The sequence below is a fragment of the Rhynchophorus ferrugineus genome, unplaced genomic scaffold, assembly GCF_030347505.1.
Source record: "Rhynchophorus ferrugineus isolate W39M unplaced genomic scaffold, kcgeb_rfMv2 rfM9, whole genome shotgun sequence".
In the NCBI taxonomy this organism is placed as follows: domain Eukaryota; kingdom Metazoa; phylum Arthropoda; class Insecta; order Coleoptera; family Curculionidae; genus Rhynchophorus; species Rhynchophorus ferrugineus.
In genome coordinates this window covers 4265933-4338021 of record NW_027472588.1, presented here as the reverse complement: position 1 = coordinate 4338021, position 72089 = coordinate 4265933, and the positions used below count along the sequence as shown (strand labels likewise).

General features: G+C 34.3%; 2 protein-coding genes and 1 non-coding gene across 3 annotated transcripts; 2 read left to right on the top strand and 1 right to left on the bottom strand.

The window, feature by feature from the left end:
• Positions 1 to 4814: 4814 nt before the first annotated feature.
• LOC143201936 (uncharacterized) lies at positions 4815 to 20953 on the bottom strand. Its single transcript, XM_076413141.1, has 2 exons — positions 20586 to 20953; positions 4815 to 5336 (listed from the first exon to the last, which is right to left on the bottom strand). The coding sequence occupies exons 1-2, from the start codon at positions 20822 to 20824 to the stop codon at positions 4820 to 4822; spliced, it is 756 nt and encodes a 251-aa protein (XP_076269256.1). The 5' UTR covers positions 20825 to 20953; the 3' UTR covers positions 4815 to 4819.
• An 8390-nt stretch (positions 20954 to 29343) lies between these two features.
• On the top strand, positions 29344 to 42283 carry LOC143201935 (uncharacterized). The gene is made up of 7 exons (XM_076413140.1): positions 29344 to 29502; positions 34618 to 34772; positions 37292 to 37509; positions 40216 to 40276; positions 40338 to 40613; positions 41931 to 42057; positions 42114 to 42283. The coding sequence occupies exons 1-7, from the start codon at positions 29359 to 29361 to the stop codon at positions 42189 to 42191; spliced, it is 1059 nt and encodes a 352-aa protein (XP_076269255.1). The 5' UTR covers positions 29344 to 29358; the 3' UTR covers positions 42192 to 42283.
• A 21124-nt stretch (positions 42284 to 63407) lies between these two features.
• Positions 63408 to 63480, top strand: TRNAR-UCG (transfer RNA arginine (anticodon UCG)). Its single transcript has one exon. It is a non-coding gene; the product is annotated as a tRNA-Arg (tRNA).
• Positions 63481 to 72089: the final 8609 nt, after the last annotated feature.

Below are 72089 nucleotides of genomic sequence, written 5' to 3'. Positions count from 1 at the left end.
GTTTTCCCGAAGAAACAGGCCACCATTGTCTTAGAACACCCATACAGTCGACTTTCGGGCTCATACGAATATATCCATGATTCGTCATCAAGAACGATTTTATACACGCCTTTCGAAACACCGCGATTTCTTAAGCATTTCTTTGCACCAATCGACACAAGGTTTTTTTTGATCCATTGTCAAATTGTGTGGGATCCAACGCGAACATAACTTTCGCACAGATAAGTGTTCATGTAAAATCACATATATGCTGGTGGAACTAATGCTTAGAGATGCCTTAATCTCACAATAGGTGATATGACGATCTTGCTTAGTGATTTCGCATGCACCATCCATGTTTTCTGACACAACAGCCGATTTTAGACGACCTTCACGAAACTCGTCGGACAGCGAACTACGGCCACGACTGAATTCACTAAACCAGTGGTGGACGGTGGTTTTTGATGGAGCTTCATCGCTAAAAGTTAAATCAAGTTGATTGATGCACTCTTGTTATAAAAACCCACATCGAAAGTCGTAAAAAATCATCGCACGAAAATGTCATTAATTTACAGATGCGCCTGTCACTGTAGAACCTATGAGTTTTTTTGGGAAAGAAACTGAACGAAGTAATTTTCACAAGCTTCTGAAGGACACAACACAGGGTGGAAACATCAAACCATCTCAGCCATTCTCTCCCAATTTTTGTCAGTTTTCTTTTATTTTATAGCTTAATAATTTCATTCTACTCCCACCAAACACTTAGCTTAACCTTCCATATTGCCATTACGAGCTTTGAAATTGACTATGAATTTATTACTTACAATTTAAACATTATTTTAATTTCTCAGTATTGTGATATATTTGATATATGCATGATATATTTTTTATTGTTCATAAACACTCATGGTATGAGCACAACATATTTTTCAATGGACTTGCGGTGTATTTCCTGACTTTTGGAGTAAAATTTAGTGATTTTCGGTGGATGAGGAAACAATTCGAAGCACAATTCATGGATTGTTGCCATCGTTTTCACTCACTTGTGACACAGTGCATGGTCTTGGTGAGGTAGCACTTTCCTTTTCTTCAAATGCGGCAGTTTTTCGGCGATTTCGTCCTTCAAACGGTCCAATAACGCTATGTAATAATCGATGTTGATGGTCCTTCCTTTTTCAAGGTAGTCATTGAAAATTATTCCATGCGCATCCCAAAATACAGAGGCTATAACCTTGCCAGCCGACTGTTGCGTTTTCCCACTCTTGGGTACGGTTTCATCGTGTGCAGTCCACTCGGATGACTGTCTGTTGGACTTCGGAGTGAAATGATGGAGCCATGTTTTATCCATTGTCACATATGGATGCAAAAACTCGGATTTATTATTCTTACTCATTTTCAAAAGCTGCTCCAAATCATCAACTTGTTTTTTTTGATCAAAAGTGAGCTCGCGAGGCACCCGCTTTGCACAGAGCTTTCTCATACCTAAATACTCGTAAATGATATGATGTACATGTTCAGTTGATATCTTTAGAGTGTCAATTTACGGTTATTCAAAATCATTTTGTCGATTTTTTAATGTTTTCTTCGGTAACAACCTCTGTTGAGTGTCCACTGCGTTCACCGTCTTCGGTGCTCATTTCGTCACGTCTAAACTTAGCATACCAATCCTTGATGGTTGATTTTCCTGTCCTGGGACAGTGTCCGGAAACTCGGCATCAAGCCAAGTTTATGGTTCAACTTTATTTTTTCCCTTCAAAAAGCAATATTTTATCAACACGCGAAATTCCTTTTTATTCATTTTTTTCACAATAACGAAAGTTGCTTCAGTCAAAATGCTATAATTCACAAACTAATGATCCGGCAGGTGTCAAATTTATACACGCGTCTTGTGATGGTTAGGGCTAACTAAAAACATATGGATTTAATTCTAGTAGCGCCATCTATGTATCAGGCCGGGGACTTTTCGATTGAACTGTTAGAATAAACTGAAGCACTACTTTTTTTTCAACATCATATTGATAAGTAAATGAAAACTTTATTCATCAATTTTTCCAGTCGATTCTATTTTAATTTCCAGTATTATCGAATCATGCCGTCGTTTCTGCTTTCTGCTTGTGTAACCATTCAAGGGCTTTCGAACAATCGTCGAACAATTTCACCCTTCGGAACAGGGCCCCATTATAGTAGTGGAAAAAAATTAGGAAAAATTAAGTGCTCAAGGCACTCGCCGGCTTTATGAATTTCCAAAACGGTTATTACTGTTTCGAAATAGCCGGAGTTACTTTATTTTTTAATAAAGACCGTCCGGTTGTGATTTCTAATTAAAATTTCATTAGTCGAATGCATTTCGATAGCTTGTTGCATCCAGTGATGGTTTTATTGGTTTGTTTTTTTTTGCGCAGAAGATCATGTTAATTAAATCATGCTATTTGTTATGATAATTGTCTTTATTAGGTTATAAGAATAAAAACGCATTAAAAAAGAAACATATGTATTTTTTTTACCATTAACAATGTTTACCATCTATCTATAATACAAGACAAATGAAAAATAGTTCTAATTTCATTTCTAAAATGAAAACAAGAACAACATTGCACTACACTTAGTATCTACATAATTTATTTAATATAAATAATTAATAATAATCATTAATAAATGCATAGAGATGTATCAACAATATATACAATATTGACAGAAATTTTTAATAAATCAAGAGAGGTGATTGTAGACGTTCATGAAACAAACAAAGATTCATACATCTAACATATTGAATACAATACAAATACATTATGTCTCAAGTTAATATTAAGACAGTGTTTTTGGTTAGAGATGTCCGAAGTGGAGATAGTTTGAGGATATACAAATTTTAGCTCGTTTTCATTTTTTTGTCAGTTTTGTGGCAGGTTTCAATTAAAGCTTATCCAGTATTTACAATATAAATCTCATTGTTTCTATACTTTATAGTCCCAGAAGTATCAGTTTGTTCCTTATTTATAATACTGTAATTAGCGCGAATAAGTGTTCTAATTGGAAATATGAGCATCGTAAAAATGAATTTTTTGTTAAGATATTTCACTCGTAATATTCGGTGAGTATTTCAACCAACAAACCCACATAATTAGTCGTTGATGGGCTTTTTGGGATAATGTCTTCGGATGTGCGTAAAATAACTTTAAAAATTCTCAAAATTAAAAATTAATCAACCGCGAATATTGTCCAGTTATCGCGTTGTTCAAGTACTGATACCTAGATAATTAAACACTTATTATTTATTTATCTTTGGAACTATTTTCATATATCGGAGAATTAATATTGGTTTAAGGCTAGAAATGTGGTATTTTGTAATATACCGGGTGTGTCTGTAATTACTTTCTTGTTTTTAAAACATAATTCACTAATCATAAGTATGCAATGTTTTGGTGTGATATAGTGAGCATGCTCCAAATATAAGAACATGTGAATCGTGGCTTCACCCATCATGTGTTGTTATTTAAATGTTTAAGTCCAGAACGTCCTGGCCCAAACAGTCTAAGCATGCGGAATTGCAGGTGTTGAATAGATGTTTCGACCGCATAATGGATGTCATGCACTACTAACATCACTGGTTACACACTCTGTATATGATGTAGGGGTGTGGGCCACCGAGAAAAATGTTAATATTCCGATATATCGGAGAGAAAAAATATCGATATTATCATTAAGTACTAAAATACCTACTAATAAGTACTAATTTAGATGATTTATTAAAGATAATTAAATGGTTTTTTTTTGTAATGTTTAAGAAATATATTTAATTTTCTATAAAATATCGATATATCGACATTTTTCCGGCGTTCCTAATACGATGGAACCAGATTGGTGCCGTATATAGTGAACTGTTGAAACCTGGAGAAAGAGTTAATACTGATCGCTACCGACAACAAATGATCAATTTGGACTGTGAATTGGTCGTCAATAATGCGTCCAAATGCATGATTTGTCAAAGAAGTATTGAAATCATTTGGATGGGAGATGTAACTGAACTTGTACTCTCCGGACTTGACTCTATCCGATCAACACCTTCTTGCATCTATGGAGCAAGCGCTTGTAGAGAAATACTTCGCTGAGTATAAAAAAATGAATCGAGAGGAGAAACCTGTATGAAAGATGGCCAAAATATATAGAATCAAATAGTCATTTTGAATAAATACGTTGTAACTATACATTGTAAGTAATTGTTTTCCTTATTGTCCACATACCTACTAACAAATAGGAGTTTTTTAATTAATTTAAAGGCTATTTTATAAGATTCAGTTGACCCCTCTAACTTTATACAATAGCACGGAACCCTGTGGTGTAGTTTGACAATTCAATGGCTATTTAATAGCATCATTGGATTGCAGCTCACTAGTACAGAGCTGTGATTTCAGAAAACCTGCCAAAAACGTTTTTGAACAGAGCTTAATGCATCATTAAGCTGCTTATTTAGACAAGTGGTGCTGACATCTTTTGTATATACTCATACCATCTGCTAGAACGAAAATATCAAAACAATCAACGAATCCAACAACATAATAAGTGCTATTCACAAGAAACGACGTGTCCTTCGAGTCTCTTTATTACATCACTACAATATAAACGCAAAACAAATGAATCACAGTATAACTTCCATGGTTTCCACGACTTATTTGCCACAAGGACTTGCACTGTCCCTTCCCGAGCTCGTACCCTCGCGGTAATCCACCAGACCGGCCGTGGACGTCGTCGCCGCCAACGTGCTCGAGCTGCTGGCCAGGCTGGCGATGTCACTGAACCAATTCCCCAGATGGTTCAGCCTCTCCGGCTGAACCGCCAGTGGTTTTCATATGACGTGCGCCGGCAGTGGTTCGTTTCGGTACTCGTCGTTCTTCATTATGACGCACACGGGTCTCTTGATGGGCTCGGGACTCGGTGACCTTCGGGAGAAAGCGGGCGGGCACATATTGCACGAACTGGCGGTGCTCACGTTCGGACTGGTGAGGTTCTGGATCGGCCAGTTGATGTTTGGTGGGTACAGGGGATTGTTACTATACAACAGAGCTAGTTCCGCGGCGAATTTTGATTCGTCCGGGTGCCTGAAAGGGTGATAGAGGTAAGGGATGGGCGGGAATAACGACCTCGATAGTTTCAGGTGTTCTGAGTCAGGATTTAACAGTGACGGTAAGCCGGAAGCGGCGGATATGGGTGGAATCAACGATCTCTGGAGGTTTGGACTGTCCATAGTGGGCGAAATCAACGGGGACATGGAGAAACCGAACTTGGGTTCTTTTTTGATCAGCGGTTTGGGTTTCCGTCTCGGTCGGTACTTATAGTCTGGATGTTCCTTCATATGAAGTGCCCTGAAAGAATAGAAAGGGAATTTCAATTTAGCTGTTTCTTTGAATGTATTTAATAAGTTAATAAACTAATGTTAATAAGGTGTAAATAATGTCAATGTTTACTTCTGAAAAAAAATGGATTTAATAGAAAATTTAAGGATTGTTTTTAAAAGAACGCAAATTTTGAGAGCATATAATGAAATTTGCTGATGACACAGTTATTATGGCAAAAGATATATCTCTGCCTAGGGCAATAGAAAAAGTGCAAGTGGTAGTCAACAAAATCTACAAATGGACAAAAGATTGGAAAATTCAACTTAATAGCTCCAAATCTGTCTACGTTAATTTTGCATTAAGGCGAAATAATAAAAACTTAATTATATCACTCAATGGATGCCCGATTCCTCAAGCAGAATCAGCAAAATACCTTAGAATCCATCTTGACGGTAGATTAAATTGGAAGCATCACGTTGGACAAAAAGCAAAACACATTAGAACCAAAATAAAACAACTATACTGGTTAGTCGGAAGATACTCCCAACTTGATCTAAAATCAAAGAGGTTGATCTATAATACAATTATAAAGCCAATTTGGACCTATGGGGTGCAAATATGGGGTTGCACTAAAAATTCAAATCAGTTAGTCATACAGCGCTGTCAAAACAAGATTCTTCGATTGATTACCAATGCCTATCGCTATGTAACCAATGAAGAACTGCACGATGACCTGGAAATCAAATGGATTTGCGAAGTTGTTCACTAAATGTTCACACAAGTTCGTGTGGTTTTGTTCGTTTCAATCTCCTGACATCCTGTGCGCTGTCCAGCAGTTGTATTGCTTCCACGTTAATATGATTTAGTAATCTTCTTTCGTGTTTCAAGGCGAAATCCTGCACAACTTCGCAAATCTATTTGATTTCCAGGTCATTGTGAAGTTCTTCATTGATTACATAGCGATAGGCATTGGTAATCAATCGAAGAACCTTGTTTTGACAGCGCTGTATGACTAACTGATTTGAATTTTTAGTGTAACCCCATATTTGCATCCGTCCAAATTGGCTTTATAATTGTATTATAGATCAACCTCTTTGATTTTAGATTAAGTTGAGAGTATCTTCCGACTAACCAGTATAGTTGTTTTATTTTTGTTCTAATGTGTTTTGCTTTTTGTCTAACCGTCAAGATGGATACCAAGGTATTTTGCTGATTCTGCTTGAGGAATCGAGCATCCATTGAGTGATATAATTAAGTTTTTATTATTTCGCCTTAATGCAAAATTAACGTAGACAGATTTGGAGCTATTAAGTTGAATTTTCCAATCTTTCGTCCATTTGTAGATTTTGTTGACTGCCACTTGCACTTTTTCTATTGCCCTAGGCAGAGATATATCTCATAATAACTGTGTCGTCAGCAAAGGTTCCAAGAAGTGTTTCTTTTGTTTTTGGAATGTCAGCAGTGTAGAGCAGATACAGGAGAGGTCCTAAGACGCTACCTTATGGAACTCCAGCCGAGATATTTTTAAATGTCGAGAACGCCATTTCGTGCGACACTCTAAATTTACTTCGGAATAAATATGACTCCAGCAATTCACAATAGTTACGCGGTAACAATTTGCTCACCTTACAGATTAATTCCAAATACCAAACCCGATCAAAAGTTTGGGACATCCAGGAATATAATAGGGCAGTATTTCTTTTCTTCAAACGCTCTTTCAATAGCTGCAGTTACTCTGTGCACTTGATCGATTGTTGAATGGTGATTTCGTAAACCAAACTGGAAATCTGGTATTGTTACCAAATGTTTAACACGTTTAAATATCAGTTTCTCAAATAGCTTTGATATTGCAGGTAGTAGCGAAATAGGCCTGTAAGATTCGACTTGTTCTGCAGGTTTGTCAGGAGTGACAGTGAATGAATAAAACTTTATGAAAGTTGGTTTATGATTCAATACTGAAGGTCAGTATATAACTAATAATATACTTTAACTGTATGAAATTGTATTATAGAGTGTGAAAGCTTTATGAGCATGTGTGTTATTGTTCAGAATATACATGAACATGTGCTTAAAATGTATGAGGAGAGAAATAATGCTGACTGTTTTGCAAATATAGCAAATTCATTAAGGAGAATGCAGTCATTAAATGTAGTTTTATCATTGCATTTTTGAGTTCTACGACAATATATGCATTAGATGTACTATAATGTTAAAATAACTTATCATACATAACATTACTGTTTCTTATTTATGTAGATTAGAATTTTGTTATATGTCAAAATTAAAATGTACTAAAACTCGTTTAAACACGTGGGTTCATTGCTGTTTTGTATTAACTATATGTTCAAAACTTCTTCGGACATACTATATATTTATTGAGCGAGTGTAAGGTGTCGATATGTTGTTGTAACTGAGAATCAACAATTTTCTATTGTTTTTTTCCAGAACGATATTCGACTATTCCCTTTATTATTCTTTCACCGGTATCCGGACGAATCTTCCTATTTTAGCTTTTATTCGAGCACACTGGCTGTTCGAGCCTCGTTTCCGATCGACTGACGAAATGTAGCTACTACACACTCCAATAGGTCCCGCACGGCTTAGAACAAAAGGTAGTGGCGCGTAAACGGTCCATTGTCGGGGCGAAAGGATTTGAGACGGAGCCCCATCTAGCGGCCTGAATGGCGACACAGGAGGTGCTCAATGTGCCCGTACAATGGCGGCATTATCTTTTGTCGCCAGATGAATGTGTCACAATACCTCGGATCGGGGTATTGTGCCTCGTCGAAGAGCTGCATCCGAGTAACTTCTTAGTTTGCCAATTCAATCGACCGAGAATTGTCGTAATCTCGATTCCGCGGATACTTTTTTATAGGTTAGATTGATACGGGGGGTGCTATTATTCTTTTATTGAATTATCGGCCTCTATAAACCTCGGTAAATAAACTATTATCGCATGGTATATAGCGTTTTATTATTTTGGCTAAATCAATGTACATTGATTCATTTTGATACGCTATTTTCTGTTCAGCATCGTATTTCAATTTTAATTGTTTAAAAAAACGTTTATTAATAAATCATCATCAACTGCTCAGCAATTTGAAAGCTCTTTTTTTTCCTGCTATTTGTAAAAATAAAAATATTGGCCTTGAGAGTATTTTAAACTGATTTCTATATATTTTGTTATGTCGAAAGCGAAAATAATATTGAAAAAGTTCCTGGAGATAGGAATTGCTTAATTTTATCAATATTGAAGGTTAAGATTTAGTATGATACAGTTCTTGAGTTTTTTCACAGTTTCATAAAAAAGCTTTAAAGTATGCTGTTTTAATGCTTTTATTACTGTGGCTCATTCAGTACATCTCAAAGAAACCTACAAAAAATTGGAATTGGTTTTTCGCAAATTAAAATATGACGACCATCGCTGGCGGTACTGCTGTAATTTTACACTTTTGTGCATATTGCTCACAAAAGCTGAGTTTACCTTGCTTTTTGAGTATGGGAAATATTGGTTGTGATTGATAAAGTAATTTATAAATTCACCTTCGAAAGATGGAGATTCAGATATGTAGTCCGAAAGTTTCCAGGCTTCTCATAAACAAAGGTGAAAGGATGTGTTTTCGCCGGGCCAAACATCAGACGGCTTATAACTGACTAACGCTTAAGGAGGTCATAAATAAATTATTAGGCAATAATAAAAACCCTAACTACATACAAATCATCAAAACAATTTTGAGTTTTATCTTTCCTAATGAGTCTAAATTCATTTCCACCTTTGATGATATTTGTGTATCTAATCGTTGTGTGAATTGTGTGCTAATAACTGTGTATATTAAACCAAAAACATGTATCTTTAATAGTTTGCAAATAAAATAATATTTTTGAACTTTATTCTTTTTTATTTTGATATATTAACTAATTTAACATTGTTATTCAAATTTTCTTGACAATTTACGTATTTCCCAATGACAAAAAGTTATTTTTAGTTTCCAACCAATCATAAAACCGCCGGCTTGGTTGGACACTCCTCCAACTATTGCGATAGTCGCGGGTTCGAGTTCTGCTGGGGCATGGTTGTAAATTTATGTATGTGGTTGTTTAACATTTGTAATTGTCCTTAGGCAAGAGTGCAAAATCCTATAAGGAAAATGATCCCATTCACGCCAGTAAGACCTGCTGGGTAAGACTGGATGATTTCTAAGTTGGTTATTCGCCAGTCGGTAGGTTTAATGGCGAGGACCGTGGTTCAGAGCCCACGTTAAACTGTAGGCCCGGTCCAGATAAACCCATAGTTGGTAAAAAGGAGATTTTAAAATATATTTAAAAAATCACAAAACCTAAACAGTTCTTTGTTTTTTTTGCAGACCTGCGTAATCATGTCAAAATCTTTACTGTTAACTAGACCACTTGTTACTCTTTTCATTGTTTATATTTTAAGACCCTTTTAAGCAATGATGTAACTTATGGCTGTTTTATTTCATATGCGAACAAAATGCAAAAAAACACTCTTATGTATCTTCTATATATCAATTTTTACTGGTGTAGTTGAACATTTGTTACCTTTTTCATCGTTCACATTTTTTGAAATCCTTTTAAGCAATGATGTCATATATGATAGAAAAAATAATATACATTATAACATGTCGATTGAAAAGCCCGCCGCCTACCTACTATAGTAAAATGTGGTGGATCAGGAAGCAATTTGAAGCCCAATTCATAGATTTTTGCCATTGTTTTCACTGACTTGTGACACGGTGCATTGTTTTGGTGAAGCAGCACTTTCAAACTTTAAAACGGTCGAATAACGCTATGTAATAGTCGCAGTTGATGGTCCTTCCTTTTTCAAGGTAGTCAATGAAAATTATTCCATGCTCATCCCAAAATACAGACGCCATAACCTTGCCAGCCGAATATTGCGTTTTCCCATGCTTTGGAGCGAGTTCATCGTGTGCAGTTCACTCGGATGATTGTCGATTGGACTTCGGAGTGAAACGATGGAGGTATGTTTCATCCATTGTCACATATCAACGTAAAAATTTGGATTTAGTACGCTTGATCATCTTGAAACACTGCTCCGAATCATCAATTCGTCGTTGTTTTTGGTCAAAAGTGAGCTCGCGCGTCACCCACTTTGCACAGAGCTTTCTCATACCCAAATATTCGTGAATGATATGATATAAACGTTAGTTGATATCTTTAGAGTGTCTGCTATTTCATTCAGCTTCATTTTACGGTCATTCAAATTGATTTTGTGGATTTTTGAAATGTTTTCGTCATGGCAACAACCTTTTTTGGACGTCCACTGCGTTCACCGTCTTGGGTGCTCATTTCATCCCGTCTAAACTTAGCATACCAAGCCTGGATGGTTGATTTTCCCGGGGCAGTATCCGGAAATCTGGCATCAAGCCAAGTTTTTTGCTTCAACTGTATATTTTCTCATCAAAAAGCATTATTTTATCAACACACAAAATTCATTTTTATCAGTTTTTTTCATAATAACAAAAGCTTCACAGAAAATACTATAATACACGAACTAATGATCGGACAGCTGTCAAATTTATACACGCATCTTTTGAGTGTTAGAGCTAATTAAAAAACATATGGATTTAATTCTAGTAGCGCCATCTATGTGTCAGGCCGTGGACTTTTCAGTTGACCTGTTATTATTTATTTATTATTACGTTTATGATTAGTTGTATGCTTTGCTGGCTGTTGAATTAGGTTACGATATCGTTGACAATACAAGCGGAAAAATCGCGGACAGGAAAAAAGGGGGGCGCCAGTCGCGTTTCCCAATAAATCTGCAACTCTGTTTACAGACTTAATCCTCGGGGCTCCGGAGCGCATTCACACACAAACACACACACACATGCACACGCTCGGATCGCAGTCGCCTCTGAACGCGTACATTACGTCTTTATTAATACCATGCCGGATTAATCCCCCCGCGGCATAATGGGATGCGTCTGGCGGCATTCTCAGGGCGTGGGCTGTTATCTTTTGTACAACAGACGACCTGCTTTGTAGTAATTCATTTTAAATCTCTGTTTATTGGGATGGGGTGGGGGCGGGGGGTCTAGGGTGGCGGCGGTGGCGAGGGTTGGCGCGGCGGAGACTCCGGAGGATCTGCACCGCCATCAATTACGGCCACAAAGGGCGCGCGACGACGCCTTTTGTGGGAGGATTGTCGACTTCGCCACACCGCTCCGGAGGTTTCGTTCGTTCCGTTCTTTTCTGCTTCTTTTTCTTCCACTCTGCGTTTGTTATTTTCGCGAGGCGATTTCGGTTGTGTGATCGCGTGCGATAACGGAACGTTTTTTTTCACTTTGGGAGGAGGGAATTAATATGGTTAAAGAGAAGAACCTAGACGAGAATGTTCCAGAGGAGAAGTCCTTCAATATTTGTTTTTCTAAATAATAAGATGTCATTTTTCTTTTTACTTATTATAGTAATTTAGAGCTTTTAACAGGTCAATTGAAAAGTCCCCGGCCTACCATAGTAAAACACATTTTTTTGGCAAAATTAGTTTTGTTATTCTATATAATTCCCTTCAAGGGTGATACACCGATTATAGCGACCCTCCAACCTTTCGATGCCATTTTTGTAGCACGATTTGTCCTTTGCTTCAAAATAAGCCTCAATTTCGTCAATCACCTCTTCATTCAACGAAAATTTCTTCCCTGCGAGCATTCTTTTGAGATCTGAGAACAGGAAATATTCGCTGGGGGCCAGATCTGGAGAATACAGCGGATGAGGAAGCAATTAGAAACCCAATTCATGGATTTTTGCCATCGTTTTCACTGACTTGTGACAGGGTTCTTCAAATTCGGCCGTTTTTTGGCGATTTCGTCTTTCAAACAGTCCAATAACGCTATATAATATTCGCTGTTGATGGTCCTTCCTTTTTCAAGGTATTCAATGAAAATTATTCCATGCGCATCTCAAAATACAGACGCCATAACATTGCCAGCCGACTATTGCATTTTCCCACGCTTTGGAGCGGGTTCATCGTGTGCAGTCCACTCGGGTGACAGTCGACTGGTCTTTGGGGTGAAATGATGGAGCCATGTTTCATCCATTGTCACATATTGAGGCAAAACAAATCGGGTAAGAAAAACAAGATAGTCAAGTTTTAGTAATTAGTTTTCTACTGGATATAGCCTAATCATAGTTCATATAATAGTTACAATAAGTCATAAGCCCTTAAGATGGCATAAAGGACATAGATTTCTCTTTGAACAGTAGAGTACTATCTGTATCTAGAGTCAGGAAGGATATTCAATTTGCAAAATTGTAGAAAAACTCGGAGTTTCATGTAAAGGAGTATGTTATGGGCTAATGGAGGAAATCAAGAACGAAAGAGATCTGGACGTACCGAATCGAAGACAAAGCTAGAAGTTAGCTTTGTTGTAATGTTATCGAAATGAATTAGATGATTGACAGTATCTCTAGTTACTGCGATTTTAAATCAAACGCAAGAAAAACCAGTTTTAAGTACAACTATAAAGATATATTTACCAAAAAAATGAGACTAAAAAAAAAAAACAACTGGAAACTGTCTTGTGGACGGATAAGTCCACATCTCAGAATTTTGAATCTTCTAGGGGTGTGAAGTGTGTGCTGTGAAGACTACTGAGTACGTATGTGGTCGTGTGACGGTTTAGGTTTTGAAAAACTGACCGAAAGTGAATAAAACAGGCTCAAATATTTTTGGAATATATTGCTCCTTCTAGAGTTCTAGAATATTGACCAACTGAACGTAGGACACTGGGCTTCGACTAATTAAATAAGTTAATAAAAAGAATGAGATGTAATAACTTAATAGCTTATTGTTTGCAAACTTTTGAACGGTGTATATATCGCAAAATAGAGCAATATTTTCCTAGAGGCAATAAATCAGATGCGTAAATATTGTACGAACAAAATAATAAATACGCTTATATGGATGTCGTTCTAGTCTACTTCGATACCTGATAATTTATTCAAACAGTTTATAGGCAAATACGTCGATACCCGATGGTATTGATAGAAAAATCTGTACAAACAGTCTCTTCATGGGCTTTTATCAGGTACAACATCGCTTATTGTACAGCGTCTTAAACGATATAATACCAGTGTTGTAACGATAATTCGACTATTGGTTTGTTTATATTACGAAACCTGGGCAAATATCGAATCAAAAAGAGACAGAGGGGGGGAGAGAGAGAGAGAGGAAAAAAATCTCCTGATAAGTTGTTTCCGTGTTTGCAAAAGCCGACCTTTCTTCGCCTCTACGGTTTCTCGCTTTTTACAGATTACGTACACCTTTTGTTGACCAAAGATAATGGGTCCTTTATGCTGATATTATGTGGTAATTCTTGCCGGTTATCGGTGTTCAAATAAAACGGTTCTGGTGGGAACAGATAGGACTATCTGTGTTGTTGGTTATAATATTGAGTTGTTTGCGGTTGTCTCATTTTTGGTCGCCCTGAATGATATCATTCAACGTGAATAATTTCGCCAATATTTGAACAAACTTTATATCTTATAAAAAGGTTTCTTCTTGTAAATATCACAGCTTTTATTAGATACTTTTCATTTGTTCTTGAATCAATTCAAAAATATATTCACATGAGTATATTTACGGTCTTTTAGCCAAAGAAGACATACTATTTAAAAATGGATTATTGAAATGTCTTTAGTCAAACTATTGGCCTATTGATACTATATATTTTTCCCTATTTGAGGTGACTTATGAATGTTATTCCACAAAAACAGTTTCTATATTGATCTAAACACTTCATTGAACCATTTTTTTTTTGATACGATGGTCGTAGTCGGATGGAACCAGGTCTGGAAAATATGGCGGTTGCGATAAAATTTCCCTTCAAAATAATGATCTTTGTCGTTGGTTATAACATTGAGTTGTTTGCGGCTGTCTCATTTTTGGTCGCCCTGAATGATATCATTCATCATGAATAATTTCGCCAATATTTAAACAAACTTTATATCTTATGAAAAGGTTTCTTTTTGTAAATATGAGAGCTTTTATTAGATACTTTTCATTTGTTCTTGAATCAATTCAAAAATATATTTACATGGGTATATTTACGGTCTTTTCGCCAAAGAAGACACAGTATTTAAAAATGGATTGTTGAAATGTCTTTAGTCAAACTATTGGCCTATTGATACTATATATTTTCCCCTCCTTTGAGGCGACCTATGCACGTCATTCCACAAAAACAGTTTCTCTCTTGAGCTAAACACTTCATTGAACCATTTTTTTTCGATACGATGGTCGTAGTAGGACAAAAAGGTTTCTCTTTGTAAATATGATAGGTTTTATTAGATACTTTTCATTTGTTCTTGAATCAATTCAACAGTAAGATGAGTTGAATAAATACATGAGTATATTTCCGGCCTTTTCGCTAAAGAAAATACATTATTTGACGATGGAATATTAAAATTTATTTATACAAGCAATTGGTCTCATCATTTTATACATTTTTCCCATCTTTGAGACAATTTATAGATGTCACTTCAAAAGTACAATTTCTCTCTTGTGCTAAACAATTCATCGAGCCATATCTTTTTCGATGCGAAGAGATGGTGGTAGTCGGATGAAACCAGGTTTGGAAAGTACGGCGGTTGCGATAAAACTTCCAATAAAAGTAATTTCAATACTTCTTTGATTTGATTGTACAAAACTGTTTTAAATTTACGTTAAAATGGCTACAAAGGAGGCTCGATCAAGTCATCAATTTAATATTTGAGATGTGTTGCTGAAATTCAATAAAATCGAGTTAATTGAATACGAGAAATAAAGCATAAGAGTAACGAACAGATTGGTGAGAAACGAAGTTATATTTGGGGCTGAAAAGTGCTGTTGATGGAATTACATGTATGGAACTAAAAAAATATCGAACTAAATGTATTAAATAAAATAAATGAAACATAACTTCCATAGTGGAATAATAGGAAAAGAGTTATCCATCATGATAATGTTCGATCACACACTAATTTAGTAACTTCTCAAAAATTTTCTCTCATTCGTCTTGTAATCCATACCTATCGATTTCTTCAGAGCTCTGCTAATGGAGATAATTTCCAGAGAGGTATGTGGAAACCATTCGAATCAGTTTTCCAACCAGAAGCAACAAAAGTAAGAAGAAAAATAAGAATTTGTTGAGCCTTCACCATTCAATCTTATGTAAAATAAAGTATCTACTAAACATTATTTAGAAATGAGGGCAATTTAAAGCATGATGTTTGCCATGATAAATTTTGATGTTTTAGTAAAAATAGTTCCATTGAAAATTTGATGTAAGAAGAAGAATCACGAGGAATCTTCTATCTACCGTTATCAATGATGTTTTTGCTTAAAAATGTAGATAATAATAGTTTAACTAAATTAATGTTCACACCATTTGTGGATCGTGACGAATAATATAAGATGGTGTTTATCTCTAGAATAAGTTAGAATAATCCTTCGAATAAGTTAGGATATACTTTAAAATAAGTTAGAATAGTAGCTAGAATAAGACTTAGTTTATAAGTTGTACAGCAGATCACTTACTGAAGTGATCTTCTACATGTCAGAATGGTTATATTATATAACTGAAATCATATAATAATACTTATTGCCCACGGGCAGATTATGGACGTTCTAAGAGATTAATATAAAAAAATATACCAGAATACAATTATAGATAGTTTTTATATAGTATAGTCCAAGCCATTCATAAATCAATCCAATGCAATTTCTAAGCTCTTCATAAGATCAAATTATTGTCACAGGGAGCGACGTCAGGAGAATCCAGCGAATGGTGTTAGACATTTAAGCGTTTCCAGGTAGATCTCGCGTATTTTGCATCATGTGGTCAGATGTTATTATTCATTGTTGTTGTTACTCGACTAAAATGCACCTATCGCAATTTATTCCCAACCTTCTTTGGTCAATATCACCCTCATCACTAACATTTAAGATCAATTGACGAGTCCCAGTCATAGATTTCCTCATATTAAACCATTTATCGTACTCTATACGTGCAGCTAAGTTTGTCTATAGAAAAAAGTTAGAAACAAAGTTATGTTTAAACATTTCAGTGATTTCTCATCATTGTTTATTTTGATTTATCATTTTTGAACATATTCGAACTGAAAGGGATTGAAAATGTTGTTGATTTTTTTTAGTTACTGTGAAATAATGTCATGAGTAACATTGATAATATTTAAACAATTTGTGTATATTATTTCATTACATTCTCTGAATTTTTGGTCATAACAGATTACGAAATATTACGAAATTCGACTAATAAAATGTTGATTTATTTAAATTGGCACGAATTAATTTGAAAATATCATACGTTTATTTTGATTCCTTATTTTTTGGTTTATTTATTTTTTGAGTTTTCTTGTAAATTTAATATACCCTTATTTGACATTAATGTACCTTTTAACTATATTTTGGTTTATTATTTTGTTGTTTTTTTTTTCTGTGTGCTATTCTATACCTCTTCTAAAGTCTCCTTCTTTTTTCCCTCTGTAGTTCTTCACATTTATGTCCAGTTTTTGTGAGTCTCTTGTTTCTTATACATTTGTTTTAATAATTTCTTAATCTCTTGATGTTTTCTGTCTAGGTCTGCTTGATTTGCATTTGGCCTTTTTGTTTTTTAATATTTATATTTTGATGGACAGTTTTGTAATCCTAATTCTTGTTAATCAATTTTTCTTACTGTTGTTTTACTTGTTTCATTATATTTCTTCCGTATGTGATAGCGCTGTTTTTTCATTTGTGTGGTCATATCAGTTTAATCTAAGTTTAACCGTTTCCCATAATATTATTTAAAGTATGAAACTTTAGTATGCTTCAAATTTGTCCGGTCCTGTCTTTTTTACTGTAATGGACATATGCGTTTTTTTTAGCCTTACTTAGAAAGGTTTGTGATTTTTAATTATTATTTACAGTATAGCTAATAACTACTTTGTTTTATTTTTTTCATTTTTTATGTAGATTGGCTTTAAAATTATGTAGATTGGCAAAAAAATAACAATAATTAGATGTTAAAATAAAATTATACCCATAGCTGATAGTGTGTTTTGTTTTGCAGTGTTGCTAGTTAATTAATTAATTTAATTAATGATATATATGTAAATTTTTTATTTATAATCACACAAAACTAATAAATAAATCAGGTAATATTAAAATTGTTATCTCAGTTGTCTGTATTGGTTTATGGTGAAACGAAACAGAGGAAATCTGAAGAAAGGCATTAAAAATGTGATGATATTAACGGATGGTGGTCACTATTTCGAACTTTTTTTTTATAAAATAAGAAATATCCATGGCAATGCCGTAATCATTGAATTCGGCCAAGTTGCAGCAACTTGAACTCACATCAGGTTTTCTAAATCGAGATTAGACGAACATACACGAGCTTTTTATCGAATGAAGGTAGAAAGATGGGAAGGAAGAACTACTTCATCTAAAATTTTTGTATTTAAATCCATTTTTTTCTGAATTACATAAATATTATGCTCGAAATATAACAGGAATAAAATCGTAGAGAACGCTAGATAGAGTATTACTTAATGTCACACAAATATTGAATTTTGGTTTATGGTTAATTGTTTTATAGGGAATTGGAATGGAGAAGAATGGAGATTCATAAATATTATAATCAGACTCTATCACAGACTATCAAACCCTGCGAAGTATACAAGTTGTAATTAAACATAAAATCTAAAAAATGGTACCTCTCTGTAATTCCTATTTTAATTATAAAATAATTTAAAACTTAAATATTTTAGTCTTATCTCTTTGTCAAATAAAATCACCAATTCTATAAATCAAATGTAGTGATTAATTTTAATTAATAACTTTATGAAATAATCATAACAAATATATTGTTTAATATCGCAATATTGAGTAAACATAAATGCGATTGCTTTGATATAGTATTAATTTGTTATTGTTTGTAAATATGAATTATCAGTGAAAAAATAATACACCTTCATTGAAAAATCAAAAAACGAGAATATTTTAGTATAACATCCTTATCAAATAATTACATCAAATTTAGTGTTTAATTTTAACTCACAACCTTGTGAAACAATTATAACAAATAGTTAATAATTAAAAATTAGTCTATATTTCATATATTTATTAACATATATGTTCAGTATCGTTGGTTTTATTTTAGATTAAAAATTTTTCTTTTCATAAACCTTGAAACTGTTCGTTAACATTCCATTTTTATTTCGCAATTTTGCATAAGAATTTTTTAGTCTCCTTTTTACCAACTAGGGTTTATCTGGACTGGACCTACAGTTTAACGTGGGCTACGAACCACGGTCTTCGGTTTTCGGCATAAGCCTATCGACTGGCTAGTGACTAACTTAGAAATCATTCCAGAAGACATCCGGTCTTAGCCAGCCTGGTTACTGTCGTGACTGGGATCATTTTCCTTGCCGAATTCTATACTCTTACCCATGTCCCAGCGGGATTCGAACTCGCGACTATCGCAACAGTAGGTGGGACCGTCCTGTCGCCTTTACCACTGTGCCAACCAGGCCGGCTTGCATGAGAATTAATGTAACTTATTTGCTATAATATGGTTTGTTATTGTATATTAAAACTTTCTTTAATTAAATGATTGTTTTATTATTGTTGTATATACGAAGGATCATTATTTCTTCGCTACAGTTTCATCTCTCAAACCAACTCTATTTCCTCGGATATCTGGCTGTTTTTTTTTTGGAAAGTGGATAAAGTATTATCACAAATGTATTTAAATGGGATTACTTTGTTTTTTTTAATATGTTATATTTATTTATTAATGTTAGTAATGTTACGGAATAATAGAAAAAAAGTAATCGATGTATGGCTAAAAGTTTGAATTTTGAGCTTATAAATATTTAGCTTTTTATTCACTATATATTCTGCAATTTATCTAGCGATGATAGTTGTATGTGTCAGTATAAATGTGTCAAGCGGAATTATGAAGGACAATTGTGTATATTATTTGGTGTTTGTTCTAATTATATATTCTTTACTTTTCCTTCAATTATATTTGGTTCATTGTTATTTATTTGAAAACAATATATATTTAAATTCGAACAAAATATTGTATATATTATATACTTACTGTTGAAGCTGTTGATAAAGTTGGACATGAGGGTTTAAGAGATTAAAATGCTTCTCCTTGACCGATATTCAGATATTTTGGAGTCATACATAACTAACCTATACTTCAGAGTTAAACAATAAGATGCCTGTTCTAACTTAAAAAAAAAAACAAGCAGGTGTCAAAGGGAACTGTATCCAGTCCTTTATCTGCTGTACACTCGGTATTTGTTTGCGTTCAATGAAAATATTGTCGATACATTTGCAGATGACACTGCAATTCTAGCCATTGGTGATAACATCACTGGATCAACCGAAGAGGTACAAACAGTTATTGCAGATATAAAGTGCTGTACAGAAAAATGACGTAATGGTAATGACGTTACCAACAAAATAATCAAGTACAAGCCAGTATATATAAATCAACAAGTAGTCCCGTATGGAAATACAACCAAATATCTTGATGCTATTGATGTTAAACTCATTTAAACATACCAAAGAAAAATATGAAGAATTAGACGAAAGCAAAAAAAAACTGGTTATTGGGTAGATATTCGGCCCTGTCAGTATATAATAAGCTTTCACTTTATCAACAAGTCTTGAAACCAGTTTGGACTTATGATATTCAACTCTGGGGTTGTACCAGCCAAAGCATTTAAACAGTGACATATATTCATTGAAAAAAACAGACACTCTGCTATATTTTCTACATACCACAGGGGTAATTTCTAGGATTTAAGTTACTCCGTGTCACTTATTTGATCCCTTTATTCATTATTTAATGTTATACTCAACACCTAATTGTTTTTTTCTGATTTTATTGTATTATTTTTTTATTAACACCCGAATATTAATACACTAATCTTACTTTATTTTTATTATATGTTTTATCTTATTATATATATTATTTACGCTCATTTATGTTGATTTTATAATTTCTACTTGTATTTTTGGGAAGATTAAAACGTCTCTTTTATACATATACACATTGTCACATCTGCATTCATGAAGAAGACTTAGTTAATTAGCAGCTATACGACATTATTTATGGGCCCCAAAAGGCCCAAAATGTCTATGTCTAATTTGAATTAAAACAAATGGTTTAGCATTAATTTACTAGATTGCTATAATAATTTATCGTATATAGTAGTTTTTGTTGTTAAGTTACTAACCTCAGTCTTTTAGCTTCATCGATGAAAGGTCTCTTCTCGCTCTCGCTTAACAGCTTCCATTCGGCACCCAGCCGTTTCGAAATCTCCGAGTTGTGCATCTTGGGGTTCTCCTGGGCCATCTTCCGCCTCTGGCCCCTGCTCCACACCATGAAGGCGTTCATGGGCCTCTTGATGTGCTCTTGTCCGCCGCCGTGGACCGTCGTGGTCGCCGTCGTAGCCGTCGGTTTCGGAGACGACATCACCGTGTCTATTCGATCACCACCGAATCAACGATACGACTCCAGGTACATAGATCGCGATCGAACCACCGACTCTGGCCAGGCTGTTTCGGGGGAGGATTCGGTCCTGCAGTTGTGTCTCGTGTACGGTCTGATGCGGCCGACTGGCGTCGGAACCCTCGGGCCCTACGAGGGCCACGCTTTGTGGGCGTGGCCTGTGCTCGCGCCCGGAGTTATTGCTCGATTTATCGGGCTTCAAAGTGGCCGTTTTGTGTTATGTTGTGTTTTGTGCCCCGATGGCCTTTGTAGGTGTTGCTCTACGGTTAAGTGAGGTGAGAGGGGGGGGCGGTCGCGCGCGGGGTAGAACTGTTAACCGACCGTTTGTGAGGAGGACGGTGGAGGGTTGGTTTTTCCCCCCCGTGACAGTTTGGCCTCATTGTGCGGCTATAGTTTCGGAAAGTATTTATTAATGTGTCAAGCGGGATTATGGAGGACAATAAGTGAGTAAATATTTTGGTGGTTTCCTTAATATTGCGAGACTTGTTTGAATAAAAATCCCTTTATTGCGAAGAATTATTAATTTTGAACATATTACCCATTGGCTAATCTCTTTTTTCTAACAGGTCAATTGAAAAGTCCCCGACCTGACACATAGATGGCGCTATTAGAATTAAATCCATACGTTTTTTAGTTAGCCCTAGGCCTCAAAAGATGCCTGTATAAACTTGACAGCTGTCGGATCATTAGTTTGTGAAGTATAGCATTTTGAGTGAAGAAACTTTTGTTATTGCGAAAAAAATGGATAAAAAGAATTTCGCGTGTTGGTAAAACATTAAATAAAAAACAAAATATAGCAAAAACTTGTCTTGATGCCGAGTTTCCGAACACTGCCCCAGGAAAATCAACCATCAAGGATTGGTATGCTAGACGTGGTGAAATGGGCACCGAAGACGGGGAACGCAGTGGACGCCCAAAAGAGGTTGTTACCGACGAAAAGATGGAGCCATGTTTCATTCATTGTCACATATCGACGCAAAAAATCGGGTTTATTACGCTTGATCATCTTCAAACACTGCTCCGAATCATCAACTCGTCGTTGTTTTTGGTCAAAAGTGAGCTCGCACGGCACCCACTTTGCACAGAGCTTTCTTATACCCAAATATTCGTGAATAATATGATGTACACGTTCACTTGATATATTTAGAGTGTCTGCTATTTCATTCAGTTTTAATTTACGGCCATTCAGAATCATTTTGTGGATTTTTTAAAATGTTTTCGTCGGTAACAACCTCTTTTGGGCGTCCACTGCATTCGCCGTCTTAGGTGCTTATTTCACCACGTCTAAACTTAGCATAGCAATCCTTGATAGTTGATTTTCCTGGGACAGTGTTGGGAAACTCGGCATCAAGCCAAGTTTTTGTTTCAATTGTTCTTTAACTTCAACGCGCGAAATTTCTTTTTGTCTATTTTTTTCACAAAAGGTTGCTTCACTCAAAATGCTATAATTCACAAACTAACGATCCGACAGCTGTCAAATTTATACACGCATCTTTTGAGGCTTAGAGCTAACTAAAAAACGTATGGATTTAATTCTAGTAGCGCCATCTATATGTCAGGGTGGAGACTTTAAATGATCTCTTATATCATAAAATAACTCTAATCTCTTAACTGTAATTTCAGTCGTTCTACGATATATTCATTAGATGTACTATAATGTTAAAATAAATGATTGATTTATCTTAGTTTTAATCTATACTTATATTATACATATTATTTATATTCGGATAAAAGAATCATCATAACTAATCCAATTTGGACGGTACCTCACCAAAACAAACGACACACGGATTTATGGTCGCGTCAACCCTCTCAGGTCCTGCTGGCGGCAGAGCCACGCTAGCGAATTAGCCGTACAAGGTTACCCGTTAAGCGGGCCGTTACACAGAGCCCACTTGTTGCTCCTTTCTCCCCCCACCTCCCGGCATCGATTGTTCAAACTCCGCCCCAGCGGCCCCATTGGCCCGGATATCTCCTAATCGCATCAGGATATCTTAAGGCATTCGACGGTCCTTCTGGCCCGGATACAGGGCGATTGTCGCAGGTTCTCCTGCGATCTGGTTACATTCCTTTTAATATAGATCTAACATAAACAAATTGTAATGTTTTTTTCATTATTTATTATAGCAACCTAGTAAATTAACACTAATAAGCTATTTGTTTTTATCTTAATTTGCTAGGGTTTTAAAATTACCAAGTACTTAATTTATGTTAGATACGTTTTTAATGAGTACTTGGAACTTCATTGTACTAGATCAAACGGTTTTAGTTTCTTTAATCTTTTGATTTGTCCAACATTGATGTGCTGATAGAGCCTCTGTTCATGTCTTTGGACATAGTCAATGATAACGTTATCAGCCATTTCTACTAGCGTTCGGAACTGTCGATTCGAAACCGTCGATAGTCGCAAAACAGTCGAAACAGTCGATAGTCAAAAAACCAGCGACTGAAAATAGTAATTACTGAATGGAATTTTTATATGGAATGGAATAATACCTCACAAATGTTTTGTGTAAAATTAAACTGAAATAAAACCTAAAAACTAAAGATATAAACATAAATACTAAATAAAAGAAATTAACTAATCCATTATAGAAAATAAACTAATCCATGACATAATTAAAAATGATCGCACAATAACTACTAGAGCTTTTTTAACTAAAGTAAATGCTTTATTTATTATTGAACTGAAATATTTTTTAACAAAAATCGAGAGAGTAATCAAAATACTAACCTATTATTGCCATAAAAATTGTCAAAAGTATTTTACTATTTACCATTCACAATTTTAATCTTTTTGCCCTATTACATTAACAATCTGAAAAATATTTCCAAAATGCTGTTATATTAATATACAATATGTTGTTGTTTACAAGTAATAATAAAAAAACATAAAAATATATATATTACGTCTAAATCTATGTAAGCATAAATTGGGTACATTTTTCTCAAGGTCGCGGCTGGGAAAATAGTAGAACCTAAAATAGTAACTAAAAGTACACTACTGAAACAGTCGATAGTAAATAGTAACAAAATCATTCGGACCGAAAATAGCGACTGAAACAGTCACTGGTAAAAAGAAGTAAAATCAGTCGAACCAAAAATAGCGAGTGAAACAGTCGATAGCAAAAAGTAGTCATGTACTAAACAGTCGATATTCGATTTCAGTCGATAGTTCCCAACACTAGTTTCTATCTTCAGATCCTTACGCGGACTGTCATTACGAACATACAACGAAGCATCGACAATACCTCATTGTACATTGTCTTGAAATATTTAAATAATATTTCTATTGTTTTGTCTGGTACAACCCCAGAGTTGGTAAAGAAAATGCTTATTATATACCAACATTTTCATTGAATATAGGCAAGTAACTTGTTGTAAAATGGCTAGGGTTACAGTGTCATCTTCAGATGTAGCAATATAATATATTTTTTGTTCCTTTTTCACAGTGATTTTAACTTAATTTGTAAATATATAATTTAAAATGTTTGTTGCTTGTTTATATAAGATATTCATTGAAATTCTGTATAACAATTTTTTATAATTAAGACAGTTTCAATTAAAGTATTGCTTCGTTTTGAATATTGAATGTTGTGGTTCTATATGAACTTGTATGAACCCCTGGATTAGATCCGCCTTTCATCATCAGTGATAATCCAAACCTTCCTTTTTTGATGTTAAAGCAAAAGGTCACAGCTCAAACAAGCGTCTTTCAATATGTTTTCTGGTAGTTATAATCAGACTTTGACGCGAAACGTCACTAAAATTATTAATATTTATCTTTAATTACATGAAAAATATTATAATGGACAAGGGAAATTGTAGAAGTAATATTGGTTTTATGGGAAATTGATTATACGAATATACAACGGAATATTACAATAGTTAGGTCATTTTTTTTGTTATATTACCAATTAGGACTATCTCGTCTGGACATATATTATATATATTATATTTCATAGTATTTTTGTTCAATTATTTTATTTAGATTAGAATTTTTTTGTATGTCAAAGCCAAACTGAACTAAAACTCAGAGTTAATTAGGCCACATTGCAATATTTTGACGTCACAAATATCCGTGATGCATTACTAAAAAGACTTTGAATAGAGTATTAATGATTTTTCTTTAAAATAATGGTAAGTATGAAGAAAAAATGGTGGAGGTTTTCATGGACCGGTTACTTTTCAATCAATTTACTGTATCTCAATTATACGTCGACGCGTAAATTATCTAAATATTGTACAATTCGATTTTAGGGCAGTTAAATCTGAAAATAAAAACATTTTCATCACTTCATTTAATGACTGCCCATAACAATAAGCTGCTGATTATATGGGAACAAATCCTGATTGAACCTTTCTCTCCCACTCACAAAATGACATTGTTTTGGTGCCATTTCCTTTTGTTATTATTTGTTTTGCGTGTTTATTGTTGTACAATTGAATAGTTGTCCTGAAAGTGTCGCTCTTGTTTCAAATGATTGGAAATTAGTTAATGATAAAAATACATTCATCATTCAGTCAAGAAAACCTGATTGTTGACCAATAATATTTAAGTGTATAATTTTAGGTGTTCAAGTATTACTTTGTTATTAAAATTTTTCAACTTTTAGGATGTACAACTTTTTGAACATTGTATTTAGTATACAATTCTTAAACGATTTAATTTGATTTGATTTATTTGCAGTCATGGTTTAGTTGGTCAAACATTTTTCAGCCCCGGGTATTGTAATTTGAGTTGTTACAATTTTTAATATTTATCTAGTCCCCTTCAATGTATTTCCTTGATTTTTATTAAAAAAATTAGATGAAGCAGTGCATCATTTAAAGCCTTGGGGTAATTTCATGAATAAATAAATAACAAACAGTTCTGTTTGTAATTGTTCTTTATAGACTCTGGGATAAAAAGGGTATATACAAGTGAGTTGATATTAAATTTACCTCAGTACCAATCTAAAATAATCCGAAAAGAGGGAATGAGACTACTAGTTGTTCTTTTAGAGGAAATCAATCTTTTCCACAATTTATAATGACATTACTATTGTATTGACTAGAGTGGGTTCGACTTATTTGCTGGCATTGATTAAAAAAGGTATGATACATTTTGAAGAAAGTAGAAGTATTAGAATAAGAAATTCTTAAGCAACCTCTTAAATTTTACTATTAATGTGCCAGCAGAAACTTACAGTGACCATGATCCAATCACAAGAACATATGAAACGTTGTTTCTACAATTAAAATGTCATGATTTCGAGGTTCAAGACAAACATATTTGGGGAATTGCAGTAGTTATTGAATGAAAAAATGATCAGAACCTTATTTTTTCATTAATAACAAAAGCCAAAATTTGCACGCAAGATACGCTACCATCAAGAGCCAACAGGAACCACATTGGGTGGTGTTTATGTATGCTTCAAATTATCAATAGATCATAAGTACACATCAGTTACTTTGGCCACTTTAGCATCAGTTTCCATTTTCTAAAATAGTTATAATTTATATTTTATAGTGGTATATTATGGAAAAGATACGAATATATAATAAAATAGAGGAGAATAAAATAGACAAAGATACATTGATAAATAGGTAAATAAATAGAGAATAATTAATAAATAACTAAATAAATCTGTGAATAAAATCAACATTTGATACACAACTCAGGTTGGATGGCACAAAATACAGTAAAATCAACTGAATAAGAAAAATGTAGTGTTTCTGACCATCACGTCTTCACAAATCTCTTATGGAGTTTGAACGTTCCTTGGACATGTTAAGATGTCCACACAGTCCACGAAGAAACATCAATAATGTCGCCATTAATGGTAATTATTTATGTGGCTGGGTATCCGGAAAGTAAGCGAGTAATCCAACAAATAAAAAGAAGCAGCAATCCTTCCTAGTTTCCTTAACGTTATCAATCAAACCTTCTTAAACAGCGGCTTGGTTGGTGCAGTGGTAAAGGCCACAGGACGGCCCACCTACTGTTGCGATAGTTCAAATACCTCTGGAGCATGGTCGCAAATTTATGGTTCTCATTGTCAGTAAGAGTATAAAATCCGACAAGGATAAAGATCCCAGTTACGCCAGTAACCAGGCTGGGTAAGACCGGATGTCTTCTGGGATAATTTCTAAGTTGGTTACTCGCCAGTCAGTGAGGACCGTGGTTCGGAGTCTATGTTAAACTTAGGTCCAGTCGAGGTAAACCCTCCTTGGTAAAAGGATACTTTAAAATATATGTTAAAAGAAACCTTTTTAAACGAATTAAACGACCCAATACAATAGATATTCGGAGCAATTTATGATTTCTTTTAATGGTACATGTTGTAGTTTGTGTTTTAAGAAAATAATATCGAGAAAATGTGTCTTAATTTGCAGTAATTGAATAATAACAATAATATTGTCAATATTTGTCATTGCAGCAATGTCTAGCCACCGTTAGAAGGGAACGGAAGTGATTTACTGTTCCTGTCCAATCTTAGAGCTCCGGTACAAAATGCTGCCATTGTCGCGTCGACAAAACATCAATATTTATCCGTTCAAATGGTAAAATGAGCGGGCGTTAAAAATTCCTGATGCGTAAGTTTGATGTGAATGGCGGCAAATTGGCAAGCGACAGCTCGGGCTGTTTGCGCCAGCAGTGCCGCATTGTGCGAGACACAAAAACAAATTGACGTGGCAAAAACCCGACAATTGTCTCACCAATCAATGCTCATTGTCTGCCGGTCGGCCCGGTGTCGTTTTGACGGGGAGAAAGGGGTGAACCGACTCGGATCCGGGGACGATCTTTACGACGGTTGACGGGGTAGTTCGGTTGCTTTATTGTCGTTTTTTAAAAAAATACCCTGGAATTTAATTTCCTTTTTTTTATTACCTTAAAATATAAGCGCTTTATTTCCAGTGAATTATGACGTATCGTTTACGTCACGCAAACTACGAGGCTCTGAATGGGGTGAAATTTTTTTTTTAAACACAGACAAAGACATGCACCAATAGATACACTGATTATAGCGACACTCCAACTTTTCGATGCCATTTTTGTAGTACGATTTGTCCTTTACTTCAAAATAGGCCTCAGTTTCGGGGATCACCTCTTCATTCGACGAAGATTTCTTTCCAGCGAGCATTCTTTTGAGATCTGAGAATAGGAGATGGCCGTTGGGGGCCAGATCTGGAGAATACAGTGGATGGGGAAGCAATTGAAAGCCCAATTCTTGGATTTTTGCCATCGTTTTCACTGACTTGTGACAGTGTGCATTGTCTTGGTGAAGCAGCACATTGTTTTTCTTCAAATGAGTCCGTTTTTTTGGCGATTTCGTCCCTCAAACGGTCCAGTAACGCTATGTAATAGTCGTTGTTGGTGGGCCTTCCTTTTTCAAGGTAGTGAATGAAAATTATTCCATGCGCATCCCAAAATACAGACGCCATGACCTTGCCAGTCGACTGTTGCGTTTTCCACGCTTTGGAGCGGGTTCATCGTATGCAGTCCACTCGGATGACTGTCGACTGGACTTCGGAGTGAAATGATGGAGCCATGTTTCATCCATTGTCACATATCGATGAAAAAACTCGAGTTTATTATGCTTGATCTTCTTCAAACACTGCTCCGAATCATCAACTCGTCATTGTTATTAGTCAAAAGTGAGCTCGCGCGGCACCCACTTTGCACTGAGCTTTCTCATACCCAAATATTTGTGAATAATATGATGTACACGTTCAGTTGATATCTTAAGAGTGTCTGCTATTTTATTCAATTTCAATTTACGGTCATTCAAAATCATTTTGTGGATTGTTTAAATGTTCTCGTCGGTAACAAACTCTTTTGGGCATCCACTGCGTTCACCATCTTCGGTGCTCATTTCACCACATCTAAACTTAGCATACTAATCCCTGATGGTTGATTTTCCTGGAGCAGTGTCCGGAAACTCGGTATCAAGCCAAGTTTTTGCTTCAACTGTATTCTTTCCCTTCAAAAAACAATATTTTAACAACACGCGAAATTCCGTTTTTATCCATTTTTTTTTCACAATAACAAAATATGCTTCACTCAAAATGCTATAATTCACAAACTAATGATACAACAGCTGTCAAATTTATACACGCATGTTTTGAGGGTTATGGCTAACTAAAAAACATACGGATTTAATTCTAGTAGCGCCATCTATGTGTCAGGTTAAGAACTTTTCAATAGATCTGTTATAACTAAAAGATTGGTTAGTGTCTAATAAAGAAAAGTTCTGTCAATCTCTTGTACATATAAAATAGTTTAAACCTCGGAGTGATCTTAATAAATGAAACCAATAATATTTGCAATGATGCATTAAACGATAACAATATGATCTATGAAATATATACTTCTACGCCTCAGTCGCAGCCCGATATAGACTCAGCGAGATCATCTTCTAACGCGAAAGAAAACAATGCGAAAAAGGAGACCAATCCAATGTAGTACATAAATCGTAAACAATGACATTCCCTGGGACAAGGTCGTCGGCTAGATGTGGAGGGGAATGAATCCGCCAAGAAATGTTCGAACTAATTCATTCAAACTCGACGTCGTTCAGTGTTTGATAAGGAAAAGGTCGCACCAGGTGGTCAACGGTGACACGAGCACTTGCACCATGATTTTCTACTTGATTGGCGTAAGTATTCCAATTAGTTCAAGTTTGTTTTTCAAGTTCAAGTTCCCGTCTTCGATGCGCGTCTATTAGAGTCGGAATTTTTTACATAAATTGCCTTCAAACACTTTCTTTTTTTTGAGATGGGAATATTTTTTATGCGTATAAAAATAGTGGTGTGTATATAAATTGTTCTCGCTGAATATCATCATAACATATCATAAATAATAATATATATTATAACAAAGCATCTTATTAGATACGATTATTTTTAAATTTATTGTCTCTCTATTTCTTCTAATACTAAAATATGTATATGTTTATTTTTAAACTACAGGGACAGTTTACATATTTTGTTGTTAGTTTTGGTTTATAAGTTAATACAAATGTATGTGATTTAGTTATACGTTAAAAAACTTAAGAGTAGTGTGATATTGATCAAATAAAGTTATCGCATGGAACAATGTCTGGTGAATACGTCGGATGGCGTAAAATGTTTTATTTTATTTACCGTTGAGGATAATTTGGTTTAGGTTAATATTCCATTTTTTCATTCTCAAGTATTTTCTCTTACCTGAACTTAGTCCACTCTTGTGGCTATGAAAATGCTACATATAAACAATTAAAATATTCGTCATTCAATATTTGTTATTATTTTATTATATAGTATTTAGTTTTTCAGTTAAATAAAGAAAAATTAATTTTCACAAAATGAGTGCATTTCTGTTTATGTCACATATCATAAAAACTATTAATACTACAGCAATTTTGCTTCGATTTTCGTTTCTGTTACATCAAAATACATATATTTTGAGATTTTTATGTCATGTCGTGAAAATTTGCGATTTTTTGCAATTCTCAATATTTTTGCTGTCATTTTACTGCAAATAATCTTAGCTCGATGAGAATTACATGGTTTATAAAGAATTTTACGCTGAATCGTATGGTATTATGATAAGTTTTATATAACCTTTAATTGTTCAGTTATATAAAGAAAAACATATTTTCACAAAATGAGTGGATTTTTGTTTATGTCACGTATCTTAAAAACTATTAATTCTACAGCAATTTTTCTTCCATTTTCGTTTCTTTCATATCAAAATATATATATTTTGAGACTCTTATCTATTTTCGAGGGATAAATATTTTTTGCTTTTTTTTCATGTATATACTCGTGAAAATTTGCGATTTTTTGCAATTTTGAATGTTTTTGTCGTCATATCAGTTCAGATAACTTCAGCTTAATGAAAATCACATAGATTATAAGGAATTTTATGCTGAATCGAATGGTTTTGTGAAAAATGTTATATAACCTTTAGTTTTTAGGTTATATAAAGAAAAATGTATTTTTACAAAATGAGTGCATTTCTCTTTATGTCACATATCTTAAAAACTATTAATTCTAGAACAACTTTGCATAGATTTTTGTTTCTTTTACAACAAAATAGATATATTTTGAGATTCTTATCTATTTTCGAGGGATAAATATTTTTTGCTTTTTTTTTCATGTATATACTCGTGAAAATTTGCGATTTTTTGCAATTTTGAATGTTTTTGTCGTCATTTCAGTTCACATAACTTCAGCTCAATGAAAATCACATAAATTATAAAGAATTTTATGCTGAATCGAGTGGTATTGTGAAAAATTTTATATAACCTTTACTTTTTTGGTTATATAAAGAAAAATGTATTTTCACAAAATGAGTGGATTTTTGTTTATGTCACGTATCTTAAAAACTATTAATTATACAGCAATTTTGCTTCGATTTTCGTTTCTTTTATATCAAAATACATATGTTTTGAGATTCTTATCTATTTTCGAGGGATAAATATTTTCTGCTTTGTTTTCATGTATATACTCGTGAAAATTTGCGATTTTTTGCAATTTTGAACGTTTTTGTCGTCATTTCAGTTCAGGTAACTTCAGCTCAATGAAAATCACATAAATTATAAAGAATTTTATGCTGAATCGAGTGGTATTGTGAAACATTTTATATAACCTTTAGTTTTTTGGTTATATAAAGAAAAATGTATTTTCACAAAATGAGTGGATTTTTGTTTATGTCACGTATCTTAAAAACTATTAATTCTAGAACAATTTTGCATAGATTTTTGTTTCTTTTACAACAAAATACATATATTTTGAGATTTTTATCTATTTTCTAGGGATAAATATTTTTTGCTTTTTCTTCATGTATATAGTCGTGAAAATTTGCGATTTTTTGCAATTTTGAATGTTTTTGTCGTCATTTCAGTTCAGATAACTTCAGCTCAATGAAAATCACATAGATTATAAAGAATTTTATGCTGAATCGAATGGTATTGCGAAAAATTTTATATAACCTTTAGTTTTTCGGTTATATAAAGAAAAGTGTATTTTCAGAAAATGAGTGGATTTTTGTTTATGTCACATATTTTAAAAACTATTAATTCTAGAACAATTTTGCATAGATTTTCGTTTCTTTTGCAACAAAATACATATATTTTGAGATTACTATCTATTTTCTAGGGATAAATATCTTTTACTTTTTCCATGTATATAGTCGTGAAAATTTACGATCTTTTGCAATTTTCAATGTTTTTGTCGTCATTTCAGCTCAAACAACTTCACCTCAATGAAAATCATACAGTTTATAAATAATTCGAAATTCGAATTTCGAAAAAACTTCGCTTTTTGCTTTCCAGGTATTTAGTCGTCAAAATTGATGAGAACTTGGCATGTAAACTGAGCAATACACACTCGTCACAGTGTATCCATGGAAGCAGCTTTGCCAAAATGCAACAAAATCTACTATATTACTATCTAATATACTATCTCCGTATATACCGAACATCAATAACCATACCAGTGACTGAGACCCGTATTTTTCTTCTAGATTTAGTGCGAGGTATTTTGGAACACGATCTAGAATTCGATCCAATCATCGGAGGTCACTAAACCCGTCGTGCCATCAGGAATCTATTTCGACATACCGTCGATTACATCGTTACGCATTAGAATATACCCTAAAAACGATTCCTCCGATTACTAATACGATTTAAATAAGCGGACATTTAAATCTATGACTGCATCTCGGTCTGATTAATAAACATTTAATGTCATCCGCTCGTACGCGCTCCGAATGGCGATCGCGCATTTTGATCGGACGTTATTTTTCCCAAATGCCGCCAAAGCTACCGTTTCCATCTCCATCCTTAAACAGAATTAGCGTTGGGAAGTATCGACTGAAAACAATCGAAACAGTCGATAGTCGAAAAACAGTCGAAACAGCGACTGTCAAAAAACTAGCAACTAGCAAATTCATGGTTCGACTGTTTGTTCAATTCGTGATGTCAGACGAAGGTGTACGAACCCTTTCCTGTATAAATTGTGAACGAGGAAAGGATGGAGATAATGGCTTGGAGCAGTTAATTTTGTATGTGCTTTTTTCTAACGGTAGTATAAGCGAGACGGAGATGTAGATATTCCTTCACGTACTATTACATTATTATTATATTACTGATTACTATTAACATGCAATTTATAATTTCATTTTAAACGAAGTAGAATTACTTTTATATTTGATTTTTTTGTGGATCTGTTAAAAGAAATGGTATTTTTCTATGGATTGGAATAATACCCCACAAATATTTTATCGAATTTTAATATGTTAATTGTTATTTTGAAATAATATATTACAATAAATATAGACAACATAATGCAACTTAAACAAAACCTAAAAACTAAAGATGTGCAATAACCATATATTCTAAATAAGAATTAAACGTATACCTAATCATAAAAATAACTAATCCTTGACTACTACTAAAACTACTAGAGCTTTTTAAATAAAGTAAATGCTCTATTTATTATTGAACGGAAATATTTTTTAACAAAAATCGAGGGAGTAATCGATATATTACCTATTATTGTCATAAAAACAGTCAAAGGTATTTTACTTTTTATCAGTCACAACTTCAATCTTCTTACCCTATTACATTAACAACCTTGAAAATATCGTTCCAAAATTCTGCTATATTAGTATACAATATATTGTTATTTATAAGAAAATTACCAAAAAAAATCCTAAAAATTATAGTCATAAACATAAATATCACGTTAGACAAAAAGCAAAACACATTAGAACCAAAATAAAACAACTATACTGGTTAGTCGGAAGATACTCTCAACTTGATCTAAAATCAAAGAGGTTGGTCTATAATACAATTATAAAGCCAATTTGGACCTATGGGGTTGCACTAAAAATTCAAATCAGTTAGTCATACAGCGCTATCAAAACAAGGTTCTTCGATTGATTACCAATGCCTATCGCTATGTAACCAATGAAGAACTGCACGATGACCTGGAAATCAAATGGATTTGCGAAGTTGTGCAGGATTTCGCCTTGAAACACGAAAGTAAATTACTAAATCATACTAACGCGGAAGCAATACAACTGCTGGACGGCGCGCAGGATGACAGGAGATTGAAACGAACAAAACCATACGAACTTGTGTAAACATTTAGTGTGTATTATTAGTGCAAACAATAGCTATAAGTTAATAATTAATAAATAATTATAATTTTATAATTGAGGAATACATACTGATGTATTTTCTCGCACTCGTCTTGCTTGTTAATTAATCCAAGCACATAGGAAAAGTAGTAATAAATTAATTGTAATAATAATAATAATAATTAAGATTGAACTAAGCGTATCTAATAAAGATGTTATAAAAAAAACATAAATATCATAATCATAAATAATCAAGGTCGCGGCTAGGACGACAAAGTCAGAACGTTAAAAATCAGTCGAATGAAACTAGTAGAACTAAAAATAGTAAGTAAAAGTACACGACTGAAACAGTCGACAGTAAATAATAACATAATCAGTCGAACCAAAAATAATCGATAGTAAAAAGTAGTCAATTAATAAACAGTCGATAGTTCCCAGCGCTAATCAGAATCGATTTTGGGGATTCCCCCGAGAGCGTGTGATTTTTGAGAGATTCTTAAAAATTTTCACGTCTCGATTTCGTTCTTTCGGACGAACGCCGAAGCTACCAGGTACGACCTTGGCATTCTTGTTATCTTATCCTGGTCGATTTTCGAAGTTTTTTCGTACCGTCTCGCGACTGAACTAGATTATTCGTTTGCAGGTTGCCCTGTCGCTCCTTTGCGCTGCTGAGGCTCTGCGCGGCGTCAATCCCGGTCCTCCGGGCTACAAGTATGTCGCGGCGGGTCGCAATGATCCACCACCGTGCAAGACCGATCCAGGGATGACGTATTGCGAGGACGTCGAACACTATCCATTGTAAGTTTATTCCCAATGTCACACCGAAAGAATTTTTATTAGACGACAGATTGGAAAAACCATAATGTGTAAGTACCAGGTATGTCGGTAATTCCTTTCCGTGTCGGCTTGGTTAGCAGAGCGGTAAAGTTGACAGGACGGTCCTCCAGCTGTTGTGATAGTCGCGGGTTCGAACCCTACTGGGGAATGGTCGTAAATGTATGTTTGTGATTGTCTAACATTTGTAATTGTCCTCAGACAAGAGTACAAAATCCGACAAGGAAAATGAACCCAGTCACGCCAGTGACGAGGATGGGTAAGACCGGATGTCTTCTGGGATGATATCTGAGTTGGTCACTGGCCAGTTAGTAGGCTTAATGCTGAGGACCGTAGTTCGCAGCCCACGTTAAACTGTAGGTCCAGTCCACATAAACCCTTGTTGGTAAAAAGGAGACTCTAAAATATTATATAAATATCTTTCTTTATTAATTATATCTCACCGGACACGGAGATCTTGCGGCCAAAGCGATTTGGCTTTTCAGTCGATGGGTCGGCTTCACCAGGTGAAACCCTTGATTATTTTTATCATGCGGTGTAAAAATTACTTCTTTGTAAAAATTTTTATTCAGTTTATATGGCACTCATCATTCTATCTCTTGGATCTTTCCCATCACTTGTTACTGTTCACAAATTGCGACTCGGTTCACATTCAATTCTTTTGCAACTGTTTTTTTTATTTGTGCTTGGTTTTCATCCAATAACTCTTATAATTCCACATCTTCAGCCTACTAGGACGTTCTTTCTCTTGAACGCTACAATCATCATCTACATCATCTCATCAGAGCACCTTCAATCTATATCTCCACCAGCAAATAAAGGCTTTCATCGGATTTTTTTCTTTTCCTTTTTTGAAAATAAGAATGGTAATACGTGCCACAAATATACCTTTTCGTACAGTAGTTTGTGACTTGTGAGGCTTGTGTTTGAAATATATTCGTAAAATCGGAAAGTAATTACCGAAACATCTAGTGTTTTTGTTCAGCAAACCTGCATTTTATTGTTATCAAAAAATAGTAACATATAAAAATCACCTTTTGTATAAAGTATACACAGGCTTTCCCAGGAAGTATTTTGGACTTGATTCCATTAATAGGACCAAAGCCTAATCCAAGAGAAACCATGAATTTCAGAAAAATAATTGAATAACTTACTTTTATTTTCTAAATGATACTACGGCGATTGTCGCAGGTTCGTATCCCGCAGGGCATGGATGTACTCTACATTTGTGATTGGAATTGTAGGCAATATCTCTTGGCAACAGCATAAAATTTGTTATAAGGAATAACCATCTCCGTCACATCAAGCCATTAGCCAAGCTGGATAAGACCGGATGTCCCCTGGGACGGTCTTTAAAGTTGTTCATTGGCCAGTTTGAAGGCTTAATACCGAGGACTGTACCGAACCACGAGAAAGTACTTGTTCTCGAACACATTAGTTTTAAAAAGAAATAGAGAAGGAATTTATATAAATTTAATGAACAAGAATCTATACAAGATAATAATTGATAATTAGGTTTTAACAAAGATTGTTAATTTTTTAAAACGTCTTTAAAAGGCAATATAAATCTTCATTTAGTATTGAAATATTTATTAAATCATTCTGAGTATAAACTAATATAATATTATTTCAGTTACAGTAAATCCCAACCAACATTAATTCCACCAAAAAAAAAACAAGTATTTTCTGTTAAATCCGTTGTGTTTTCCAACTAGATCAGCCCGAATAATTAGATTGGAATTTGTTTCACATTAAGAGCGTATTTTCCCAGCATTTACCGACCTTTTGACTGCGAAGTTAGTTTTTAAACGATTTCCTATCGAAATCATTACTGGTTTATTGAACTTTTACGCGATTGACGAAGTGACAAGGTTTTCTGCGTTTATTTATTATTAGGTCTGTTAATTAAAGGATTTACAACGGATTATGTTACTATGTATATACAATTTTTGTAACAAAAAAATTGAACCGACTTCAAAAAATAAATAAGGAACTCACTAAAATGTAAAAAATAATTCATTTTAGATCTTTAACACCAAAAAAAAAAGCATTTTAAAATAAGATATGTACATAATCGATGTAATAACTAAATAAAAATAAACAAACAACTTATTTAACCTATTTACTACACGTATTTTATATTCTACTATATACATACAATTTAGCTTAATATTTGCCTAAACCTATTTATCTATTTACAATATTATTTTAACTACTAACTGATAACTCTGAAGTCGGTACGAGTAACGAATTAGATTTGTTTGGTTCGTAATTTAATTTTGTGTATATGCCACTAAATTATATCATTATTTTTGTGTTCTTTTGGCTCGACATTCTACCGATTTCTCACAATAAAGCTTAAAATTGAAAAATAGTCGATTAGAACGAATTTATAGGCATAATGTTTTAAATTGTTTTCGGAATTTGTGGATTCGGTTTGTTATTTCGATATTCTTCACAAAGATTTCTGTTTATTTTTTCAGGGAGCAGATATTATACGCTTTGGCCAACAGCAAATTCGACGTGTCCAAGTTCTTGATCGATGAATCGTTGGATGATGGACCTAATTTCAATTCTGATAAAAATGATTCTTCGGAACTTTTAAGCCGAAGACCTGAATTTGGACGCTCTGGGACATGGAACTTCAACGCTACGCTGTACCCACCTCTACCCCCTCACCCATACAAACCCCATATAGTAGGTGGGTATATTTGGTGACGTACGACGTTATTTGTCTATCACGTCTAACCATCATCATAACTCACAAGCTTTTTTCTCTTATTTCTAATAATATTTTAATGATTTGTGAATATTTTTGAATCTAATCTATATTATAATTAGTAGAATTCACAATTATATTGAAAATAATTAAAACGGTACGTAAAATGGCAACTATAATGCCAATTATATTAGAAAAAATTACGTAAAATAACCAATATAATAAGGAGATTTATTAATTTTTATTGATACAAGTATATCTACTGGTATTTTAGCTTTGTAATGAAAATATATAAGCGTCATATTCACAGAGACATGGCTGTTACTTTATACATACATAATTGGAGGACCCATTTTGCACTTTTTGTCGTAACTTTTTTTTTTTGTATTAATCTTCTAGAACGTTAGCAATCTGCCCGTGGGCAATAATTATTTTTACATGATTTCAGTAATTTAATATAATATAACTATCCTGACATGTAGTAGATCATTTCAGTAAATGATCTACTGTACAACTTATAATGTAAATCTTATTCTAGATACTATTCTAACTTATTCTAGAGATTATTAAATTTCACTCTATGTGTCTTAATCAGTTCGTATGGCAGTTTGCGTTTGAGCCTATACACTTCATTGTCATCGTGCACATTTAACTATTTGGCACTCGCATTGGGATGACTGTCGGAGTACTTCGCACTAACACTCCGAATAACACTCGTTATGGGTTCTATGGGGATATCGTGCTGATTCAGTTTGTTGGACAGGTAATATGGAGCATCGACGATGACTCGCAACACTTTATTCTGGAATCTCTCGAGGATATCTATGTTAGATTTGCTAGTAGTACCCCACAGTTCAATATCACAGGTCCAAATGGCCCTAAGTATCGACTTATACAGCAAAACCTTGTTATCTAATGATAATTTAGATTTGGCCTCTTAATGTATAATTTTTGGAATAGTTTAGAGATAACAGATAACGGGCTTATAGGACGATAAGAAGAAACCTCTTCTGATTTTTTCCCAAGTTTAAGAATCATAATGATTTGAGCCACTTTTCTGCTAGTGAAAGGTCTTTTAATATTCTTGCAGTTATTAGGTCAAAACCAGGAGCTTTTTAGAATTGATTTCCTTATGTATTGTTTGTTTTACTTCCTTAACAGTAGATTTCTCATGTGCAGATCCATTTGAAACTGAGTGTTAAGAAAGTCAACTATGTTATTTTGTTCTGTTGCGGATATTTCAGATGGGTACGGATTAAATACTGTTTTTAAATATTCAGAGAAATCTTCCGCTTTATCTTTATCATTTCTAGCCCAGGTATTGTTATCAGTTGTAATGGGTTTTGTGGTAAATATTACAGTTATTGTATTAAATTGATCCTGTGAAAATTATTGGAGAATATTTGGAAAATTGACATTGCTAAGCAATATAATTTAAAATAATGAATGTTTGAATGAAGTATTAGATGATATTCAGTAAAAATTCCCACATTCCCTGTTGCTGGTATAAAAGAACGATCTGTTAGATCGACGATCAGTCAGGAAATCCTTCAAAGAAGAGCAAACCAACTCGATTGAAACTTGCATTGTGATTGGATAATAGCAAGTCTAAGTCATGTAGATTCAATTGAATAAAATGCATGAGATGTCTAACTAACAGAACGGTACCTTGTACTTGGAAGAGTAGATATTGAAAATATATAGGATCAATTCAAATTCTTCGTTAAATGATATAGGATTAATAAATTTGCTAAATTATCATAGTCTTTCGAAAATATGCTGCAAGTTTTAGCAAATAATTTCAATAAATTAATGCCTTGAAGATATTGGGAAATAAAAATAAAGATTTCGCAACTAAAAATAAGGTTATTAAATTTTCAATTTCAGTTTCATTGTTTCATATAGGATAGTGGTTTTTGAACAGAATTATTGTTATTCATCACTCACTAATCATTATATGTACTTTTTATGATACTACAAAGCCTCTGCATTTTTGGCCATTGTCATATTATAAAACTGTTTTCTTATTTTTTTAAAAATTTTTTGTTAATTCTTAATCACAAGAATATCTCCTAACATTTACACCTTGTCATTGTGCCATTGGACTGGCCATTTAACTGAAGGTTTTTGGTCTTTTATCCCTTTTAATGGTCTAAAACCAATAAAAATTGATCAAACAGCCTTGTCTTGAATAGTTTTCTGTTACAGTATGATATTTTTGCCTGCTCACTTTTCTATTAAGAAAGCCCTCTAAGTATAATTCCAAGATATTTCTTCTCCCTCACTTATTAATATTTCTTCATTTCCAACACAAAGACTTAAAAAAATAAATATAAAATGTGACACAAATACTCTAGGATAATTTTCACCATATTATCATCAACATCACATAGTAGACGGTATGTTTAAGGCATGATCCTTATCGTAAATATGAATGATATAAATGTTTTTATTTTTAGAAAATGAAGATGCCGAAAAATCAACTCCATCATCCAATGACGAGATAAGAGAGGACTTGAAAAGGATAAGGAGATTCTTAAAACTTTAACCATTTAAATTGGGATATTGTTGTTTTGTATATCGTGTATGAAATATATTATATTATGTTTTAATAGTTGATTTTGTTTTTATTCAAGCTCCTTACACCGAATTTATATTTTCCAGATTAATTTTTGAGTATTGTTTTAGATACCTCAAGTGATGCATATAGCCTGTACTGGAGGGTACCCAAAGCTCAAACTCCTTTACGGTATTGACGAATTGGATCGGTATTTCAACAGAATACTCATGACGTATTGTGATGCTTTCAGGTATAATCGGGTGCCGAGGAAGGTACTGGAGGTGTATCCGAATATATCAGAGGCTTCGTTGAAGTTGATCGCTCAGAGGCGAATAAAACGACAGGAGGAAGGAAGGAAGGAACCACAGGAGGAACTTTTGGAGGCGGTGGATTATGGCCTTTGCGGATCCAAAACGAGTTTTATTTATCCCAAAGTAGCGAAGTCGACCGTTCGTGGAGAATGGTTGTACTTGATCAATATCCCAAGGGTTCGAATGACACAGATGATAAAGTCACAGATTTGCGAGTAAGTTTTGGTGTTCTTTTTTTAAATTAAGCCATGAAAGTGAATTATATTTGACAGTTTTACTTTATCATTTTCACTACTTTCATTTTCTAGCACAATAAAATTAATTAATTACATTATACATTAGATATGCATTATATATTACTACTGTTCTAGTGTATTTCTATTAATACACAAGCAAGGCGAGTACGGGATTAATACATCAGTGTGTATTTTAAAAATGAAACGAATCTAATTAAACCAAACGTAAAAATACGCTTAATGTAATAATGTGCTTCGGTTCGCTTCAAACTTCTGATTTCCTGCGTGTTGTTGAGTAGCTATATTATTTTCACGTTGCTATGGTTTAGCAATCTTCTTAATGGTTAGATTTTAGGCTAATTATTGGATCACTTGGTGTATCCACTTGATTTCGAGGTCATTGTGCAGCTCTTGGTTGTATAACGATACGGATTGGTAATTAATCGTAGAACATTTTTTGGGTACGTTGGATTACTAGTTGGTTTGGATGTCTTAGTGCTACCCTATATTTGTATCTCATAGGTCCAAATTAGCTTTATGATTGACTGAAATCTATTTGATGTTAAGCCAAGTTGAGAGTATTTTCCGACTAACCAGTACAGTTGTTTGACTTTGAGTCTAATCTGCTCTGGTTCTTGTCTGACGTGATGTTTCCAGTTTAACCGACCATCGAGATATATTCCGAGGTATTTGGCTGATTCTGCTTGAGGAATCGGGCATCCGTCAAGTGATATAACTAGATTTATTGTCATTTCGCGGCAACGTAAAGTTAACATGGATATATTTGGTACTATTAAGCTGTATTTTCCAGTTTTTAGTCCATTTATAGATCATGTTGACCGCTACTTGTACTTAATCTACTTATAACTGGTCCTTTAAATCTTCGAGTTGCTTTCCATAGCGAGTAATCTTTGTCTTCTTTCGGGCTTAATTCACATACATATATTTCGAAACAACTTTATATATATTCTTTAATCTTTTGATTTATCTGATTACAAATTCTATTAAATACTGTTTTGTCTACAGCATTTCTGGTTATATGCTTTCTCTTGATGTCGGAGTAATTTCTTTTGTAGCATACCGAATTTGTTCAATTATATTTCAGGTTTTCAGTTCAAGATCTTCTATACTTTGAGGTAAATATGTGAGTTTGTTCTGTCTCTATTAAATATATTATTTTCATCATCCGTCAAAATTTTTTACAAAAAGTTAATTTTTAAAAAGCTCCTGAAAAGCATTTATATTTTTTTTCTATCGTTTTTGAATAACTTTTGACATTATCTGATCATTTTCTAGACCTGGAGTAGAAGGTAAACCATGTATGGATAGCAGGTGTAAATTGCCTCTTGGATACAAGTCAGTGTGCGAACAACACTATTTACAGAAGAGATTATTGACGCTGGTTCCCGATGGTGGTACCGAGGTAACACAATTTCTATGAATAAGGTGTTATATATTGTGTGAAATATATATTTTCAGGTTTATACCGATATGTTTTGGATACCTACGTGTTGTGTGTGTAAAACTTATAAACCATTCTCAAAGAAAAACCGATGAACTCTTTTAGTGACTTACCATAACATGATACAATGTTTGTATGTAGTGTAGGATGTTATTTTTTAGTAAATACATCTACAACCGCTAATAAATGATTTTTGTTTGTATGAAAATAATGTTTAAATTATAAAAATTATTAATCTTGTACATATTTTTATAGTCTATAGCGCTGGTATTCTTAAGAGAACATTAGCGGAAATGTTTAGCTATTCGTTGTTTTAACCTCTCAGATATTACTTAGTAGATTCACAATATTGTTAAAATCAATAGAAAAATAAATGTGCATGGATGATTTGATGAATGAATAACAAGATCAATTTTTTGATTTTCAGTAATATTTATTAGAATTGGGTATATATGTATATATTGTGTTTTCGAGGAAACTTAGCAGTGACAAATGATACCGAATTTATTCAAACTTGTCAGTATAATTCATGTAATTTAACAAAGCTGAGGCCAAATTTATCAGTGAATGAAGCAATATCTTCGCTTGATTAGAAATTATGTATATCACTTAATGTATGACACCTACCTCAGTAATATTCTATATCAGCAAATAATTGCATTTTTTAATACAATCAATTTTGTGGAGCGACCTCAATGGGATATTGTTATTTGTAAAACGATAGTTGGAGTTTGTTTTTGTGCATTAGGGAGGTCGACAAAATTGTAAAGGGTAAAAATGGGATATTTATCATTGTCACGCCTAAATATAATACCGCTTATATGAACATTATACAACTATGTATTTATAATAGATACATACCAAAGAAAATATTAAAAAATAAAAGGTCATATATATAGGTAATGAAATATTTTTCATATCTCTTGAAAACATAAATAGATTAGATAGTTTTTATATGATGTATATTTTGTATTTGATGGTATATGAAATATTTAAATAAAATATTAAATATTTTATTAATAATGAAATGTAGCAATATAAAATCAGTTACTTTTAGAAATATTACATTTATTTTTGGTTATTTTTTATTTATTAATATTAAGGTTATTATTGTAAATATACAAATTTATTTATTCATGTTCAATTCAAAGGGAACTTATTTATATGGCAATATATTTAATAGTATTTAAAAGTTATGTTACTTTTGTAATGAAAAAAAAAACTATAACATATAAAAATTTTAAGATTATGTAGTATATTTTCATATATGTTAATTTGGAATATTTGCTTAATACTAGCGTTGGGAACTATCGACTGAAAACAGTCGAAACAGTCGATAATCGCAAAACAGTCGACAGTCAAAAAACTAGCGACCGAAAATAATAATTACTATTTTCAGTCTACTATTCATTACTATTTTTGCCATAAAAATAGTCAAATTTTACTATTGATTATTCCCAATTTTAATCTTTTTAGCCTATTACATTAACAATCTTGAAAAATATCGTACCAAAATGCTATAATATTAATATACAATTTATTGTTATTTACAAGCAAACTACCAAAAAAATCATAAAACTGCATATATTACGTATAAATTGGGTACATTTTTGTCAAGGTCGCTGCCAGGACGGCCGAGCTAGAACGTTATAAATCAGTCGGACGAAACAAGTAGAACCAAAAATAGTAAAAGTACGATTGAAACAGTCGATAGCAAATAGATAACAAAATCAATCGGACCGAAAATAGCGACAGAAACAATCACTGGTAAAAAGTAATAAAATCAGTCGAACCAAAAATAGCGACCGAAACAGTTTATAGTAAAAAGAAATCAATTACTAAACAGTCGATAGTCTATTTCAGTCGATAGTTCCCAACACTACTTAAAAAGTTAATTATATTTAAATAAAATATATCTTATTAGTTTTATTGTGTCTTCATTTTTACTATAATATTTTAAATACTCTGATGTTCACAAGCTAAAAAACATTAAATAAATATATCTACCGAGTGATCAAACACTAACTCAGCTCCATACATAAAGCTATATCTGCTTCCACCATGAATAATAACATATTAATTGCAATGAGTTATTAAAAAACATTAGGACTGACAAAACCTAATAAAATGTTACTCTAACTTTTATCGGTCAACTTTTTTTTGTCTTAATACTCTTTATTGGTGTTTTGCCAAGAGTGGCCTAGAAAAAGGAACCCTTTTGAAATATGTAACAATTTTATTATATGCTTTTAAAAATGGTATTATAATAAAAGCTATATCTCAAGGTTCCATTAGACGTCTTCTTTAGTTATCTTTACACCATTGAAATTCTATGTTTACTAAAGGATGACTTACATCCTTCAAGGAGCTGCGTATCATTAAGTTTTCTATAGAAGCTTTTAGAACTGCCAACTATTCACTTTTTTTATAGATTTAATAATTTGACCTTGAAAAGCGTTAGTATAAAGGTGATATTTAAAAAATATTTCCAATAAAATTGCAATTACTTACTGCAATTACTTTGGTGAAACGCATTTTACTGGCAAGAGGGGCCTCCATTCTTGTTCGAAGTATTTCGAAGTGTTCACACTTATTAAACAGCTACTTGAAGTGTATTAAAACAAGCGCCGAAAGAATATTTGCCGGTTTATAACCTTTTATTATTACCATTTGTGTCGACCACTACAAACACAAATCGAACTTTATAGACTCATTCCGTTACATGTTGCGACACATCAAACAGCAATTTTGTCTCCCTTTAGTTAGATTACTTTTAAATAATAAAATTAGAAGAAAAATCCGCTTTTTACAAAATTAATTTGGTAGTACATTCGAAGTTATCTATGAGGTGCACTGGCCGTTTTTTATTGCAATGACTATATATACAAATTCGACAAATCTATATGAGAATAAAGGAAAATGAAAACTGTTTACCGAAGGCCATATAGCGTCGTCGCATGAATCGCCTTTGCGGCGTTGCAAAAACGACAATATTATCCCAGATCGTTGGAGGTATTGACGGGCCAACAAAAATGAACAGCTTCGGGCTGTTTACAGTTCACGCCGCGCTATTGACTCTGGACACAAGGAGTCTCTTATATTGAACCGGATGGCCCCTGTTGATCCATTCTTCTCGCTCAATAAGGCACCGTTCGTTGTTTGTACTCACACGGCCACACAGTGGCTCGATCCGTGGACAAACGGGAAAAAAAACTAATAAAACTGGACGGGATTATCCCGCAGGCAAGATATCCTGTTTTTATTCGGGATACTGGGTGACACCCTCAGTCGAATAATCGAGTAAATGATCGAATGCTGATTAATAAGATAAATCGACCTTAAAATAATGGTTTATTTAATTAATACCGTCCAAGCAGTTTCTTTCAGATTTTGGATTTTTTCTTGGAATTTAGTTATTAAGTCGATAGTCTATATTATTAAGGTATATTTAACAATTAACATATTTTATTAAATATGCTTAATACAATAATCTCATCAATCATTAATCTCAATGATCACTCACCTAATTAATTTTTACTTTAATTGATTTACAAGCAATCAGGGCGGGGCAGTAATAAAATTACTTGTAATTAAAATACCTAATTGACAAATACTTATTTTGTTTCAATTAATTCTTAAATGTTACTTATAATTTGTATTTCAAATACCTGACGATGATGCATTTTGTAGTTAGTATTTCAAATACTTATCTTCAAAGTAGATTTGAATACAATTGAACATAAATACATTTGGCGATCTTATTGATGGATGTGTTCTACAGAAAGTAACTCAAAATGATTGCTGTTAAATAACAGGTCAATTGAAAAGTCCCCGGTCTACCATAGTAAAACAAATTTTTTTGGCAAAATTAGTTTTTTTATTCAACATAATTCCCTTCAAGGGTGATACACTGATTATAGTGACCCTCCAACATTTCGATACCATTTTTCTTCTTTTGCTTCTAAATAGGCCTCAGTTTCGGCGATTACCTATTCATTCAACGAACATTTATTACCAGAGAGCATTCTTTTGAGATCTGAGAACAGGAAATAGTCGCTGGGGGCCAGATCTGGAGAATACGGTGGATGAAGAAGCAATTCGAAGCCCAATTCATGGATTTTTGACACGGTGCATTGTCTTGGTGAAGCTGCACTTTCTTTTTCTTCAAATGCGGCCGTTTCTCGGCGATTTCATCCTTCAAACGGTCCAATAACGCTATGTAATAGTCCCTGTTGATGGTCATTCCTTTTTCAAGGCAGTCAATGAAAATTATTCCATTCGCATTCCAAAATACAGACGTCATAACATTGCCAGTCGACTGTTGCGTTTTCCCACGCTTTGGAGCGGGTTCATCGTGTGCAGTCCACTCGTATGACTGTCGATTGGACCTCGGAGTGAAATGATGGAGTTACGTTTCATCCGTTGTCACATATCGACGCAAAAACTCAGGTTTATTATGCTTGATCATCTTCAAACACTGCTCCGAATCATCAACTCGTCGTTGTTTTTGGTCAAAGGTGAGCTCGTGCGGCACCCACTTTGCACAGAGCTTTCTAATACCCAAATATTCGTGAATGATATGATGTGCACATTCAGTTGATATATTTAGAGTGTCTACTATTTCATTTAATTTCAATTTACAGTTATTCAAAGTCATTTTGTGGATTTTTTATATGTTTTCGTCGGTAACAACCTTTTTTGGGCGTCCACAGCGTTCACCGTCTACGGTGCTCATTTCACCACGTCTAAACTTAGCATACCAATTCTTGATGGTTGATTTTCCTGGGGCAGTGTCCGGAAACTCGGTATCGAGCCAAGTTTTTGCTTCAACTGTATTTTTTCCCTTCAAAAAGCAATATTTTTTCAACACGCGAAATTCCTTTTTATCCATTTTTTTCACAATAATAAAAGTTGCTTCACTCAAAGTGCTATAATTCACAAATTAATGATCCGACAGCTGTCAAATTTATACACGCATGTTTTGAGGATTAGGGCTAACTAAGGAACATATAGCGCTTCTAGTAGCGCCATCTATCTCTCAGATTGTTATACATACCTGTTATTTAACAGCCACAGATATATAGTCGATTCCGTAGAGGAACCACAAAACATTTATTGTTATACAGGTACCTGCTTATCAAAATAAAAATATATTTTTATAGCAATATAAGTTCCCCGCGTCCCCAAACGTAGGAGAATACGATCGAAGTCGGTGGGATCTCGATTTGCGTTTCTTTATATCATCTCGTTTTTTATTTGGCTTTTGTTGGCAGTAATGGCCGACGCTAAAGAATCGACTGAATCGGCTTTGGTCCGTTATAAAAGTCACAATTCCGAACGGATTTTGGAAGTTTACGGCGTTAGTTGGCGGTGGTGGCGGCGGGATTTTATCGAGTCGCTTACGGGACCCATTCGAATCGGCACCGGCGTTGATCAGGGGCGAGGAGGAGGAGAAGGGGGCGACACTGTGGGAGTGGGAGGTGGTTTTGTCGAATGCTCGAAACCGATGGAAAAGAATGACCGATGACGCGTCTATATGGGCTTCCCCTCTTTTGGGGATTTGTTGAGCGGCATTGGAATATAATCTGGTCAAAGAGATGCATAAACGCTAAAGCAGCAATCGTATATTGTATTGGTGGTCAAGCTGCAATAATTGGGTTTTAAAAAATCCGTACAAGTTTTCAGAATATTTGTTTTAAATAGGTTTCAGTGCCCCGTACAGTTCTTTCGACCTATAGGGATATATATATATATATATATATATATATATATATATATATATATATATATATATATATATATATATATATTTTTTTTTTTATTTTTTTTGGTGTCAAAATAACAGGTCAATTGAAAACTCCCTGACCTACCATAGGGCCATTCAAAATCATTTTGTAGATTTTTTAAATGTTTTCGTTGGTAACAACTCCTTTTATGCGTCCAATGCGTTCACCCTCTTCGGTACTCATTTCACCACGTCTAAACTTAGCATACCAATCCTTCATGGTTGATTTTCTTGGGACAGTGTCGGAAACTCGACATCAAGCCAAGTTTCTGCTTCAACTATGTTTTTCCCTTCAAAAAGCAATATTTTATCAACACGCGAAATTCCTTTTTATAAATTTTTTGCACAATTACAAAAGTTGCTTCACTCAAAATGCTATAATTCACAAACTAATGATGCGATATCTGCCAAATTTATACACGCATCTTTTGATGGTTAGGGCTAACTAAAATACGTATGGATTTAATTCTAGTAGCGCCATCTACGTGTCAGGTCGGGGACTTTTTAATTGACCTGTTATTATTGCATTAACCGTATCCGAAAGCATGGGCTCCATATCGCGGCGAGTCTTCGCAAGCCACAATAAAGACCCGGTTTGTCGGACCGCAGAACATTAACATATATTTATGTGCGATTGAAAGCCGAAACGAACCCATTCGGGTCGCAAAAGAAGGCAGCGAAAAGAAACGCCGTGGGCCATTTTCCTCCCTGATGGAGTGCCATCTCCCAATAAGATCCCGTCACTAGGCAAAGCGGACCGAATCCAATATACTATTTGAAAGGATTTGCCGGCGAGATGGCGGCCGCCTTTTGCACGCTCTCGCAAATCCCGAAAATACGCGAATTTGCCGAAGAATCCGGCATACGCGCCCGCCGCCGTTTCTATTCCGATTTCTTTATTTGGGCATAATGGCTTTCCCATATATCGTTTTCTTTCGGGGGCCAATGGCTGTATGTGTGTAGTGTGGGGAGACCGTAAAAAAGACGGGCGCGCAATGGGATTATGTCAAGAGGTTCGAAACAAATTGGAGATTCGGGTGTTTTTAGGCGATAGGATAATTGCAATGAATGTATATATATATATATATCGTTAAGTGAACACCCTAGAAAAGCATATTTCACAAACCGCAACCAAAATATATTCCAAATCAGCAGCTAAAGCAGTATGCTAAGTTTGGAAGTAATGAGTACCGAAGACGGTGAACGCAGTAGACGCCCAAAATAGGTTTTTACCGACGAAAACATTAAAAAATCCGCAAAATGGTTTTGAATGACCGCAAATTGAAATTGAATGAAATAGCAGACACTTTAAAGATATCAACTGAACGTGTACATCATATTATTCACGAATATTTGGGTATGAGAAAGCTCAGTGCAAAGTGGGTGCCGCGAGAGCTCACTTTTGACCAAAAACATCTACGAGTTAATGATTCGGAGCAGTATTTGAAGATAATAAGCTCGAGTTTTGCATCGATATGTGACAATGGATGAATCATGGCTCCATCATTTCACTCCGAAGTCCAATCGACAGTCATCTGAGTGGACTGCAGACGATGTACCCGCTACAAAGCCTGGGAAAACGCAACAGTGGGCTGGTAAGTTTATGGCGTCTGTATTTTGGTATGGAATAATTTTCATTAAAAAAGGAAAGACCATCAACAGCGACTATTACATAGCGTTATTGGACCATTTGAAAGACGAAATCGCGGGAAAACCACCGCATTTGAAGAAAATTCTTTTTGTGAGTGCTGCTTCTTCAAGACAATACACCATGTCACAAGTCAGTGAAATCGATGGCATGAATTGGGCTTCGAATTGCTTCCTCATCCACTGCATTCTACAGATCTGGCCCCTGAGCGACTCTTTCCTATTCTCAGATCCCAACATAATGCTCGCAAAATAATGGGAAGAAATTCTCGTTGAATGAAGAGGTGATCACCATATCTGAGGCCTATTTTGAAGCAAAAGACAAATCGTACTACAAAAATGGTATCGAAAAGTTGGAGGGTCGCTATAAACAGTGTATCACCCTTGAAGGGAATTATGTTGAATAAAAGAAACTAATTTTTCCAAGAAATGTGTTTTACTATAGTAGGCCCGGAACTTTTCAATTGACCTGTTATGAAAGATGACTGTAATAAATAATCATAAAAATATTAATCTAAATTAGAAACCTGATTACTAATATCTATACGATTAGTAGAAATAAAACCAGGCTACCTGCGATTGTTTTTTAAATAAAGGCCCAGGAAACAAGTCAATCATGATGAAAAGCTTTTAAAGAGCTTTTCAAAGAAACTAAAACAATCCGAACCGCAGTCTAATTTGGAATCCGAAAACAAAGCAAAAGATTCCCCAATGGCACAATCAACACCAAATACAACCTTAACACCGGAACAGTTATTGAACTCACAGAACTTCCTCTTCAAAATGGAAAATTCAATGACAAGAACAATCAATGAAGCGCTACAACTCCAAATCAAACAATTCGGTGATGAGGTTAAACGGAAGGAGGGAAGGATAAAAGTTTTCCAAGACATTAACAAGAAAGAAACACACATTTTCAAATCAGTTTTTAAAATTCGCTTTAAACTGCGTGCAGAAATATCTCCGAATTGATGTTTCTGGAGACTCTGCAACACTATCGCGCGCAAGAGCCATATTTTCAGCGTTACGAGACGTCCGTTGTCTTCCAGACCAAGTCTTCTGTCATACCGTACTGTCGAAAATTCGTATGTAAAGGAAAAATTGTGGTTTTGTGAGGCACTGGACGATTAGAATATTTTTACGCAATTTCCGCTGAGGGCCAATAATGATACGATTATTTTCAATTAAAGTTCTCCAAGACATGAATGAGGATGCCCCGGAACCACGCGCACTAATATAGTGATAGGGGCCCGCAAAGATGAGATCACGGATTATCAAAAGAACAATTGAATCAGGAAAATTGAAATGGAAAATCAAACACAGGACAAAATGGATCACGAAATACAGAACTTCCTACAGGCACCACAGAAGGGGAAAAGGGAGGTAAACTCTAGTTTTTCCTCATGTAGTGAACAAGACATGTATAAACAATAAACTGAAGGAGAATAAATGCACCAACTCAGGCCAACCTAAAGCCATAAAATAAAGAAGGAAATCCGTATATTTCAAAATAGTACAATCGAATTCGGCAACACGAGGACAAGACCCGAGGGAGTGGTATTCTACCCCAAAACCGTTGACGACTAGTGACCGGCAACCAAGATCCTAGAGGAGATTAAGTGTCCTTTTCACTCCTTCGCATCCATACAGAAGAGGCAACTCAAGGGAGTCATCAGAGTCTACTGAAATCAATAACGGAAGACCAAGCTAGAAAATCACTTCAGGAAAAGGGATTCCGTCCATCCCTCGTAAAGAGATGGCGGAGAAAAGGTGGAGCCATCATCCCACCCACCCAGGTCATAATACCGAGGGATGAGTACCGCATATTGAAAATTATCTCTGAAAAATTGATCTCTGCTTAGTACCTTTTACTGCATGTGACTTCAGTAACAGAAATATTGCTTATCAAAGTATTTGACATATATGATTGAAGGCATGTATTTAGCTATCATAATTTTTGTATTTTGAGAATACATAGTGATTCGTAATGCACTGCGTAACTCTTCTTATCGAAAATAATGGCCTGGGTTTTCAGGGGTTGGTTTGCAACCTCTAGAATTTGAACCACTTGATCGCATGATCGAGCTGCTTCCGTAAACATTCCTGAATGGTTACCTCAAGCCTGGAGGCCGTAAAGAAACCAGTGTCATCGGCGTAAAACGAGACGTCTCTGTACTCTTTTCTCGGCAGATCTGAAATAAAGAGGTTAAATACAGCTGTGGCATTGATCTTGGCCTGGGAAGATCTGGCCGATATATAGGACTGGATGAGAGCTTTTGCTTGATATCTTTCTTATCTACAACAACTGTGCCACAAATTAGGAGCGTTTCATAGCGTTTTAAATATTATTTACAATTTTTGGCAAAAGCTTTTATTGCAACTAAAGTAAATACGCAGGATTGTCATAAAATTGTATTACACAATGAATCATTATGCCAATTATTTCTTATTGTGCATGGAATTAAAGAATTCAGATATTACGGAACGTTTTTTGGAATCTGTGGTATCATGTAGGTATTACAGAGGAATTAAGGAATCGTCCTGTATTAACTTCACAAAATGATTGAGGGTAATTATAATGAAAAATAACGTTGTTTATCCAGCCATGTACTTGAATATATGTAGAATGCTGAGTTAGTCGAATAAAAAGCATCAAATATAAGAACGTTTGCGCACTTTCTGGTGTTTGATATCTATTCATATTTATTGTATGTAACGGGAGCAGAAGGAAATATTAAGTTTTTTATAATTTTTGTTGATACATGAAATAATTACATGAAAAATAATGTTATTCTCGTTTTCTTCATCATAACGTTTGTAAAATTTAATAGTTTTATCTCATTTGGAAGCCAGAAATTTTTTTACATACATTCTGCATAAATTACAATTTTTGGTAATTTTCAAACTTTTCCTTATAACTTCACTTCAAACAGCAATATTTAGTTCAAAATATTACTACCAATGTAAAATTTGATGCTAAATAAGATGGTTACGTCGCTTTTCTTTAGACTTAAATTTTTATATTTCAAAAAATATTTGATATATACCATAAATAATGGTTTATGTTTTTTTTTCTCCATCATATTTACTAAATATAGAATGGTGACCTTCATATCCTGGAAAAAGTGTTAAAAATCAAATCTTAGTTGAAATTGAGCAAAAATATCGCAAAGAAAGTACCAGTGTACAGGTACTGGCACTTTCTGCAGGGTACTACATAATTTTTTTGTAAATTTGAAACAGAACTTCATGTTTAGAACTTTTACTGTTTGTAAAGAATAGTTCTTTGTGTCAAATTAACGAGATTTGCAATAGATTTGTTATGACTCTAGTATACTCTGTTTTTTTTAAATTTATTATCCTTTAAAAATTATAACTCGATATAATTCCAATAGTTGATGTAATATGATGACAATGTATACAATTAGTTGAAGGCCAACAACTGACATTATATTGTAATTTACTTTACTGCTGCTGTACTGCTAATGAATTAAATATAAAATCTATACGATACAAAACATATAAACAAATATCATTTTCATTATATAATTTTAAATCAAAGCCTGAATAAAATGCTTGACTTTTATCTCTATTTCACAAATTTTTATTCTAATTTTTTCACTATTTTAATACAAGAAGATTTCTTCTTATTTAGAAAATTTTAGAATATCTACTTTTACAGGAAACTGTATTCAGAATCAATAAAAATGAAATCAAATTTACAATATTACAGGAATCTGTAGTAATGTTTTACAGATTCCTAAAAATTCTTATATATAAAAAATCAATACCAGAGTTTATTTTATTCTAGTGTAATTCTATTTTATTTGAATTGTAAGAACATATAATTGCCTGATATTAAAAAAAAAATGATTGGATAATTATTAAAAATAATATAATTTACCTTCGCCATATAAAAAGCAATTCTACCGAATTAACATTAATTAAAATATAATTTTCAGGCTTAAAAACTTGTTGTTATAAATTATGGAGCAACGATACTTGCCTGTTATTATACAGCTTCGCGTTTATTTAGTTTCCGTGCCGTTTACTACCTTGTAACTACGTTAATTTCGAGAAATTCCAAGCGCCTTCACCTTTTTTTACTTCTGTATCAGGCATTTGTCTAGAGATGGGGCTGTGCTCTTTTCGTTAAATTTGTTATTTTTTAGTATTTCCTCTTATAATCGAACGATATAGAATTGTTGTTATCGTTAACAATAACTTTTAGTAATTTAACTCAATGAAAGTCTTATTCTCTTTTTATTTTATTGGGTCATAGAGGGCGGCACTTAGTTATATTTAAAATTAATAGTATTAGGGCAAGAAATAAAGTGAGCGTGAGTAAGAATGAGTGCTAGGTTGGAGTGAAGCGTTGTAAAAATAATAAAGTCCATATATATATGAAAAAATCAATTCGTGCCTAGTCGTACTACCCAATTACCTCTCTCGTCCCTCGTTCCCCGTGGGGATAACGCTCCCGCCCACACGGTCCCGGGCTGAATGGTGTCCCGACTGTGACGAAAATCGAAAGTCACACTTCATTTTCAGCTTTTAATTAAAATGCCGGTAACGAGCCTCCGCGGATCGAGAGTGCGTTGACTTTAATTACATTGTTAGGGCGACAAAAGACGCTTTAATGACACCTGAACAAATAAGTTTCGATTTGTTTATTATCAGTTCGGGACGCGGTCTCTCACGCGTTGCCATAGTCGGGAGCTATGGCCGTTCGACTGTGAAAATGACGCTTTTAAAGAGCCGCGTATAATTTACGGTACGTGAAAAATTAATTTACGCCTTCGTTATGGGAAGGAACAAGTTTTTCTCGATGTTTCGAAAGTTTAGAGCAACTTCAACAAGTATTAATCGTACTGTTGTCATAGGGCTTTTCAATAAGGGTGGGTCATTGTAGAAATGGGATGAGACAAGCTGCGTATGATGTTTTAATCACATGTTTTAAAAAAATTATGTGTTTAAATGCGTAGGGCCTATCCAAAGTTGCTGTGAACATACGTCATCAAAATATTAAAAGTATTGCCTGCCGCAATTTGTAAATTCGTTCTAGAATCAGGCAATATTTTCCCTTCTCATTTTATTCTAGCTAAAAAGAGACACAGTGGTGTCTGATTAGTTCGTACACGTAAACGAATGAGTCGAAAGGCGTCCAGTTGTCAGACGTATGCAAAATTCTTCAAAATATGAGTGATAAGAGTTTATAACTCTAACCTATAAACTATTGTGGTTGTATAATTAACTCTAATCTTTAGATGTACTATAGTGTTAAAATAAATTATATTTGATAACACTTTTGTTTCAATATTTTATTTAGATTAGAATGTTGTTATAGGTCAAAGACAAAATAAGCTATAACTCAGAGTTGATGTGGCAACATTGCACCGTTTTAATATCATAAATTGAAATGACGTATGTTTACACCAACTTTGGATATACCGTAAATGTATTCTGATTATGTTTTCACTTTAAAAGGGAATGTATTGAGAAAAATTGTATAATATACGTTAACAGAAACATTTTCCATCATTTTCTACAACATTTTCCAATTATTATGGCATCATGGAGATCCAATTATTGATCAACTTTCGGATTTTCGATAGTAGTGACTATTTCTGGAGAACCCTAACTAGTATTTGGTAAACTTCGATAGTTTCCATCTGATTTCGTGACGTTACCATTTATGAAAAATTGAATGATAAAATCTAATATCGGTTATTTTCGGTTTGAAAGTAGTAGGAGCTCGATTTTGCAAGGTTAAATATTTTGTTGTTTATAGTTTATTTGTGCTTATTGCTTATTTACTTGTACTGACCATATTTTGATTATAAATAGTAGACAGTAATAGATAAATAATCAATTTGTGAATATTGTCAAAAAAGTTGTTATAACACTTTTAATCTGAACACACCTTGAAAAGGAAGGACCATCAACAGGAACTATTACATAGCGTTATTGGACCGTTTTAAGGAAGAAATCGCCCAAAAACGACCGCATTTGAAGAAAAAGAAAGTGCCGCTTCACCAAGATAATGCATCGTGTCAAAAATCCATGAATTGGTCTTCGAATTGCTTCCTCACCCACCGTACTCTCGAGATCTGGCCGCCAGCGACTATTTCCTGTTCTCAGATCTCAAAAGAATGCTCGCCGGGAAGAAATTTTCATCGAATGAATAGGTGATCGACGAAACTGAGGCCTATTTTGAAACAAAGGACAAGTCGTACTACAAAAATGGTATCGAAAAGTTGGAGGGTCGCTATAATCAGTGTATCACCCTCGAAGGGAATTATGTTGAATGAAAAAAACTAATTTTGGCAAAAAAATGTGTTTTATTATGGCCGTCCGGGGATTTTTCAATTGACCTGTTATCTTAATTAAAATCAGATGGTGTTCACCATCACAATTAACTAAAATCGAAACTAAAAACATAATAATAAACGATTAATTATCCTAAATAAATTCAATCTGCCATCGATTAATTTTAAAAAGCACCTTCACTGTGGCATCGACTGTAGCTCTTTCTCTCCTCGTTTGTTTGCTCTTCCGTCTTTTTCTCCGGTAGGGCGTCCTGTTTAGATTTCCATTCTTCGTCTTTTTATAAAGAGCGCCCCTATTTTGATAGTATTAAGAATGTGGCTTCTATAATGACAATTTTAAATCTAGTATTGTGGGCCCCATTTTCACACAACTCCTGAATCTTTTCTGATGGGATTTGAGAGGCCCTCCTAAGAAAATAACAACAAAAAGTAATAACGTGGTTGTTTTGTGTCGCGGCTCTTCGGCATTATCAGCTTCTTTGAGTCAGCCTTTTTAAAAAATGGCTTTGTGTTGATTTTCAGAACGGGACATAATAGCGGATATGATTGGAGAATGGTTCCTGTCGTCGGCTTATATTTTCTTTATTACATCTGAAAATATTTTCGAACGCTAGCTGGCTGGCCTTTTTTCTCCTGTCTCCGCCACTCGGCCAAATTAAAACGTTCTTAGTGTTCGTGTTTTTATTCGACTGATTTGTACGGAAAGTCGAATGACTCAGTCACCTGTGAAGAGCAGTCAGTCGTTAAAAGGGCGTGAGAGTTGTTTTTAATTGTGTAAAATAATTTTGACAGTATCATTTTGAATTAGTAACAGTCCTGAAAGACAGGAACCTTATATTTTCATAGGATTGTATTAAATGTTTATAGCTTATTTTTTATTTTTACCTATTGTGTCGTAGTTTCGCGTCCAATAATCTGTTATAAACTATTATCACTTGGTTAAGTGATTTCCTGTGTAAAATATGTTGAGAGTCGGAAAATATTGATATTGGATATCGGTGGTTAAGTTCATTTTCGAATGGTAAAAGATGCATGGGTAGCTTTTGTTTCATATCAAAGCTCACAATATTTTCAGCCAGAGTTATATTTTATTTAGATATTACATTACTTAGACTGATCCTAAATTTACCATGTGATCTGCATAGGTTACCACAGTGGCGGTTCTTGTAGTTAATAGATCAATAGTATAACAGGTAAATTGAAAAGTCCCCGACGTAGATGACGCTACTAGAATTAAATCCATATGTTTTTTAGTTAGCCCTAACCCTCAAAAGATGCGTGTATAAATTTGACAGCTGTCGGATCATTACTTTGTGGATTATAGCAATTTGAGTGTGAAAACTATTGTTATTGTGAAAAAATGGATAAAATGGAATTTCGCGTGTTGATGAAATATTGCTTTTTGAAGGGAAAAAATACAGTTGAAGCAAAAATTTGGCTTGATGCCGAGTTTCCGGACACTGCCCCAGCAAAATCAACCATCAAGGATTGGTATGCTAAGTTTAGACGTGGTGAAATGGGCACCAAAGACGGTGAACGTAGTGGACGTCCAAAAGAGTTTGTTACAGCCGAAAACAGTAAAAAATCCACAAAATGATTCTGAATGACCGTAAACTGAAACTGAATGAAATAGCAGACACTCTAAAGATGAAAAACACTGAACATGTACATCATATCATTCACGAATATTTGTAAATATTCGGCTGGCAAAGTTATGGTCTCTGTATTTTGGGATGCACTTGGAATAATTTTCATTGACTACTTTGAAAGAGGAAAGACCATCAACGGCGACTATTACATAGCGATCTTGGATCGTTCGAAGGACGAAATCGCCGAAAACCGGCCGCATTTGAAGAAAAACAAAGTGCTAGTTTAGTTTTATATTTAATTAATTTTTATTTGGAAAATACATACTGATGTATTAATCCCGTACTTGCCTTGCTTGTATATTAATGCAAGTAAACATAACAGTAGGCTTTCTGCTTCATCCCCTCGAATGGCGACAGCGAGAATGATGGAAAAGGGCAGGGAGGTAGGTCAGGACAGAACACGTAACATTATATAACATATAGGTCTCAGGGCGAGATATTTTATACAATTAATGACTGTAGTGATTTTCTACGTATCATGAATTTAATAGTTAACATAAGAAATACCTATTGTCTATTGAGCAGATTGTTGAAAATGTAAGGGCGACAAAAAGAATTATAAATTAACATTAAATGTCAATATTATCGATCATTAAAGGTCTTCCAAATGTAGACAAATTGAGGAGGATAAATATATAAAATCATAAAAAGGAGACGATGAATATAAATAGCAGTGAGATAAAGATTTTAAAAAACAAAAGTGAATGGATTAAAATTCTTTCACTTCACACTACGTAAAAAGAATAATAAAAGAAAAGCCGGAAATCGATGGAAAATCCATATTCCGATTATCTAGATCATCGTTACCAGTACTCTAAATTCGGATTCGGAAGAAACAGGTGGAAAAAATGTCTAAATCCAATTAAAATTTCAGCCCTGCCGCTCGATCCCCCCGAATGACGAAGGCGAGAACGACGGGGTGGGGGAAGGGGCAGGGAGGTAGAGCGGGACAGAAGGAAACAGAGCGAACGGGAACACAATAAAAAAAAACAATCTGGATGCGAACAAAAGTGCACAAAAGGTCCGACCAGCTTCCCCAGTTAATCAGTAAAATGGCATCCACTGTTTTCCCATGTGTTTTTATTATGTTGGAAATTAAAACAGGGCAGACAATGGACTTCCGCGCGCCGTTCTCCCGGTGACGTACGCGCCATAGCCACCCCATCGCCCTCCAGGTCCCCGGCAGTACTCCCCCCGCCTCGCGTCGTCCTCCCGCAGCCGGACTCGCGGGGATTGTCGCGGATAGGTCGCCGGCTGTTTGTTGCCAATTTTCGTGAGAGGTTTTCGCGTTTATTTCTCTGTTTCGAATGAGGGAGTATCTGGAGTCGTTGCAGGATCTACTCTATAAATGGTTCAAATCCCCTGTTGCCGTATTTAGCTAATTCGAACGTCGGCCGACCCTTAACAATAACGTTACAGTCGTTTTCCCTCTGGTTGATTGTCAGCAATGGTGAATCAAGAAACGTTAAGAAACAATAAACTGGAGTGATGTTCCATTTTCGTTAGGGTTAATAATCATTGGCGAGTCAGATCTTCGTTTATTATGATATATTTCTGAAAATAAACATTTTCTTTGTACCTTCCTAGGCTAGGAATGATAAAGATAAAGCGGAAGTTTTCTCTAGACACTTAAAAACAATATATAATCCGTACCCGCCTGAAATTTTCACAACAGAAGAAAATAACATAGTTGACTTTCTTAACACTCAGTTTCAAATGGATCTGCGACATGAGAAATCTACTGTTAAGGAAGTTAAACAAACAATACATATAAAAATTCCAAGAAAGCTCCTGATTTTGACTTAATCACTGAAAGAATCTTAAAAGAGCTGTCATGAAAGTGAATCATATTAATAATATTCATATTTAATGCCATGCTAAGACTTAATTACCTTCCTAGTACTTGGAAAGTGGCTGGAAAAAACCTGGGAAAAATCAGACGTTTCCTCTTATCGTCCTATAAGCTCTTTAGCTGTGATCTATTCTAAGCTATTCGAGAAATTACACATTAAGAGACTCGGAATAATCACAGAGGAGAGAAATATTATTCCAGACCATCAATTTGACTTCCGTAATAAACACGGAACAATAGAACAAATACATAGATCATTCAACCAAATTAATAAAAACTTAAACGATAAAAAATATTGCTCTGCTGCATGTCTCAATATTTCTCATGCCTTTAACAAGGTGTGGCATGCTGCATGTTAACTGCTGAAATCGTACCTTACAGACAGATATTTTGTTGTCAAAGAGGGTCACGAATACACTGACCTACACCCAATATATTCGGATGTTCCGCAGGGCTGTGGTCTTGGCCCATTGTTATATCTATTGTATATCTGACCTACCCACTTGAAGAAACACTACTGTTGCAACATGTGCTGACGATACAGCGGTTTTATCATCATATGAGTATCCAATATCAGCCACAAGAAACCTCCAACTTCATCTTAACAAAGTCGAATTGTGATTGTGAACACGTGGCGTATCAAAGCAAACGAGACAAAATCTAACCATGTGACATTTATCTTTTGTAGAAGAACATATCCGTCAGTAGAATTCAATAATTATAAACTTCCGCAAGCAGACAATGTTAAATATCTGGGAATGCATTTCGATAGACATTTGACATGGAAAATTATAGTCACAAAAGGCAAAGAGCTTGGGCTTACGGTACTGGCTGATAGTGCGTAAATCTAAATTATCATTAGATAACAAGGTTTTGCTGTAAAAGATATATCTCTGCTTAGGGCAATAGAAAAAGTGCAAGTGGCAGTGAATCTAATATATATATATATATATATATATATATATACAACAAAATCTACAAATGGACAAAAGATTGGAAAATTCAACTTAATAGCTCCAAATCTGTCTGGAAGCATCACGTTAGACAAAAAGCAAAACACATTAGAACCAAAATAAAACAACTATACTGGTTAGTCGGAAGATACTCCCAACTTGATCTAAAATTAAAGAGGTTGATCTATAATACAATTATAAAGCCAATTTGGACCTATGGGGTGCAAATATGGGGTTGCACTAAATATTCAAATCAGTTAGTCATACAGCGCTGTCAAAACAAGATTCTTCGATTGATTACCAATGCCTATCGTTATGTAACCAATGAAGAACTGCCCGATGACCTGGAAATCAAATGGATTTGCGAAGTTGTGCAGAATTTCGCCTTGAAACACGAAAGAAGATTACTAAATCATTCTAACGTGGAAGCAATACAACTGCTGGACAGCGCACAGCATGTCAGGAGACTGAAACGAACAAAACCATACGAACTTGTGTGAACATTTAGTGTGTATTATTAGTGTAAACTATAGCTATAAGTTAATAATTAATAAATAATTATAATTTTATAATTGAGGAATATATACTGATGTATTTTCTCGTACTCGTCTTGCTTGCTAATTAATCCAAGCACATAGGAAAAGTAGTAATCCTATAATAGTAATATCCTATAGAGGTTCTAGAATAAAGTGATGAAAGTCATCGTCGATGCCCCATATTACGTGTCTAACAAACTGATTCAGCGCGATATCCCCATAGAACCCATAACGAGTGTGATTCGGAGTGTTAGTACGAAGTACTCTGAAAGACTATTAGTGCATCCCAATTCACTCGCCAAACAGTTAAATGTGTGCGATGACAGTGAAGTGCGTAGGCTCCAACGCAAACTGCCATACGAACTGATTAATAGACACATAGAGTGAGATTTAATAATGTCTAGAATAAGCTAGAACAGTTTTTAGAATAAGTTAGGATAGACTTTGAAATAAGTTAGAATAGTATCTAGAATAAGATTTAGACTAGATCTACTACATATTAGGACAGTTATATTACATAACTGACATCATATAATAATACTTATTTCCCACTAGCAGATCGTTAACCTTCTAGGATATTAATAAAAAAATGTATTTATTAATAGATTATACCTGGGTTAATGAAAGAGCTGCCACGAAAAACAATCATCATGTTGGCATACATATTTAATGTCTGTTTGAGACAGAAGCATGTTCCGGAATGTTTTAAGGTTGCTTAAATAATTATACTTAAAAAATCTAACAAACCTGTAGAACAAGTCGGATCTAGTTCGCTGCTAGTTATATAAAAATTGTTTGGTAAAATACTGCCAAAAAGTATTAAGTACAAGATATTCAAAGTTATTTTCGTGAGAGATTTTTACGCTTATTTCTCTGTTTTGAATGAGGAAATATCCGGAGTCATTGTGGGATCTACTCTATAAATGTTCTAAATCTCAGGTTGCCGCCGTACTTAGCCTCTTCGAACGTCAGTAGACTTCCTTTTTTTATTCATTAATATTTTATGGAATAATATCCCAGAAATTAAGAACATAAAATTGTTACTTATTTTTAAAAATTAATCAAAAAGATTACTATTTTTTAAGAGATTTAGAAAAAATATATATTTTTTTAGGTTAATATTTCACAATCTTTATTTTTTCTTAAAAATATCGATATATTTTGTTGTAAAATATCATAATGTCACACCTACATACAATATACTGAACTATTGGAAGATTACACTAGAGTCAGAATTTTTGGGGTCAAACAAGAGGAAGCCTAGTCTACAGCAGATGTACCATTGGGTAGTGATGCCGAAAAAATATCGATATATCGATATATTTTGGCAATATTTTTTAGACGGTATTTTTCGATATTTTTTCAATATAAATTAAATATAATTTTTAATAAACTTTTAAAATTGGTACTTAATTTTAAATGTTTAGTAAAGTTTAGTACTTAATTAAAGGTACGTTAAAAATATAAATATTGAAATCTGATTAAAATTTATGACCACTATTGTCAAACAACGATTAGATCATATAATTTATTAAACATTGAAGATAATTTATTTATTTGAAATATTTTTTTTTATTGTTCTTCGTGAGTCCACAATCTGCCCTATTGGCAATAAGTATTTCTTCTGACTATATTATATATACATGGCATGTAGAAAATCACTTCATTAAGCAATCTTCTGTATAAAATATTATCTTAATTAATTAGTCTTATTCTAATGCTTATTCTAAAGTCTACATATGTCCAGTAATCAGATCAAGTGGTGTTAAACGTTTTAGTCTACACACTTCACTATCACGTCGCATATTTAGCTGATTAGCGAGTACATTGGGATGCACTGACACTCTTTCGAAGTACTTCACACAAACACGTTGAATTACACTCGTTATAGGTTCTAGAGGAATATCGCGTTGTATCACTTTATTTGAAATATAGTACGGAGCATCAACAATGGCACGCAATACCTTATTTTGGAACCGTTGAATGATGAATATATTAGATTTGCTAGCGGTACCCCATAGTTGAATTCCATATGTCCAAATGGGCTTGAGTATAGACTCATACAGCAATACCTTGTTATCTAATGATAACTTGGATTTGCGCCCAATGAGCCAATACATTTGATATAATTTTAGTCCCAGTTATTTCCGTTTAGAGAGTATGTGCTTCTTCCAGGTTAGGCGTCGATCTAAATGCATACCAAGATATTTAACATGCTCTGCTTGGGCGAGTTGACGATGATTGATGTTCACTGGTGGGCATGTTCTTCTACGCAGGGTATTTGAAATATTAAAAAGACAAAATTATTATGCTCAAAACAATCATGGAGACAAAACTTCCTGTACTAATATTTCATTAATCGGTAAAATATAATTCACTACATATATCTTAAAAATATTACAAATATCTGTAAGGAACGACGTCGGATCCATCTAGCTGAATAATTTTTTAAAATATTTAAATGAATAAACAACTCAACAAATTTATAATTATTCAAAAACAAAACACATTATATGTTATACCGAGTAATATTATAGTATAGCATAAAATAACATGCACAGACCGTGTGGCCTAATGGATAAGGCGTCGGACTTCGGATCCGAAGATTGCAGGTTCGAGTCCTGTCACGGTCGATTTAACTTTTTATTTTTAAACATCGTTGAACTGTTACTATATTTGTGACTGTGTTATTTAATTGTTTTATTTTAACTAGTATTTTAATTTATTATCACTAATTAAAATTTTAAAATTTAAAATTGTAATATAATGATATGGATTTTATATTTGATATTATCCAAGAATCTATGTCCCAGAAATCAAAGTTAGTTTATTAATTTTCTATAGACGTATACTGATACAAGTTAGAGAAATTGTTTATTATGGAAAGTCCTTTGGGCTGCTTTGATAGATAGGAGGTACTAAATGTCTTACTTACTGTAAAACGTAAGTTTTTGAGATTCTTTGTGATATCATATGATAATTCACGCCTTCAAGTATCAGATATTTAATTCAATGGCAACTTTTCGAAAAACCTTTTTAAAATGTCTTCAGTTGTATTTGTAACTACATCACTTTCATTAAAACTAACGGAATTATTTATAATTCATTTGATTATTGACGTTGTAGTTGACGCTCTAGGGAGCACGGATAAAGGAAAGACCGTCGACTTGTTTTTTTTTTCCAAGTTGACCAGCTAGTACCAGATGGTTTTTTGTTGATGTTGCTTCGGGTTCAGGATAGTAAGATTTTGTGAGCGACAGAGACCCTGGGTTACGACTGGGATTGTCGTATTGGGTTTAACTACCAAGGTCTATGGATAGATAGGGATTTAATCAGATTGTTATCGCGTTCTAAAGTGCTAAGGGAGAACGTCATACTGACCATGTTCGTGAAGCTTTTCACGAACGCGGTGCTTGATTCTTTTTTTTGGATTAGTATACTTGGAGTACAGGTACCAAACCTGTGCTCTGTAGAGACAGACTGGACGGATCAGCATATTGTACAGAGTCGTCTTCTGGGGATTGGGAATTTGATTTTTCTGCAGAGGAGTGGAAATATTATGCTGTACACGCCATTATCTTTGCAACCATTGGAATCTGTGATCTACTTGAAGACCAATGTATGATACTTTCTGGAGCTAGTGGATAGGGACTTTTGCAATTTGGAGGTGGTATGCTTCTTACGGTGCAGTTTCGCTTGGGTTAATTTGAGGTCGCCAGAATTTATATCACGCAATCGCCTGGTTCCGTTGGACTTCGTCTGCATAAAATGTTGGATGTGATTTCTTGGGAAGTAGAACATCAGCCATGTACAGTTTGAAGTACAGGACTAGAGCTAGTGAAGCACCTCGCGGGACTACAGCAGATATTTGTTTTCGAGCGGAGCCGAAATCTTTGCTTGAAAGGATCTACTTTCCAAGTATGAGTGGATCAAAAAAAATTAGGTCATCAGGTAGACCTAGTTGTTTTGCTTTAAAAATTAGACCGTTGTGCTATACTTGATCGAAAGTTTTGAATACGTCTAGGAAGATGGCTCCAGCTTTGCGACCTTCTATAGGTGCCTGATTGTTGCTACGACTCAAGCAGGTTGATTGAGGCTTGAGTGTTTGGCACGGAAACCGAATAGTTCGTCGGGGATTATGTCAGAGGCCATAAGGAGCAGTGGGTGGTACCTAAATTTTGATTCCTATATATAGGCTGTCCTCAGGAGCCAGTGTGGTACGAGCTCTTCTCGATAATCGGTTCTTGTACCTGATTAGTTCTTTAATTTCTCATTGAAGGTTAAATTGAATGGGTTCAGAGCTCGCGGCGAGACCGTCGAGTACCTGGGTCAGGGATTTTATGGGTCCAGCTCCATACTTGAGTCCTTGATTAAGGGCGGGACTGTTTAGTGTTGAGAATTCCATAATCCCATAGTTCTGTAAAAACCTTTTGACTACAGGGGAATAACCAATTCAGATTGTTGTTATCGTATTTGTTTTAATACAGGTTGGATAGTCACATTTATATAAATATAATATAATAGAGAATATATATATATATATATATATATATATATATATATATATATATATATATATATTATAATTAACAGTTTTATTTTCATTTTTCGTGATTATTGACCGTGTGTCACTCAAAAATCTAAAAGAACGTCATTAATCCATTTTTTCAAGAACATCCGGCAGCGCCCTCTGCCGGATCGTCATGCCGTCGCCTAACCGCCGACGCCGGGCGTCGGGGTCGCCGTCGGTCTCCCGTAGATCGTTTCGAGTAGCAATTAGCTTTCACGGAAAAGTGCGGTTTGGCTTGGCGTCGCGACGCTTCACAATTTATTTGAGCGTCTGCGGGAGGACGCCGCTCGAGTGGTCACAAATTAAATGAACACGGCCGGCGGGAGCTTTAATTTGTCGTTTTTCAATTTTTTTCCTGGAGCTCTCCATCGTTACGCCACGGACTGGCTGTTCGGTTTACGTTACAGTAATTATTGGCAGAGGCGGGAATTTGTTTCTTCGCTTTGTCAAGACGGAGGGAGAAAGAAATGCCGAGCGAGCCTTTCAATATCAAGTAACACTCCATCGCTTTTCATGGCTTTGAAACGGATTTTATTAATCAAAGAGGGTCGATGTCAAAGACGTTGAATTGGCGAAGGTTCTACTTCAGTGTTCTTGTGGCTACGTCAATTTAAACTATAACATTTGATGTTTTAATATGAGGTAATGATGGTTGTGGTAGTGGCTTTATCGTTCATCTCTCTCAAAACTATTTCTCATGTTTTACTAATTAAATAAGCTGATGACGTTGAAATGGCGAAGGTTCTACTTCAGTGTTGTTGTGGGGACGTCAATTTAAACTATAACATTTGATGATTTAATGCTAGGTAATGATGGTTGTGGTAGTGGTTTTGTTGTTCATCTTTTTCAAAACCATTCCTCATGTTTTACTAAATAAATAAGTCGATGACGTTGAATTGGCGAAGGTTCTATTTAAGTGTTGTAGTCAATTGTTGTAGTTTTCAATTTAAGCTATAATGATTAAGGTTTTGATGTGAGGTAATGATGATTACGGTGGTGGTTTTATCGTTCATCTTCCTCAAAACCATTCCTCATGTTTTCCTAATTAAATAAGCAAATGATTTTGAACTAGCGAACGATTCATTCGAGCATATTTTTAAAAATGTCAATAAATTTTGTTACATAACAGAAAGTATTTGCTAGAAATTATTAACTGATAAAAATTGATTTGGTTTACACACTACCGTTACACAGTTTGGAAACATTAATTTATTAAAAAAAAAAAACGACAATAAAACATATACAAGTTATGTCTTAATACAGCCATAGTTGGGAAGTATTTCAATTACTTGTAATTAAAATACGTAGTTCATAATTTGTATTTCAAATACTTGGCACTGATGTATGTTATAGTTACTATTTTAAATAGTTTGCCTTCAAAATAAATTTGAACATAACTACTTTTAACGATCTTAACCACAACAACCGAAGAAAACCATCAACATCATTGACTTTCAACTCAGTTTTTCGATCTGGATTAACTTATGGTTCAGCAGTTTGCATATCTTTGTCTAGCCTTGTTCTTTTGTTGGAAGTTTAATGATTAGAAATATTTTTAAACATATTAACATCAATTTATTGAAAATGTTATGTATATCCGACACCATCTCCCAAATGTTTCATCCATCACCCTCCAAACATCCAACTGCCTTCTCTGTACTGTTTATATCCATGAAAAATGTTAATTCAGTGTTCAAAATTCAAAAATATCATTCAGTGTCAAACAAGAATAGACACCTATTATGGGTAGATATTCAGCACCGCTGGTGACTATGTAATAAGATATTACTTTACCAACAAGCCTTGAAACCAGTGTGAACTTACAGTGTTCAACTCTAGGATTGTACAAGCTAGAGCAATAGAAATATTTTACAAATATTCTAACACAAAGTACTGCGAGGTATTGTTGATTGCTGAAGGTAGAAACTGTCGCTAACGTTATCAAGGACCCAAAGATATGGACAGAGGCCCCATCAGTACATAAATGTTGAGGTTTTCAAACTCCTAGTTAATGATGGTTTAATCAGAAGATTAGATTTGATCCATGAGAGAGAAACCATTTGATCTAATTTGGTGAAGTTATAAGTAATATTCAGTGCATAGTAAAAACAATTACATAGATGTTAAGTCCAAAGTGTCTATCGTAGAATATGTTGTAGAGACCTCTAAGACCCTTTAGGCCACCACGCATTCACCTACAGTAAGTTCAGGGGTTGGCGGCGCCGGTGGATTGGTACCATGCGGTTCCCGGATATAAAAGACCACCATGACGACGTCTCGCTCTCTTTTCTTTTCTCTACCCTCTTGTAACAGTATCACTTCCACAGCGCTACCGTACTTCCGTTACCTTAACCTAATATCCTGTCAATCCTCCCGTCTTCCACATGTATCGTTGAATATCGCAATAAACAAGTATTTCTTCAACCAGTGTTTTTAGTTCTTGTGCAAATTCCTTCCAAAAATAGTAGTGAGTGTTCGGACAAACCATCGCATCGACAGCCACACATTCCGACCGACCCACCAAGACGAACATTCCTACAATGTACTTGGTAAATTTAAATCCCTAGCAAATTAGGACAAAAACAAACAATTAATCATTGTTAACCTACTAGATTGCTATAATAAATAAAAAATGGAAATAGCAATATGAATTTAAGTCTTACTATTTTGATCAGAGTGCCATAATGAAAATTTACTTTTTGTTTTACAAAATAGTATTTGTATCTGCAAGATAAATATTCATTGATTGTGGAGAGAAGCACTTTAAGAACGACTCCAAGTTAGACTGTAAAAGAAGAAGGATGACTAGGGAAGATACCAATATACTTACAAACATGCTATGGATTGATGATGCATATCCTTCAAGTTTTGTTATAATTAACAGATACATGAGTAATTACCCTCGTAACATTCTGATGAAAAGAACAAAATCAAAAATGTCTATTATATAATTTTGACCTGATTAAGAAAGATGCCTTTGTAGAAACTGTTATTACGCTAAACTTGTTTAGTTTGGTACGATGTTATTAACAATTTTTTGCCAAGGTGTTGATCACTAATTAACAAGCACTGAAAAAGTAATCACTTTTTTAATCATACTGATCATTAAACTATGATGATATTGCCTTGATGTATTATTAAGTCCATTATTCGTTATTTAAATCAATCTAGAAGATGCAAATAGTCCCAGAACAGGTATTGAAACTATTCGGAGGCTTTCAGAACATCTCATTTTGTTTGTCGACGATATTAATCGCGCCCGATCCGCGCTAATATTATAAATATTTCGTGCAGCAACAAAAGCACAACATCGAATGAGATTTATCTATAGTCATGGCATAAATTAGATACAGCGTATTTCTTTTTTCGCCAACGGCTAGACACAATCAAAATAAATAAGTTTTATTTCTCACAGATCGAAATTAAATTGAGTACCGTTCATCTATTTCTTGATTTCACGGTAGTTAGCCATGAATCCCAATCAGCGATGGACCACCAAGATGCTATCTGCACGGCTACCGGTTGGCTTGCGGTCGTTCCCAATGAGAATCGGTCATTAGCGGTGTCAGCGGGAGGCGGCAGATGGTCAGTACCATCATCCGGGGTACCACTATCGCGCCGCTAGTTCTTCCGCCATGCTGTGGTATGGGCGGTGTCAAGACCAGAGCCGTGGGTATCGGACGGTACCGCCTCGGGAGAACGAGGAGTGGCTTGACGGGTTATCCGAGATGGGGTACTCTGGCGGTGAGATTGAGAAACGCTGGGAAGTATTGTTGGTGGTTTGATGGACATGAAGCACTAAATATATATATTTTTCATTTATTACAATGTTACGAGTCTTTAAATCTCGGTATTTATCCAGGATGACCCTTCGGCCCTATCTTAGTCTCTGATATAGTAACAGGTCAATTGAAAAATCTTCGGCCTACGATAATAAAACACTTTTTTTTAACAAAATTAGTTTTTTTTATTCAACATAATTCCCTTTAAAGATGATACACTGATTATAGCGACCCTCCAACTTTTCCATTTTTTCCGTCCTCCAACAAGTTCCATTTTTGTAGTACGATTTGTACTTTGCTTCAAAAGAAGCCTCAGTTTCGGCTCGACATTCACCTCTTCATTCGACAAAAATTTCTTCCTAGCGAGCATTCTTTCGAGATCTGAGAACAGGAAATAGTCGCTGGGGGCCAGATCTGGAAAATATGGTGGATAAGGAAGCAATTCGAAGCCCAATTCATGGATTTTTTCCATCGTTTTTATTGACTTGTGCCACGGTGCATTGTTTTGGTGAAGCAGCACTTTCTTTTTCTTCAAGTGCGGCTGTTTTTCGGCGATTTCGTCCTTCAAACTGCCCAACAACGCTACGTAATAGTCGCCGTTGATGGTCCTTCTTTTTTCAAGGTAGTCAATGAAAATTATTCCAAGCGCATCCCAAAATATAGACGCCATAACCTTGCTAGCCGACTGTTGCGTTTTTCCACGCTTTGGAGCGGGTTCATCGTGTGCAGTCCACTTGGATGATTGTCGATTAGAGAACAGTGTGGTTAGCTTTTTATAACGTTTATACATTAAATTATTATATTATTTTATTAGTATATACAAGTCGGTAGTTGAAATACATTCTTACTTTAAGAAATGGGTAGAAAACAGTAAAAATCCTAAACTGGTTGGGTTAAATATGAAACAGATTTATGACCGTTGCCGCGTCTGTCATAGACATTTTTGTGATACATTTAAACTTTTCTTTAAGTACATATGAACAATTTAGGAATGGTGAAAATAATATTACGAGCCCAGAATATCTACAAATGAAAGTAGATCAAAATTAAAATGATATAGAAGGTAAATTGACGGAGTCAGTCACATTTGTATGCATAATTCTTAGCATTAATTTATAAACTGTCTTACTATATTTGTAGTGCCTATTTTCATCGTTCCAGGTCCACAACCAGAGTGTTTGAAACAAGTGTCATCAGCTTTTGAACAAACTCTAGAAGGTAGTGGTAAATTTGTATTAATTTAGCCAGTCTACCCCTTTCTGCTCATTCTTACCGTTAATTACTTGACTCTATAACTTCAGTTCCAGATGTTCCTATAAAAGCAAACAAAGTTTTGCGTTGTACGTAGTGTACATCTCAGGAAAGACAATATCTCGTGCCCCAGGCCCCAACAAAATTGTTTTATTATACTGTTAGTAGATCTTTCAGTTATGCCTTTTATTTTATTCAGCGATTTGGCCACGTCGACAATATAACAAAATTTTTGTCAATTGTTTAAAAAAAAGTAAATTTAAAACCCTTCTATTCTAAATTTTCCATAGTTATCTTTCAGATAAAATATTAAAGGTACTAACAAGGTGTGCTAACATATATACTTTTGAGTAAAACAGGTGAATAGAATATTAAGAGGGAAGTACTCAAAGTTTTCTTTCAATATAAGAAAACGAAAAGACGGATCTCTGATAGATCATATTAAATTGATGGCACTAAAGAAATATGAAAAATGAAAAAGACGGAAGAGATTATTTTGATTTTCAACGCACCAAAGCTTCTGGTTTTATATATGTTTATATTTTATAGATATTTTTTTTATATTATATTTATATTTTGTAGATAAATTTACATTATATATTTATATTTATTGTTATAGATTATATTTATATATATTTATTTTTACATATTATATTTATATTTATATTTAATTGAATTTTATTTAATATATTAGACATGACGTCAAGACTGTCACTTGCCAAACATTACTAATGAGCCAATCAAATGTCTTCACAGTAAAATATTGTTCTTACAGGTGCCTATAATGGAGATTTAAATTGACCAATCAAATTACTTGAATGGCTGATTATGGCGCCCTCTGGAGGTTGGGAAGCGCAAAACTTTGCGCCAGAGTTCCCTATTGAGTTGCACCTCTATTGCTCTATGAATGCACCACACTGCGCTACATTACACTAGAACAAATGGTTTGATACTTTTGAGTCTGTGTCCTGTTCTGGTGTTATCCGAGATTTACAATACTTCGATGTTAACATGAGAATGGAGTCCTGAATGTCTCCCTGTAGGTAATCAGTCTTTTAGTATATGGTTGCACCTAATTGGATTGTCTTAATTGGATTGTTCAATTCTTCAGCAAATCTTTCCCAGTCTGTTCTCTATTTTGCGAACGATGGTGGATTTTGTTCATATCTTATTATATATTCACTCAGTGTCCTAATCACCGTTCCGAACTTAGTTAACTGATCAAAGTTTCCTTCGACTTCCATATAGTTGGATTTTAAGCAATGAAGAAATGTTCTAAATGAAAGAAGTATCTTAACTATGAAGAAATCTAACAGGTCTGGTGTTTTGTCTGGATCAGTCGGTCAGTAGATTGATTTTTCAGTTGACATGTAACTACATTTTAGATCAGCAGCTGGTTTATGAAGCTCATTGACTTTTGCATTGCCAACATGTAATTTTCATGTTTCAATAATATGGATTAATATGTAATATTTAACGGATTATAACGTTACACTTTTTTCCATATTTTTCTTACAAGTTTTTCATAACAATTTACAATCAGCCAATTGTTTACTATCTACCCTTGTTTCCATTAAAGACAATCCAGTATTTGTATTTATCTGTTTTTTCAGGACACTAAATTTTCACTTGACCGATA

Excerpts from the sequence above, each read along its gene's own strand:
- LOC143201935 (XM_076413140.1), top strand. The coding sequence starts at position 29,359 with ATGTGGAGGGGAATGAATCCGCCAAGAAATGTTCGAACTAATTCATTC. Across the intron at positions 29,503-34,617 it reads TGATTTTCTACTTGATTGGC|GTTGCCCTGTCGCTCCTTTG; the intron begins GTAAGTATTCCA and ends ATTCGTTTGCAG. Across the intron at positions 42,058-42,113 it reads TTCCCGATGGTGGTACCGAG|GTTTATACCGATATGTTTTG; the intron begins GTAACACAATTT and ends ATATATTTTCAG.
- LOC143201936 (XM_076413141.1), bottom strand. The coding sequence starts at position 20,824 with ATGTCGTCTCCGAAACCGACGGCTACGACGGCGACCACGACGGTCCAC. Across the intron at positions 5,337-20,585 it reads GATGAAGCTAAAAGACTGAG|GGCACTTCATATGAAGGAAC; the intron begins GTTAGTAACTTA and ends CTATTCTTTCAG.